The sequence below is a fragment of the Carassius gibelio genome, chromosome A18 (assembly GCF_023724105.1).
Source record: "Carassius gibelio isolate Cgi1373 ecotype wild population from Czech Republic chromosome A18, carGib1.2-hapl.c, whole genome shotgun sequence".
Lineage (NCBI taxonomy): Eukaryota > Metazoa > Chordata > Actinopteri > Cypriniformes > Cyprinidae > Carassius > Carassius gibelio.
In genome coordinates this window covers 3,461,818-3,533,438 of record NC_068388.1, presented here as the reverse complement: position 1 = coordinate 3,533,438, position 71,621 = coordinate 3,461,818, and the positions used below count along the sequence as shown (strand labels likewise).

The following is a 71,621-nucleotide window of genomic DNA, read 5'->3' as shown; positions in this document are numbered from 1 at the left end:
ACCAGTCTAACAACCGGTAAAAAAAAAAAAAACATGCCAAATGCATAAATGCATACATTTATAAATGTAATTCAAACAGTTAAAATTCAGGAGTTCTCACCTTGTATGATCCATCATGATTCCTTCTGGGGTGGAAAGTCATCGAGCCGCCAAAGAAGTGTGAGGCTGTTACTGTGGTGAAGAGCAGAAGCTCGGCCAAGAGCAGAGAGGTGAGAGACATCCTGATCAGAACTGATGTCTTCTGCATCTGGGAACAGGTTTCTTTATTGTATCTGATGGAGGAAATGACAGTCATGATTTCATCTGTCATGAATTCCAGAAAAGGAAACCACTGAATCATCTTGGTTTGATTATTGCTAAAAAATTACATTTTCTTTTCACATCTTTGTGGTCAGACACACAAACTTCAGTACGTTGATATAGCACATGCATACTGTATACAAGTGAAATATGTTAATATAGCATATACAAATATATGCACTTTATTTGCACTTTATTTTTATTATTTGCACAAACATTTAAATTGCATATGCAAAAGAATGCAACCACAAACGTGCATCTGTCTCTTTGGTTTTGTTTTAAAGAGGAGTCGCCATTTAAATTATAATTTTTTATTTCTTTGTTCAGAATATGAAAGATCTGTTGATCATGTCAAAAAAAAAAAAAAGGCTAAGGAGGACACATGACACCCTGAAAGAATGAACCAGTTGAGTTAGTTGAGCAAGTAAATTACCGTACAACTATAACTGATGCAACTTTATTGATCCGCAGCACATGTTTGTAGAGTTTGGACTCTGCTCATTATGTCAATCATCAGTTTAACATGTGGGTGAAATACTTGATTCTGACTGCAGTTCAAATCAGGATTATTATAGTTAACTAAAACTGAAAGTAAAACCATTTTACTTGCAATAAACATTGAATGAATTAAAACGCACACACACACACACACACACACACACACACACACACACACACACACACACACACACACACACACACACACACACATATATATATATATATATATAAAACTAAATAAAAACTTGAACTTCTTTTATTTTAGCTATTTGCCAAGGAAACATTTCTTAAATAAAAAAAAATATGTTTAAATAAATGTTACTTAAATGTAACTATTTGTGAAATTTACTAGCAATTTCTGATTGAAAATAGTTATACTAAATCACTGTAATATATTTGTAATACTGTAATCACTTCTCTAGTCAAAGAATCTCATCAAATCTGTTATATCCAGTTTTGTCATAGATTTCATTTGTTTGGATATTTGGAAATTTTGCCATGCTATATATACATACGCATACAAAGTATATATATGTATATCTTTGTTGTATTTACTTTAAAAAAAATTACATTGAATTCAAAAAAATAGTTTTTATCAGTGTTTTTATCAAATGCATATATTTGATTATGTTTCTCACACCTAAAAAGAGTTTGAGTAAAATGTAAACTTAATCTATAATAAAAAAATACAAGCAACACTTTTGTAGTGTTTTAATTCATTTTAATATTTAATCCTCTCATGTTTCCCTTTGCTTCACTAGCAAATACCTTTTTTTTTTTTGTAAATCAACAGTAAATAATTTAATGCATATGACTTTAACATATAAACCTGCTTTTGCTAATATGTAAAGTGATGAGTAAAGTGGGTCTATAGATAAAAGTGATTAAAACTCTTTCATTTAAGGATATTGATAGGTAATTAACTTTAAAGAGTATTCACACTTCCAGTCCTGCAGCTTCTGCATTGTTTTCACATAATTTTTTTTTTCAGCAGAAAGTTTTGCTTTTTCATAAGTCACCTGATCTAGGTGACATGAATGCAAGATGGTTTTTGAGATTACTATAGTATTTAATCAATAAACAGGTTTGTTGCTTGGAATAATTAATGTTGGCCTACTTTTTATTTTCTTTCATAAACTCAGTGAAGCACCTCATTCATGAAGACTAAACAAAAATGCTGCAGAAAGGCTGTGATAAACATTTAGATTATTTTTATTTAAATATTTTTAATTGCTAGTTTAGATAAATGTGAATATTTTTAATAAAACATGCTCTTTTTTACTAACTTAAATTGGTCCTTAAGAAAAAAATAAGTAAGTTTAAATGCATTTTTTTTTCTTGTAATCTGAAAGATTGCAATTGGAACTGGTTTATTGCAAATTATATTACTTTGTTCTAGACAGGGTCATTTTAGTATAATTGAGATACTAGTTTACTAGTTTTTGTTTAATATCATAAAAATATTTTTTTTTTCTCTCTTGAGTGGTTTCTATTTTCACAAAAGCATGTGTGTGAAAAGTACTATAAAACTACACTGTTAAATATAAACTGTTGAGAAAACTTAAAAAAACTGGAGACCCAAAAGGTTTCGTTAGCTGGAAATTGTGCAGTTGCATTTTCTACAGTGTAGTTTAACTTTGTTTCATTTATATATGTGAGCTGAACTCTTCAAAATCCATTTCTTATTATGACTAAAAGTAAAGCAGTACATACAATAACAAGTGAACGACACTTTCTGCACACAACATGGACTAAAGAGTGTATTTTGGCAAATAACCACAACATCATAAATCCTGAAATGTGCATTTTATTTTAAAACCAACATTCATTTGTAAAGGTTATGTTCTCCCAACCGCACTGTAATGCCATCTCATTCTTGGTATTGTAATTATATATCCTAATAACGGTGTTATGTTCAGTGAGGCATGTTGTGTGAAAGTGAAGAAGGAAATAAGTGGAAAAAAAAGATGATATCTAAGAATTAGTATAATACCAGCCACACCAAAGATCATTGTTGTGTGATTATACCATTTACTCCAAAAAAAAAAAAAAAACCTGTTCATTTACTGCTTATGTATGCGATACACTAGAAACTGAAAGAATCTAGTTCTTTGTGCGTCTACTCAAACTAGCCACGAAAGGATCTCAGAAAGTGGACAGTAGATGCATGCGGTCAATAGATCTTGTTCTTCTGACATTATATACCAAAATCCCCACCAAGACGGCAATGGAGACAACAAAGAGTCCTGCAAAGACCCCGGTGCTTGTGCTGATGTGTAGAAATCCACCATCTTTTGATGCTACAAAATGAAAGATGGACAAAGAGATTATGGCATAGAAATGATGGCAACACTTTACACTGTTAACATTAATTAAAGGAATAATTCACCCAAAAATGACAATGTGCAAAAATACACTCATTCTCAGGCCAGCCACAATGTAGATGAGTTTGTTTCTTACAAACATAAAACTGTTTGCTTCACAAGACATTCATTGATGGACTGAAGTGGTGTGGATTTGGACTCTCATTCTGACGGCACCCAATCACTGCAGAGGATCCAGTGGTGAGCAAGTGAAGCTACATTTCTCTGAATCTGTTCTGATGAAGAAACAAACTCAATCTTGGATGGCCTAAGTGTGATTTCTTTTTCAGCAAGTTTTTGGGAGAAAAATTCCTTTAACAAACATGAATAAATACTACAAGTAATATATTACTCAATGTTAGTTAATGCATGAAGTTATTTAAATAATGGAACCTTATAAAGCGTTACTGAAATAAAACTTCCAGTTAACTATTCTATTAAAATATATTGATATACCAGCATTATGAGTCTGTCTTGCCACACGCAAGGGACCCTGGGTGATGTAGTGCCTGGCAGTTTCTTGGCTCACATCTCGCCTACGTCTCCGTGCTGCTTGACTTAGGCAGCCTTGGGCACATCTGGAGTTTAAGCTGTCTTTTGCACACAGGATCACGGAGCAGCTAATGTACACCTGTCACCACCATTTCAGAGGATTTTAGTGTAATGTTCCTGCTAAACACAATTTACACAGGCATTGTTATGCAAATTTGCTGTACCTCATCAAAGCCTCCAGTGAACTTGAAAGCTTGGATCTCAAAGTCATACTTTGTGGAGATGCTTGGGTAAGCTTTAACTGTATCATCCAAAATACACCTGAAATAACACAATCAAAGAAATCAATGACTTCTGACGTCTATCATTCTTAAGTTTCTTTAATATTACCTATATAAGAAAATTAGAATTGTGCATTACTTTTTCAAAATGAATAGGTCACTACTGAATAGTCTATGCTCACAAAGGCCTCATATATTTGATTAAAAAAAATTCAGAAATAAACAGTAATATTGTGAAATATTATTACAATGATTTTCTGATTAATAGAAAGTTTATAAGAACTGCATTTAACAGAAATAGGAATCATTTGTAACATTATAAATGACTTTCACTTTTGATCAATTTATTGCAATCCTTGTTGAATAAAAGTTTTAATAACTTATAAATCGCTATTTTAAGATCTCTCAGCAAATCAAGTTTTTGCAGATTAAGCTGTGAGTAACTTGACCTTATAATTAAATGACAATTGTTTTCTTTCACTTTTTACAGTGTAAACGGTAGCACTTTATTTTACAGTCCTGTTCCTCATGTACATACATGTACTTATTATAGTAATTACATTAACTAATAACTAAGTACTAACCCTGAACCTAACCCTGAACCTAACCCTACCCCATGTAGTTACCTTGTATTACCAGAACTTTCTTATATAATACACTGTAAGTACACTATAAGTACATGTAAGTACACCTACTGTAAAATAAAGTGCAACCGTGTAAACAATGCAAGACAAGTTTATTTATATAGCACATTTCATACACAATGGTAAAACTGATTTAAAATTAAAAATAGTAAATTATTATACATAAAATACAGTGCAATCAGTTTGTATGTAGCACAGAGCTCTTTCAATAAATGCACAGCTAAACAGATGATTTTTTTTAATCTAGATTTAAATGTGGCCAATGTGTTAATGCATCTGATCTCATCTGGAAGCTGATTCCAACTGCAAATGTGTTTAGCACTGAAACAGGATCAGGTGCACAAATACAAGCATCAATCTTTAGCTTTTCACATTACTAAGTCACACCTGTGATAAATGGCTCTGAGGCCCACCCACTTTTGTACAAGGGCTTGAACCTTAAACCTTTTTGTCAGTAGCCCAAAAGCTTAATTTAGCAAGCTTTTAATTTGGCAAAGTTCCTGCAGTGTTTTAAGCATAACCAATGACAAGCTTGGAATATAATGAATACACTTCTGGTGTTAGTTATAGGCCTACTTACTCTTTCATTAGTACATTCTATTGCTCATACTTATGGCTGGATGACCATAAAATGGACAACATCCTATTCTAAAAACATCCAAATCTGGTTCAGCGTAAAGTCTCACCCATCTTTGATGATGTCATAAAAGACAGCACTGAATGGATTGTCTTCTGGAGTGGCTCTGCAGGACTCGACGAAGAGAGTGACCTCTGGTAGAGCAGTACGAGCTTCAATGCCCATGTAGATCTGGTCCATCAGCTGAACCTGCACCGGATACAGGCTGGGATCCACCTGACTTCTGAAGCTGTTGTCGGTGAAAACTTCAAACGAGTAACCAAATGTGCCAAAGCTAGATTCAGTGAAGATGTAGTCAGATTTATGGTTAACATAGCGGTTGGAGACGCTGGCCATTTTGGGATACTGGCAGGAGAAGCCGAATTTAACTTGATTGCGTCTGGTGATAACAGCATTCTGGTTCTCGAAGGAGTTGATCTCGTTTTTGAAGACGATGAAATCTCCAGAGTCCTGATTGGTGTTGAAACCAAAGATAAAGTAAGGGAATGTAAGGGGTTTCAATGCTCAAATATTTAACTGTGTGTGTAGTTGTCATACATCCATTGTAGTGCCACAGGTGTTGAGGGACATCGTGCCCAGGATGTGGGTTGCATTAGAGGTAAGGGAGCAGGTGGGGTCTCGCAGTTGGAGCCAGTTCTGGTCAATCCCATCCATGGAGGCTTTACTGACTACAATGCTGATACTGTTATCGTCACAGATGACCTTTGCTTCACCTTGAAAAATATGACTCATTAAGTATTTTTATGACACCTGCATTTAAAATCATAAAAACACCAATGCATTAAACATGACTTATACAATTATGTGAATGCAAACGCACTGAGACATGCAAGAATTGCACAACGAACACAAGAGCAATGCAAAACTCGATGCATTCTATTGGATAAGGCATTTAATTTGACTGTTTTACTTACTACCTGAATAATAAATCACCTGGTTTAGTAGATTTAAAGGAAACTTGCTTTAGTACTGAGGTTTGTTACTGTCACAACAAGACCAAAAAGATTCGTTCACTGTATCGTTCAATGGCTATTTCCGTAAGTAACATCGTTATGTCTGTAGGTGGCGATAAGCAAATGTTTGTGTTTTATGATTGAGTTATAAAATTATTCAATCAACCGATTCATTAAAAACAGGTTTAGAGTCCTTGAGATTATATTTGCTTGTCTGCAAAAACATTAAAGTAAAGAATTCTAGAACTAACGTTAAAGCATTATTTTCTCTAGCTTAAATTAATAAATAATTTCGTCATTGTATTGTGTCATCTAATATTTTACCACATCACAGAAAGTTTGGCAGGTACGTGCTTCAAAAGTATTAAACTTAATTGAATAAAACGTGTCACTGATTCATTCACTTAAAAGATTCTTTGAAAAACAGATTCGTTTGCGAACAAACCCCGGAATTTTCTAAGCATTCGCATTTGTATTCAAAACCTTACATTAAAGATGTTTCTGCTAATGTATTTACCTGAAAGAACCCTTGCTTTTGCCACAGCCACAATGATGCACCTCATTTCTGACTGACTGATAAAGACAGACAAGAACTCTTAAGAAACTATCCAGAGAATAAAAATAACCAGTGAATATAAATACAGACTCCATTTTACCTGTGAAGTGCCTCTGCTGCGAAACACACAGGTACACGACGGTACAAATCCGTCTTCTGTGGAGTCCAAGTCAGTGTTGCAACCAAAACCCCATTGTTCTCACTTGTCAAGGTCTTAGACATATTAGAGGGGCCACTGACCTGGAAGTCAAAGATGCTACACAGACAGAAGGAACAGAAAGATCAGATAACATTAACTCAAGAGGCTTCAATGGAAAACCTGATTCTGCAAACATTGTCAGTTGAGCATGTCAAGGTATTCTTTCCGACTTGATCTAGTGATATAAAATGGAATTCAGTTAAATGCATCTAATCACGCCACTTAGAAATGCAAAGAAATAATGGATTCAAAATCTGTTATGACTGGCACCAATAAGCAAAATGCAATTAAATCTGGATGTTGCAGATAACGCAACGTTGGCATAACAAAAACTTACAGAAGATAAATACTTTGCCACAGAACATTATTCTGACCTGTTGTCGGAGATCTGTGCTCGCAGGGTGATCTCATGCTCCTCTCCCACAGCGGCATGATGCACATCTCCATGTAGAGGAGTAGGTGTCAAGAAACTTGGTTTGTTCACACCTGGTACACAACCCTGAGATGGTGGAAGAACTGCAAGATTGTGTGGAATATGTTTAAATACATAGAAATGCACAAAGTATCAGCGCTACACAATTCACAACAGACGAACATTTATTGTACGTGCAGCATAAGTTCACTTCTGCTTTCAGTTGCGTGTTCTGAAACAATTAACAAAAGCAAAACCAAACCTGTTTATCCACTGCTTTTCTTTTGACATATCTTGCATTGTTTTGGCTCTTGCTAATAACATGCATTCTTTTAAATGACAGAAACCTGTTGTTCAAGTCAGTTAAAATCAAATGAATGTCTATTGGTTTTCTGGAAGTGATCATTGTCTTGAATATTGATTGTATTATTCCGTAGTCAATGTATAACTTAACATTTCTTTGTAATTGTTTGTAAAATAAACTAGCAATTTCTGAATGAAAGTTGTTTTTACACCAAATTTTGCCTAATGGTATTCCTTTCGATTTGTTAAAAAATAAAAATTGAAATATTGCTATTAATATTTCTTACTTTTTTACTTAATTTGAACACATTTTTGTTATTTCTATACATTTCTTCTAAAAATCTATATAGCATCCTAAATGATTTAATTGAATGAGGGAGAGTCTTTGTTTGACCCATAACAGATAATGTGATTCTCACTCACTTTCAATTGCAAACTGCAGAGGCACTTGACTGAGAGCGGCTGTGTTACTGCTGACATTGAATGCATTACTGACTGAGAAGACCCCATTTTCATCAGTCAGAGTTATGTTGGAAATGGGATAATCCTCCAGCAAGAGCTCAAACACATGCACACCCACTTCCAGAGAATCTTCTCTGTGCAAAGTGCATGATTCCTACAAAACACAATAAACCATTCAAAATACAAAGGGGCAAGGAACATAATTTTTACAGGGGAAAATTTATCAGGTTTTTTAAAACTAAGCATTTACCCTTCCAATTTGAGTTTTTTTCTTCAAGTTGAAGAGTTTGCAATTAGAAGACGTTACCTGATAAAGATGTATGTTTTGATGTTGATGGCACACTGTGCAGTTGGCGTCATTAAACCTGCATCTCACAACATCGTTATCTGGATCATGTGCCAGCAAATGTATGTTCTGGAAGCAGTTCTGAGGAATCCTGAGGATTATCAAAAAGACAATGCGTCGTGATGCATTATTTATTTACGGAACTGGATGTGTCTGTCAATGAAAATACAAATGCAAAATACATGTATTAATACATTTTCATGATGTCATTTTAAAAAGCACACACCTTATGTTTGGAATTGCTGCTGAAACTGGGGATCTGTTTGGAGACTGAGTGTCAGATCGACGGCCAGTGTCAACATGAGTGCGAAGTGTCCATCCACCGACACCATGAACATTATCCTTCCAGCAGCAACCAGAGGAGCTAACAGAGATATTTCATAAAATGCATGAGCATTTATGCCATTTATGGTTTTAGCTTATGAATATGCATTAACTACAGAACTTGATATGACAATCTTTTAACAATCCTTTTTATTAATTTGTTTTTTATCTATAATGTGTATTACTGTAAGACTGTTATCAATGACTTAAGTCAGAGCATAATAGTTCTGTTATAAAAACAGCATCAGAATTACCTCAGAACGAATGGACCATTACTAGTGACATTGGTGGCAATGTGAACCTCTGATTGGCACCACAGATTTTGAGCTGTGCTGTCGGTCACCACAGGTTCAGTGTTAGTGAGGATGCCACACGATCCACTCTCACAGATCCAGTCAGCCTGAGAACCACATGGACCCATACTGGACTCTCTGTAGTAAAAGTGCATCTGCCAAAAACACATAGAGGACACTGGGGATATACAGGTGCTGGTCGTCATATAATTAGAATATCATCAAAACATTGATTTATTTCACTAATTCCATTCAAAAAGTAAAACTTGTATATTATATCCATCCATTACACACAGACTGATATATTTCAAATGGTCTCTCAGTCTGGTTCTGTAGGCTACACAATCATGGGGAAGACTGCTGACTTGACAGTTGTCCAAAAGACGACCATTGACACCTTGCACAAGGAGGACAAGACACAAAAAGTAATTGCAAAAAGGGCTGGCTGTGCACAGAGCTCTGTGACCAGGCACATTAATAGAATTAAATGTGTTTTCTGAGGTCCAAGGTCAACACAGCTGTATACCAGGAAGTTTTAGAGCACTTCATGCTTTCTGCTGCTGACCAACTTTATGGAGATTCAGATTTCATTTTCCAACAGGACTTGGCACCTGCACACAGTGCCACAGCTTCCAGTACCTGGTTTAAGGTGCCACAGTGCCACAGACTGATCCTCTCTGCCACGCCGCATTGCTGCAGTAATTTGGGCAAATGGAGTCCCAACTAAGTATTAAGTGCTGTACATGCTCATACTTTTCATGTTCATACTTTTCAGTTGGCCAAGATTTCTAAAAATCCTTTCTTTGTATTGGTCTTATGTTATGTTCTAATTTCTGAGATACCCAATTTGGGTTTTTCCTTGGTTGTCAGTTATAATCATCAAAATTTAAAGAAATAATCATTTAAAATATATTAGTCTGTGTGTAATGAATGAATATAAAATATAATTTTCACTTTTTGAATGGAATTAGTGAAATAAATCAACTTTTTGATGATATTCTAATTATAAGACCACCTGTACTTCTCACATGTTTCACATGAATTACATATCAAGTGTTGTTATTATTAACTAAAACTATTTTTAACTCTGTATTTTAAGTAAAGATGATATAAAATATAATTACTGGATGAAAACTAAGATAAAAAAGGACTTGGCATAATTTAAATAAATATGTTAAAGTATTAAACTTACAGAAAATAAATGAAATATATATGTATCAAAAGCACACAACAAAATAAATATAAAAAATCTAAAATGTTAAAATTTAAAACATAAAAATAAAAGCAAAGTGTAAATATTATACTATAATATATAAACAATAATATTAATACAATTAAATTGCTTTGCACAACAGCAAGCTGAGAAATTTCAGGAAATTAAGCATTCACAATATAAGCTTCCTTCATTTTACATGCTCTGCATGAAAGTAACACAGAAATAAACTAATTAAAATGAGATTCATTAAATTAAAAAATTTCAGAACTGGATTTACCTCCAATGATCCATCTGGAAATCTGTTTCCAGGTGTGAATGTCATGGAACCCCCATAGAAACCTACGGCTGGTCCCAGAGCGAGAGCCAAGCTGATCAGCAGCAGCAACATTGTGCTGTGTGCCATTGTGTCTGATGGAATCAAATGGGTGCATACTTTCTGTTTCTAAGTTATTGTTTGAATTGTTAAACCAGCTGAAGACATGCACGTGATTAATGACAGGAATTAGCTTCCTCTAAAAGCAACATACAGAGATTATTTTTATCCAGTTACTATATTACTATTGACTTCCTATGATGGAAACATTATACATTCTCATCATGTTTAACATTTTAAAAAATCTAAGTTTTGTCAAATTAATCAATTAATACATGTTGAATTATTTTTTCTTGCACAAGAATATTAAAATACTGTTTAGAAATAATTTTTTTGACAGTCTGTATTCCAATCAAGAGGAAATTCACATTCCTCAAGCATGATATCAGATATTTCAGAGGATTTTCAGATTAAATTTCAGTCCGTGAATCACTACCATCTGATAAAAAGGAAAATTAGCCCATCGTTTACTAAACCTTATGTCTTTCTAAACCTCTATACTTTCTTTTTTTGCCTGAAGATGTTAAGCATTTTAACGCCTTGCATTTTCATGTGTGAAGGCTGTCAAACCCTAACATCTTTTTTTGTGATCAAAAGAAGAAAAAACAAGTCATACAGGTTTGTATAAACACTTTTAGATCAGCCTTTCTCTTTAACTGAAGAGAAGGTTGTGGCCATTGAGCAACATGAGGTTGAGGTTTATAATAGTGAAAGGGAATGTAGGCTTCTCTCCTCACGAGTCAGCACTGATTTGTTATCCTAATGCTCAGTATAGTGATTTTGTTAAGTTGCTTTTGAATTAAAACAGATTGCCTTTTAATAGACTTGTTTACTCAGAGAAACAGTAGCTTTGGATGGCATTCAGCACATTTCTTATAAAAAAGTTCAGAGGAAAAGAATGTGAGAGAATTTAAAGAAGGGCTAGAGGTTTTTTTTTTTTTTTTCAAAATGATTAATAAGAAACAGTTGAAGTGGACAAAAGTTCCCCAGCAAATTTGCCTCCTGCTGCATTTGTCTAAACAGGAAAAGCATTGTTTTATTCTTGGGGATAACACTTCTGGAGACAGTTTCAATGTCTTCTGTAACAGGGCATGTCTTGAAAGTTTAAAAAAAGCTGTTGTTAAAGGGCTCTAAAACCAGTTTTATTAGGTAGTTAATTAATCATTTAATAGCCAGCTAAAATATATATAGAAAAATTACCCTATATCTATCTATCTATCTATCTATCTATCTATCTATCTATATATATATATACAAAAGCCACATTTTCAGCAGTCATTGTTCCAGTCTTCAGTGATTTGTTTGTGGAAACGTATTCATTTTTCTGTGAACCATCGATGAATAGAAAAATCTAAATGAAAGCAATTATTTGAAACAGAAATCTTTTGTAACATTATTCAAATGTCTTGCTGTCAAATTAATGCCTCCTTTTTGAATAAAATTATTCATTTATTTAAAAATAGACTTGGTGTTCCAAAGTTAATGACATTTGTATTATTATTTTTACAGTTTAAAATAACAAAATAAATAAATATATATATGTTTTTTTTTTTTTTTTTTTTGCACTTGGAAACATTTCCTTGCCTGTTCTGGACATTTTTGGAGACGTTCTCACACGCACGCCCCTCCCATCAGAGCAAATCTATTTTGATTGACACGAACCTTAACCAATCGTAGCAATTTAATGTTTGTGAGGGGCGGGAGTTCCTTCTGGATGATTCGCTGTCGCAGCTCTACGTGACACGTAACTAAAGGTGCGATTAGGCCTCTCTAAACTTCTTTTAATTAGTAAAAAGACCGTTTTTCATTATGTAGGAAACTTAACAGAGCTTTGACTAAGCACGAGGACCGACTACAACCGGATTCATTATTATTTTTTTTAATCTGTTGCTCAATCTGTTTTTGGAAAACTTAGCGAAACGTGAGACTTTTGTAAACATTTCAAACATAAAAGTCGCAAGAGCAACTGTGATGCAATTATAATGTTTCACGAGGAATCTGGCAGAGAACTCAGCTTTTTCTACACTGAAGAGTGAAGAGAAAATAATTCCCGGGAAAGTTTCTGTGGAATCCGGGAGAGGAGGGAACATGGGCAACGGCGCGTGCTCCAGGAAGCAGAAGAAGATTTCCCAGTCTCTGTTACTGCTCACAGTGGTGTTTGGGATGATCTACGGTGGGATGTTTTCCTACGAGATGCACAAACAGCTGAAGAGGACAGAGGAGATGGCCGTGAAATACCAGCAGCACCAGGAGTCTCTTTCCGCTCAGCTTCAAGGTAAAAACACACGTCGCGCGATGACGTCACGACGCAAGCAACATTCTGTGAAACATTAAAAAAGCGAGCTAAGAAACTTTTTATCTTATTTATTTATTTGTTTTAACTGTTAGTGACCGTCCTGTTGGGCCTTTGATTGTGGCGTTGTGGTTAACGCTTCAGAGAGGTCATCAAAAGTTTTAGGTTTCAGTGACATAAAGGAATCTAACATGATAGATGACATGTTTTGAATACACATTAACTGAATTTCTAACTTTTCTGCAAGTTTTAAGACCCAGTCATGAAAATAGAATGTTGCCTACTGGTTAAGAAAGATCTAGGCTCTTAAACAAAACTTCCACTGTTGTTTAAAAGTTTGGGATCAGTAAGATTGTTTTTATATACATCTAGAAGCGTCTTGTCCATCATGGTTGCATTTATTTGACCAAACCTACGTAAAATTGCGAAATATATTATTTCCTTTAAAAATAATGGTTTTCTATTTTACTATGCTTTAAAATACCATTTATTCCTGTGATGCAAAGCTGTATTTTCATCATCATTACACCATTCTTCAGTGTCACATGATCCTTCTGAAATCATTCTAATATTCTGATTTAATAACAGTGTTAGAAACAGTTTTGCTGCTTAATATTTCTTTTAGAACCTGTGATACTTTTTTCATGGATTCTTTGTTGAATAAAGTTAAAAAGAACAGCCTTTATTTAAAATAGAGATTTTTCTAGCAATAGTTTTATTACTTTTTAAAAATAAATGTTACATCCTTACGGAATAAAATCATCAATTTCTTTCCAAAATAAATAAATAAATAAATTGTTGGGCAGTTGAATATGAATATTGGTTAAAGATAATCAAATGATTGTGTTCAAACAATTTAAACGATTCAATATAGCAATACACACATTTCATCTTCTACACGCTTGACTAATAGATTTTCAAAGAAATTCATTGATTAAGTTTGCAATCCTTTTCATGCAAATCTAACTGTGTTTTGATGCAAATCCATCTTTGCCGCAATTCACACAGTGAGATGTATTTGAAACTGATCAAGTGGTCTGAAATCATGTATTTAAATCCCAGAAATGTTTGCTTGTCTCTGTGTAGCTACAGCATTGATTCCCTGCAGGTGCTCATTTTTATGCAAAACATTATGTTGGCAACCAGCTTGTTTCAACCTGTGCCTAATTTCACAGTCTTTCATTCTATTGTCCCACAGAGATGGGCTTCGTTGTTTGCCCTCACTCCAAGCTCGATATGATTGCTGCTGAAAGGGCAAGAAGAAATGGCCTTTGCCTTTAGATCAAAAGTAGATCTATGTTAAACTGTTGATGATTAAACTACAGTTTTGTTGCTTTCCCATGTGGACCTTAACAAAAATAAATACATTTAAATGCTCAGAGCTCAACAATAAGATTTTTACAAGAAATATAATATATAAATAAAACAATTAAAAAAATAAAAATATAACAGCCATTTAAAATAAATGTTATAAATTAACATTAAATTGTTTTATTTACATGGTTCTGATTTTTGTCTTTATCAACAAATTTTATTAATAACAATGTTTTTATAAAATAATTAGTTTTTATTGAACTTCCTGTGGGGAGAGATTTAGGTTTTAAGTATTTAATTTTAGAATTATTTTAGAATTAATTATAATTGTCATTTTTAATAAATTGCCCCATATTTATATAGTTCATATTTGTCTTGACAGCAACATATGAACAATATAAATTACAAAAAAAGTTTGTTACAGATGTTTATTATGGGCTTTGGGACATTAAATCTTTAGTCGAACAGGTTTCTTATGTCCTGAGCATGAATGCTTTTATTGTACCACTAGGAGGTCTTATATTGAGACTGTGTTTGACAGTCATCTGTGATTACTGGCTTCGAGTCATAATCACTGCACAGCCTCTTTAATCAGTATAATCAGTACTTTATGTGCCAGTAATGTAATGATGATTGTAATGGGAGGATACAAGACCAGACACAAGGGTCAGAGGATGCAGACCACGTCTTCACTGTAATAGAGTAGTTCAAGATCAAGAAACAACCTACAATGCTGGACTAATATAAATAATGAGAGGGAAAGTTCAGTCAGGCTTTATTTCCTGTGGCATCTCAGATTTTGAAGGAGGGCTGCTGTGCACATTCACATCTCATGTTACATTTAAAACGAGAGCAGCAGGGGCAACCTTTCATTCTGAAGCCATTAGTGAGAAATTAAGAGGGTCGGATGGGGCACTCAACGGGTCAGTGGATCACACAGTGGGAAAAATCTTCAGAAATAGCTCAGCTCAAAGCTTCTGGTTGATGTGGGGTTTAGGGCTGCATGATTCTTACTCACGATTTGTCTTTCTCCATGGGAGTTGAGATCACGATCCTCTCATATGATTCTAATTTTTATCCAAAACATTTATTGCACTCAGGACTTTCAGTTACAATAAAGTGCTGATATTGAGGTGAATGAGTGTTACATAACCAATGCTTTGATGGCTGTATCTGCACTGATTTAGAGGGGATGGATTTAGATATTCAACTTCTTACCAAGCCTTAAAACGCATTAAAACCCAGAACAGTGTTGCTAAAAAGTTGCCTCTTTGAATCACTAAGGATGCACTTTTATTCTGAAGTCGGGCTGGATGTCAGTATACCAGAACCAAATCTATTTTTCTCTCACTTTTTTTCTCTCAGTTGTGTACGAGCATCGCTCCAGGTTGGAGAAATCTCTTCAGAAGGAGCGTCTGGAGCATAAAAAATCCAAAGACGGCAAGTTTGTTTGTGATGTATGCCAACATCAGTGACTAACAGATGAAAAGGGAAACCATGAAGCGTAATGAAATCCTGTAGCTTGCATGATGGATAAACTGGGGCAGCCCAAAGCTGCTATGTTATGCCAACTGTTACGTTAATAGAATCCTAAGATTATTTGGAAACTTTTATGGCAAACTGAAAATGCATGACTGCAGTAGGAATAAAATAACATGCGATGGCATAAACAGTATTGCATTGGACTCTGCTGTAATACTTGCTTTTGCTTTTTCCTCACAGATTATCTTGTGTATAAAATAGAGGCTCAGCAGTCTCTCAGCAAAGAAAAGGTTTGTCGTTCAGAGATCTACAGCATAAAGGATGGAGTAAAAACTTGAGTTGTGAAATGCAGGAGAAGCTTTGCCCTGAAGTCAAATGCTCATCTGGTTGTTTGTATGAGTATGACTCATATGTTCTCAGATATCACGGCCTGTGGCTCTCTGGCATGGTGTTTAGATGCACAATGATGCTGTGCATACAAAATAACCAGGTCTGTTTGTATTTGTCTGCTTACAGCAAGACTCCGGCGTCAGGTTTAATTCTCTGCATTCCCAGCATCAGATTTTGAAGGTCAGTGGGAAAAACACATCTACATGCTTGCTTTCAAAAATAATGCTTTGTGATGTACTGTAAAATATGCATGTCTTTTCTTCCCTCACCAAACACAAATAATTCACTGTTGTGTGTGTGTGTGTGTGTGTGTTTACCATCAGAACCAGCATGACGAACTAAAAAAGCAGTTTTATGAGCTACAAGAGCAACATCAGCTGCAAGAAGATGAACACAACAAGGCATTAGATGAACACAAACAGAGGCTCGACGAGGTTCATCAGACTAAAGAGTCAGAGATTTCCAAGCTCAAAGGTATTACGTTCCCACCATCTTTCTCATAGCAGTCACAAAGCAACACCCTTGCATCCGTCAACTAAAAGAGTCACGGCAGTGTGTTTTGCACAGGCAAGAAATGTGAACATTTATTTTGCCCTGTGCATCCCACAGTCGTTTATGCCACCTTCTGTAGTCTGTATGGAGGAGTTACCAGCTGTGGTCATTTCAGCTGACTCCGTTTTCTCTTTTCTTCTCCAGAGAATATATTAAACCTACGTGAGGAGAACAAGCAGCTGAGAAAAGCTCATCAGGAAGTCTATGTGCAGCTCCAGGACACCAGGGTAATGCCGAAAAGCACTATGGGTTTTGTTTTATATTAGCACAATGCTTCAGCTTTAAAGTAAAAGCAACTTCTTTTTAGAACAATAGTACAAAATATGTGTTATGGTTGTAAGTCTAATTAAGCCATTGGTGCCTTTTGCCACAGATGAATAATATAATCTTGTGAAGTCACGATATGTCTGATATAGTAGCTGTAAAATTTACCAAAAATAAATACACATTAAATATAATGAAGATAAATATGAAGATTAGAAAATATATTTTGCATGAAGAAACTGAATTCTTTTTAAAAGCTATTTGAATTTTTATTTTTTATGTTTAACGTCAATAAAATGCACATTCAAAGCATGTCAATACAAAAGTACATAGTTTTATTTCTTTATTCATGTATATTTAATTAGTGTTTATTTAATAAGTAAAATGTAATATAAATAAATATTATATTTATTTGTTTAAAATATTTTTAATTAAATCAGTACAATGGTGTAATTGTTACTGTGCTTATAATTCCAATACATTACAAATTAGGGAGCAATTGTGCTTAATTGTTATGATTATGCATATATATATGCATATATTTTTCTTTAGATTTTTGGGTGAAATTACCCGCAAATGTTTTAACAATTTTGCATGAAATTGACCCAATTAGAATTTCTATTTAGCCATGATCCTTGGTTTCTTGATCCATCTTGTTGCACTTCAGTTGCACTATCCATACTTGCATTCAGTTTGGTTGTACTGAAAGCTTCTATCTGTGTTGCCTGTGATGGTCCTTTTTGTAGCAACAGCACAAGAACTTAAAATCTACCCACGACCAACTTGTGTTGACCCTGGAGGACCACAAGAGTGCGCTGGCTGCAGCCCAGGTCAGGGTGTGTGTGTGTGTGTGTGCTTTAAGCTGTGTGTTTGCTGTGCATGCATCCTACTGACTGATGAATCATTGAGCAGAGCATTTCCAGTGGGAAATACAAGTCTAGTTTCACATAGCTCATGTAAGCAGCTTGCAAATGGCATGTATTTATTTCTGCACCAATAATAGCAGGTTCCAGTAGTCACACCGTGTCTGTGTGTGTAAGCAAAGCAACGCTGTGTATCAGATTTGAAGATGAAAGTAGCATTTCAGGACTGACCTTATTTTTGCTGCACAAGATACTTATCAGCATGAACCTTTGCAATATTTTACACTTTAATAATTACTGTTATAGATGCCCCTGGTTATATGTATACTAAATCTACATAAAAATAGATAAAAATACAATTGTTTGCATGCTTTGTTTGGTGAAATGTAATTATTACTGAAGCTCAAATTGTGAAATATTGTATTTATTTTTGTAAAAACATACACAAAATAATTTTATTATTTTAACAAAATCATTTTATTCATGTTGTTTTAGTATCATTAAGATGCTATTATAATTTTAAGGATTATATTTTTATTAATATACATTTTTTATGTCAATTTTCATTTTAATGTTTTATTCATTTTGTTCATTTGTGTCATTCTAGAAGTTATATATAATTATTATTATTTTTTTTCAGATTTAGTTTAGTTATTTTAGTTTTATTTATTTATTTTTTGGCTGGAGTCATGAGTTTGTACCGTCCCTATCCAAAAACACCAATAACTAAATAAATATGACAGTGAAAATGTAAATTCAAGATAGCGGACAAAGTGCAAGAAATGTGAAATATTTTTTTTTAATTAAATGAAATTATTTTGTATGCATGTATTTTAATTTATTTATTAATTCCTTTACACAGTATTTGTGGGTGCTGTGCATTTTCATGCTTAACAACATAATCCAAGCTCTTTTGCCATTTACTTTAAGATGCAACAATTAAGTTGCATTTCCTTTGCAATTTGCTTGAGAAATGTTATTTGTATGCCTTGGTCTGTGAGGTTCCTTGGCATTTAGGATAGGCAGCCAGGCAACTCACTAGGTTTTGATGCAGAGCTAATATGTGGACCAAGAAATTATTTTATTTTTTGCATAGTATTGCATATCAATTATGCATCAAAAATATTAGACTGCAGTGCACTTGCTTGAGCTGTGTTAAACAGGCCTACGCCTGCATTTCAAGTCCAGTTCCTTTCCACAAGGCCATAATGATCTCTTGCACACTCTCTCTTTCCTTCACTTGCTCTACAGAACTTCTTACCCTGGTTTAATATGCAAAAATGTGCATGACTCTGATAAGCCATACATGCTGTGCTTCCTGTTTACTCGCTGTGTCTCTGCGGCTTTGTGAAACAGATGAACAGATGCTTGTTAATTAGGACTGTCACTATCTGCTTTCTCAGGATGATGGGAAAGGATGCTGGGAGGAAGTGGGTTTAGCGTGTGTGTGTTTGCACTTGTTCTCTTTTCAAACTCACACATTCTTAGTGTTACTTTCCTTCCATATGCTTCCAGCAGCTGCCTTTCAACCAGAAAAGAAAAAACAGGTACCCAAGTGAAGGAGAAGTGGGAGGAAATAGGATTGGTTAGGTTAGGTTAGGATTGAGGCTATTTGGGTATGAACTGAGGATAATAAAACATTAGTATGGTTTAAAAGAATAATGTTTTGACCAGACACTAGCACTGTTTGAATATCAGATCCAAAGTTTTAGTTGTTACTTACTTCCTGTGTAGCTCTTCCCTCTAATTGGTTTTTGCATCTATTCAAATTTAGCAATTTGAATTGGTGCAATTTTGAAATGAGCAAAAACAAAAAAAAAAAGTTTATGTAAAAGAAAAAATACACACACACACACACACACACACACACACACACACACACACACACACACACACACACACACACACACACACACACACACAGACACACACACACGCAATATATAAATTTCTTTTTATTCAATTTAAATTTTAAAAATCCATTAAAAAAAACTATTTTATGCTTTTGAACACCATATATATTTGTAAATAAAAGTTTCTATAAATATTAAATAAATACATGAATAAAAAAACAAAAACTTGGTTTTGTAGTATTTGTTCAATTAAATACATTTTGCTTTAACTTTAAATTATATGCTTTTTAACTCACTGTTGTATAAACATTAAATGATTAAATAGGTATTAAATATTAAATTAAAATTAAAACCAAGTAGTTTTTTAGTATTTGTTTTAAATTAAATAAAGTTTGTTGTAAGTTCTAAAAATATACTTTTGAGCACAATTGATTTAAAACATTTTAAATGTTAATATAAATATTAAATTATTAGATATGTAAATACATTTCAGGCCACTAAATGAATTTTAAGTAGAAGTAGTTATTATTTATATAGATTGCTTTGGCTTTCATTCTGTTCTTGGTGTTTTTCACTAATAATGGTCTTTAATATCTCTTTCTCTTCTGCCTTTTGTCAGGTTCTTGATTTCAGCTTGCTGTGTTTGTGTCCTGTTTCCGCTCACCTCCAAACATTTCAGCAGTGTATATGACGCTGTCATTCTAATGTGATATTTTGTACTAATGTGGTTGGTCTCCATGTGTTCCAGGTTCAGGTGGATGAATATAAACAGCTGAAGGAAACGCTCAATAAAATGCCCAGTTTGAGACATGAATCTGCTCAGATGGTCCAGCCGGTCCAGAACAGGAACGCAGAGGAGCACCATCAACCCCAAGAGGCTCAGCCAGAGGTGTTGAAGCTGTTCAAAATGTATTCTTTTTTTGTTTCTTTTCAAACTACTCATGTCACTGAGGTCTGTCTCATGTGGATCTCGTCAGGCGGAGAAGCATGATGAGGTTCAGAAGCCTCAGTCGCAGCACAGGGAGGAGGATGGAGAAATGGGAGGAGCTGAGGAGAGGAAGAGAGAGCTGGCAGAGGAGGAGATGGAGCAGGCCGGGCAGCCACAGAAACTGGAGGAGGAGTTTGATGTGGCACATAATGAAGCAGAGGAGGAGGAGCCACAGGCCAACCAACCAGATGAGAACGCGCTGGAGAGGGAGCAACATCACGGTCATGAGGTCAGAACTCTTCCAAACACAAACATTAGTGGCCAAAAATAGGGCCCCTTGGACTAAAGTTGTTCTGTGATTATTTGGCCAAATAAAAAAAAAAAAAAAAAAAAATGTATTTATATTTAATTTAAATTAAAAACATTTATCTAACTTTTTTTTTTTTTTTTTTTTTTACCTTTTTTCAATTAACTGCAAAGGCAAAAAAAATGTTTTTTTTATTGTAAAGTTGTTTTATTTTTATTATAATAATATTATTATTATTTTATAATGGGGGGGGGCAATATTTTTTTATATATATTTTTTTTTTTTTAGCAAGAGAATAGAAGTCGATTTTAATATAATGCAATGTTAACTTTTGGCAGACAGTCCTCAGTCAAGTTAGATTTTTTGAGTTTTGTCTCTTTATGTGAAATGTATGTTAGACAGGTTACTAATAAACTAGTGTGCCTACATAACCTTTTCAAAAGTTTGGGGTCTCAAAGATTTTGTAGTAAGATTTTTGAAAGACAAGCTCACCAGAACAGCATTTATTTGATCAATACGCTTACTAAATTTGATATTACTATAATTAAAAAAAATCAGTTTTTTAAACTGTAATTTATCCCAGTGATGCAAATCTGAATTACTCCAGTCTGTAGTGTCACAGGATCCTTCAGAAATCATTCTTATATGATGATTTGCTTTAAGAAATATATTTTTTCCAGAAGGTTGGCAGCCAAATAATGCTGTTTTGTAAGATGCCTTATTTTCAACTAAATTTGAAAGGCAAAAAATTATAGAAATGATAAATGCATTTATTCTGTGATGAGAAGTACCACTAGAAAGCAGTTCAATATCATTATTTAATACAATATTTGTATGCGCTATATGTTTTTATGCTTTTTATGAATACCGAGTTGTCATCTTTAACAGTCGTCCATTCATGCGTTGTCCTCCAACTCGATCTGCATTCTGTTTGCTTCTCATTGTAAGCTCTTCAGTTTTTCCCCCAGGTGGCGCCAGCTGAGGCTCATGTGCAGCACGAGAAGTCAGCGTATGAACAGCAGCAGGAGCAGCAGCGTCTAGCTGCACATCTGGAGGAGGAGCGCAGACAGCTGCACCTGCATCAGGAGGCCCTGAAGAAACAGCAGCTGCAGCATCAGAAGGAGAAAGAGGAGAAGCTGCGTCTGCAGAGAGAGACAGAGGAACAGCACAACAGAGAAGCCGATCTCAAAGAGCAACAACTCCAGCAAGAAATGCTTCGGTCAGAGACCCTTCCTTGAGTCGAGCAGTTAGGAATTGATTTCAAAAAGTGAATTCTATTAGGAATATTTAAAGAATATATTTGAGAGTTGTGGGCAATCTGGGCATCAAATCACTGAAATGGTTGCGACAACAATTTATTGTAGAAATAATATACATGAAGATGAGACGTCCCATGTTGGTCTCCTAACATTTCAAAGTTCAAACCATTTTTGTGAATATCAAATAATACGGGTGAAATAATGTTCCATTGTCTTTTCAGTGCAACAAACATATTTATGTAAAAATTAACATATTTATTCCAACCTGTACTTATATAATAAAATTAAATAATAAATATCATATTTAAAATAGTTTGAAACTTCTTGCTGACTAATGGGTAAAACCTAGTGGTTTGAAGGATAGTAGCAAAGATTGGAAAATATATAAAATTACAGTTAATTAGTTTTTGTTGGCTGCACTGTGGTCCTTAAATAGTCTTTTAATGTAAAATAATGATTCTTGTTCTATATGAAATACACTGAATGTCATTTAGTGGGAGTCTTCAGTAAATCACGGTAGAATTTTTTTTTGTTCAGAAACAAAACTAAACCGAACACATTCTAGTGTATGAAAAAAAATTTAAGCTGGATTTTTAATTTTTTAAAATATTTTTACTGTTTTGGTGCTTGAAAACTCCTTTTCATCTTTGACCCAAATGAGTAATAATAAATGAAAATCAGTAAATAAATATTTTTATTTTTATTTTTTTGCAAAAAACTACTAGCAAGTTTCTTTCTGCATTCATTGGTTGTGTGTATTACTGTTCTTTCACCGTGTTCTAAACTAGGAAACTCTTACGGTTTATTTTATAAATTCTTTTATTTTCTGTATTTATCAGGGAAAAGGCACAGTATGAAAACATGGATGCTGATATAGTCCAGGGAGAAGAAGAGCCACAGATCGCTGAGGAGAAAGGTGACAGCTGATGTGCTTTTACATCGTAGCAGTGCTACTTTTTCTTTTACTCTGGTACAGTTTTATTGGCTTTGCATTATATGTGAAAATTCTGAAATTGAGATTTATACATCATCCGAAGGCTGAATAAATAAGATTTCAATTGTATGGAAAAAAATCAAAGTTGTCCAAATGAAGTACTTCTCAATGAACATTCCTGATCAAAAATTTAGTTTTGATATATTTACGGTAGGAAATCAAACAGGATCTTTACTTAAATGTCCTAATGATTTTTAGCATAAAAGAAAAATCTATAATTTTGACCCACACAATGTGTTTTTAGCCATTGCTACAAATATACCCCAGCAACCTAAGACATATTTTTCATTTCTCTGTCATTTGTAGAGGTGAATGTGCACCATGAGGAGGCGAGGCCAGATGAAGCAGAGCATGTTCATCATGAAGATGAGGTGTGTTGCCTTTGTTATTACAAAAACATGTACATGCACCAGTATAAACAAGGCTAGGTTTACTATGTATAAACTGCATAAACACATTTTTCAAGGACCTTGATACAAACACTGATCAATTGTTTATATATATATAATATGGCCTTTGCAGGTGTTTTGAAATTAATTATCTGTTTAGAGTGTGGCGCCAGGTGTCTTCAATATTGAACCTTTTCACAATATTCTAATTTTCTGAGATACTGAATTTGGGATTTTCCTTAGTTGTCAGTTATAATCATCAAAATTTAAAGAAGTAAACATTTGAAATATATCAGTCTGTGTGTAATGAATGAATATAATATACAAGTTTCACTTTTTGAATGGAATTAGTGAAATCAACTTTTGGATGATATTCTAATTATATAAACAGCACCTGTATATATATTTAAAAAAATATATTTGTTTTAACCCAGTTTGTGTAATGATGATAAATATCTTTTGTTATAGCATCCTGTAGAAGCAGAAGTTGATCCGGCACATGACCCAAACAACCAGGGCGAGGATGAATTTGAGGAGGCGGAGCATCAGCAGCCCCATGAGGGAGAGAAGGAAGAAGAGGTGGCACCCGTTGGCCACCCTGACATGCACCTGGCCGTAGAGAATCAGCACCAGCCGCCCGCCGAAGAACAGCCGGTGGTAAGTGACCGAGTATATTATAAAATGCATTTGGAGCAGTAATGTGATTTGTCTGTGGCTGAAGATACAAAAAAAGGAACCGAGTATACATTGATTTAGTGTGAGAATTCCCTGTTGTTGACTTCTGTGGGTTATTTATTGTGTACCTGAGAAATTCAGAAATTGATTTTGTGTGTTTTGTGCAGATGGCTGGAAACCCAGACCAACAGGAAGATGCTCTGGATGAGCAGTACCAGGAAGATGGAGATGACGAGGTCGGATAACAAGTGCTAATGCACACACAGTCCTAAAACAAATTAAGAATTGTTATTTGTTGCCTAACTGTGATGGCGTTCTCTCTCCAGCCTCAGGATGAGCTGGTAGATAATCAGAAGCGTGAGGCAGTGCGGGAGGAAGAGGGAGACCAGTATAATGAGGAGAATGGAGAACAGGTATAAAAGTCAAGTCAAGTCGGGTCACCTTTATTTATATAGCGCTTTATACAATACTGTTTTAGTTCAGTAGAAAAATCTTTAATATTTGTTTTTAATATTTCTTCTTTGTTCCTTTATTCAGGTCAGTAAGATTTTTTTTTCTGCAAGGATGCTTTAAATTGATTAAAAGATATATTCGCAGTGTCAAAATGTGTACATTCAATTCATCAAAGATTCCTGAAAGAAACATATTTTCACACAAATATTAAGCATCACGAGACTTTCAACACTGGCAATAATCAGAAATGTTTCTTGAGCTGCAAATCAGCATATTAGAATGATTTACACTGAAGTGAAAAATTACGCATTGCATCACAGGAATAAATTACATTTTACACAAATGTATTGAAATCTAAAAGTTTTTTTATTGTAATAATACTTCACAATATTACAGTTTTTACTGTATTGTGAGCAAAGAAATGCAGCCTTGATGAGCATAAATCACTTCTTTCGAAAAACATTCAAAATTCTTACCAACCCCAACGTTTTAAACAGTAGCACATATAAATAAAATAGATTAAATACATAACCGCTTAACTTTTTTGACAAGAAACCGTTGTTTCAAAGACAAAGAGTTTATGGTTACTGTAATGTGTCATGGTTAGTTGTGTAGTGCTTACGTCTGTAGGTTTTCACTTCTTCTTCTGTACAATCTGCCGCAGTAACTGTAGACTGTTGGGTGAGTCGGATCGATTGCAGCGTTCTCAACGGTGTCCAGTTACTGCCATGAGTCCAGCTTCACTTTAAACACCTCTCCTCCATTTTCACCTCTTCCCTTAGATTCAGGGAATCTCTATCCATATCGGTGCACTTTTAAATGGAAAGGTCACCCAATATTAATACTGTGTCATCATTTACTTCCTCTCATTTTGGGCTAAACCAATCCCAAATTTTTTTCCTCTATGAAACAGAAATTTTAAGTGGTTAGTAGCAAGCAACCATGTTTGAATATTTTTGTTTCCGTTTGTTCGTCTGTACAGGAAGAGGCCAGAGACCAGGATGTAGCGGTGAAGCAGGATAATCAGGCCGCTCAACATCCCAATGAGGAGAACTACGAAGAAGAAGAAGAGGAGGAAGGAGGCAACGGTGATAAACCACCCAATAGCAGGGCAGAAATGTGAGCTGATTGAAAGCAAGGACAGCCAATCGCTGCTACCTGTTTGGATTGGGTTTCCCAGCCTGTTGGGTTGTTCTGATGAATAGGAAACGGGTTTCACTTCTGGTCTTTGAGACACTGAAACCAAGATGCACCTAAATGCCCAACCATTTACAGACCAAATGCTCTGTCTATACTGTCTTGTCATTTCTAGTTAGTATGTTTTGATATGATTTCTTTAACTGGACGACAGATCAGATTCCAACCACCAGAAAGTCCTGCACTGAAAGTTTTGCCAAGTGCCTTTTCTGATCAGTCGCGCTCCACATTCAAGATATATTCCATTATTGAAATTAAACAGCCTTATTTTAGTAGTTAAGACTTATTCTGATGGACTGGCAGCAGTCACCAATCAGCATTGAGTCTTTTCCTGGCCCTACCCAAACACGTGGTGCTAATTCATCCATCGTATCGATGAATAATGCAGGATGGGTTTGGAAAGATGCTTGGGTCAACAGGAATGTTTACAAGTAATTCAACCCGATAACTGTAGCTGTCGAAAGCTCAAGTTTTTAAAAGTTACTATATGTGCTTATTTACCTTAATTGGATTATATGATGCCCAGACGAGAACCAAAATCATTCAGTTTAATACTGATTTTCATCTGCTTTTCACTAAGTGCCTCAGAGATTATATTATACTTTGTCCAATGTCTCCATTATGGAAACACATTTTTATCTTTTTTTTTTTTTTTGGACCTGTCAACTTCTATTCTAGTATAAACTAGTACTAGTTTTCTACATGCTAATGAACGGGGGCCTAAAAAATCTTCTTGTCACTGTAAGTCTTTAACACAACATCAGACAGCAGAGAATTAACGGTACATTGGAAATGAGAATTGATGAGACATAATATTCGCATGTAGATCTAGAATATGTGACGAGTAAATAAAATTGCTGGATTAATTTACTCAAAATGATTTGTTCTGAATGTATGCTAAATCACTACAATACTGAACATTTTTATTTATTTTGTCTTTTTCGTATATACTTAGTTTTATATAAATGAAATAATCTTTTGTCACTTTTTTTTTTTTTCCAGGATGCATAGAACTTTTAGATTTATTAGTTAATGTACTGTAATATTGCTTAAACCAGCTCTCCTGTCAAGTGTTCAGCTTTAATACTTTATATTTAAAATGAATATCTATATGTGTACAGACCCCACCTCCAAAGTTTTGTAAAAGTCAAATAAAACCATTCTAAGTAATATTTTTGTGCAGTTTTTTTTTTGATAAAGGAAATGTGAGCGGAATAAATATGGGTGGATTTAATACTCGTCCTCTTTTAATCATGCCCAAAGTCTGGCATGTTTTGATGTTTGGTGACCTTGAGCAGAGGGGAAAAATCTCTTTGTCTAACACAAATGTAAAGATAAAAGTAAAGTTACACTGCTGTCATCCTGCAGTTCCTGGAAGGCTGATGATGAGAAGCTGCAGTAAGTGACCGAGAGGGAACATATAGACCCAGTTCTTCAGTCAGTCAGAAGAACGAGAGCTCCGGATGAATAGTACATCAAAACTGTTTTCTGCTTCTCATTCTTCATAAAAAGCACTAAATTGGTTGTATTTTGTGTAGCCTACCTGTGTCTGAATTGTTATGGACTTGATTTGCTGACAAACAAAGCCACTTTACAGTTGTAATAGTCTGTATAATTTTGTCAGATCTGTCATCCCTCTGCCATTCGCTTTCCCGCACACACAGTCTTCTCGGCTCGGGTTTCAGCAGTGCTGAAATTGACACCAAAATTATAACAAAACACTGAAGCGCATATGAATTACTGAAAGGATGAGCTGAATTTCACACGACAAAGGCAACTGAATGTGTATAAACATAGTAAATAAATCAATTTGGGGTGATCCCACACTGAAATTGGTTTAATGTTTATGTTGGCCATTCTGTTTGCCGTCATGTCAGGTTTTTGACAGCAGCGTGATCTGCACATTTGTCCTATTTTAAGTCAATTTGACATCATCAGTTTTGTCTGCCGCTAACGGTGTCACATGACTGTATCTGATTTAATCTCTGTGCTCCTTCTTTCACACCATGTCAGCCGGGCATCAAGCAATACCACTCAAGAAAGGACTCGTCTTTCAAAACAGTCCTCAGGACAAGTTTGCACTTAACAAAGCTCAGGGTTGGCATGTCATTGAGCACCAAATAGCCTGAATTACCTGCAGCAGACATGCTTTGACCTTGAACACACCTAAATACAATTTGATAATTGTCTTTTCTCATTTATATCTTGGCTGCTGCTGTCCAAAGTCAAATGCAGGTTTATTTTGAGTTACTGAAATGTGGAAAAGTGAAGTAAAAGTACAAAAATAGCTTTATTAAGTCGTATAAATGTAGTTTTAACAGCTCAATAGAGTTTACAGAGCTAGAAGTGCATTTTAAGAGCTTTCGAGTTAATTCTGATGGTACAGTACACTGGATTCAGATCTTGGCTTCAGGTTCTCCTGTTGCATCCTCAGAGAATGGTACAAGATCTGGACGCTGCTGGTGAAGAGAGAGGCATCGAATCCTCCTGTAGCTTTGGGATGCCATCCAGAACTTGGAGTTTTGGCAAACAGGAGAACACACTGCAGAGGAAACGTGTCTCAAGATTAGACTTCGACTTAAGACAATTATTCTCTTGACTCTCTATGAACACTTGGAACGATCGATCACATCTTTGGTCAACACTTTTTTTTAAATTATGATATTATCTTCAGGCATATTAACTTGGAACATAATGTGATTTTTGGAGACAGACTGTGTATGGCTTTTTAAATTAATTAAAAGCTGTAATTAGCTGATTAGTTTTAATCAATCTTCTTTTTTGACAGCAAGTTATTAAAAGCTCATTGGTATTCTATATACCTTTGTGTGAAAAAAAAGTGCACTTAATTCAATTGAATGTACACTTGTAGGGCACATCAAATCTTAAAAGTATATTTAAAAAACAACAACTTTTCAATAGTATAATATTCATTAAATAAAAGGCCACTTAAGTATATGTAGTGAACACTTTTATGATTGTTTCTTTACATACTGAAAATGAAAACATTCTGTCATTATTTTCTTTCTTGTGTGAGACATAATTATTTTTTTTAAGAATGTTGGTAACCAACCAATAACTGGTAGCTATTGACTTACATAGTAGGGGGAAAATACTATGGAAGCCAAAAGTTACCAACAGCTGTTTGGTTGCCAACATTCTTCACAATATCTTATTTTGTTCCACAAGGAAAGAAATTCAAACCGTTTTGGAACAACATTTCATTTTTAGATTAACTATTCCTTTAACCCTTTCGAGTCGATTAACGCATATATGCGTTTTGAGTCATTTTCACCTGATAACCCCGAAAAGTACGCAAGTCAAATGAAAAGTTTTACTTAAATCATGTCTTAATCATACTCTTATTGTTCTTTAAAGCACTTATTTTGACTAACTAAAGCACATAGTAATTATAAATGTACCAAACTGCAGCTTCATAATTACAAATGTGTAATTAAAATCTACATTAAATACATGACATACAAGTTTCAATAGTAATAACAATGTATATTTTAGTTTACTATAAATGCTTGTCAGTACGAGTAAGTTCGACAGTACATTTCTTAGCATATTTCCAAGACAATGTAAAAAATTAAGAAATTAAAAAAATTCCTACTTAAGTTGGGTCATTCTCAAGTTCAGCTAATTGCATTTAATATAAATTGTATTATAATTATTGCAATTATTTATTTGCACATATCATATAATAATCATTTAATTGCAAATTAATGAAAATAAGTGTCTGAAAACTACATTCAGTTCGCTCTTATGTTTATTATTTAAAAAAAAAAATATTTCTGTAGTAAGTACTCTTTTTAAAAGCATGCTGACACATACAGTACAAGGGTATAACTAGAAGTAACATAATTTAGCTCTCTATTCCTCTCACCGTGAGCGGTAGTCCTCCAGAAACTGGCAGGGGTTGCGTTTGAGGGTCAGAGATCGGAGCGGCGTGCTCCTCAGCAGGGACAGTTCGCCCAGAGAGGAAATACTGTTCTCAGACAAGCACAAGTGCTGGATCTCAGGAACCTTTGGCAGCTTACGAATGGACGTCAAGTTGTTCCGGTGAAGATTCAGGATTTTACATCTATAACAAATGCACATTCTCAATCATTCACAAGTGCTGTTAGTAATGTTCCACAGAGTTCTACTTCATATACACTGGCCCCAAAACTGATGCTTAAAATTGTATGAATGTCACTGCACTAGATGACAAAACAGGAAAGCAAGCAGGATAAATGTCTAATTATCTAGTGTCCAAATAGAAACTGCAATCACAAGTCTCGTTTAGCATGGCAACACCTAATTTACTAAGAAATGTAATTTTTCATTTTTAGTTTTCCCAGAAAAAGACACTTGATTCCAGAAATTGTCCTGAATATCTGTAGGACAAAAAAAGAGCAAACATCCTGCAATTTTACATTTCCCCCCAAAACTTTACAGAATCACAAATAATTTGAAAATCTGCAATGGTAAATGAATCTTCTGTCAGTAAGACCCATATTCCAATAAAATAATGTGATTAAGGCTGTTTTTAAAGCTGAGTTTGATGCTTGTACATAATTAACAGTTTCCTTTGTACTGTAAAATAAACTCGTCATATGAGATTACAGCATTACATGTATTTTTACACAGCCATACACGTACTGTTACAAAACAACCAATGCAATATGACAGGACAGCCTCAAGGATCAAGAGGGAATTTGTGTTATATGTTATATGGTTATAACACACTTACAGTGTCAGCAGCGTTTAGAACGACACTCGTGCACTAAAATGAAAACATCTGCCAGTTGTTATCGTGTAGAAGTTAGTTTGCTACCTTGGCAGTCTGACAGAGCTGAGATCTCTCAGTGCGTTATCCACCAGCTGCAGACGCTCCACCCGGATCAGTCTCCTCAGGATGCGGATGAAGTTCTCCAGCTGGTACGGATCTCCTAAGTCCTGATAAGACAAGTTCAGCACCTGGGGTACAGCACAGAGACAGAAGCGTAAACGCATTACGAAGATAACCAGCTGGTTGAAAATAACTTTTTTCCATTTTTATATATTTTCAAATGTCATTTATTCCTGTGATGCAAAGCTGTATTTTCAGCATCATTACTCCAGTCTTCAGTGTCACGTGATCCTTCAGAAATCATTGCAGAGATGTTGCAACAGTATATAGTGATATTCTCAATGTTACCCAGAAAACAGGATACAGGTTTAACCACTGATAAGCTACTACTAAATATTGTAGAAGCTTCTGTAAAGTTGCTTTGCAACGATTTGCATCGTAAAAAGTGTTATACTACTAAACTTGAATTGAATAATAAATTTCTTTAAAAAATATAGATAGATAGATAGATAGATAGATAGATAGATATAGATAGATGATTGCTGTCTCACCGCACAGTTCTCCCAGTTCTCCTGGAGTCTCTCCTCCCATTTCTGTCCTTCATCCTCCCTCCTCTTCCTCCTGCCTCCTCTGAGAAATATATCTTCACTGTTAATAGACAGCTCGTCTTCAGCAGGACCTGTTTGATGACATCACTGATGTGTGGCCAGAGACTGTATCTTGTTCACACTGAGAAATATAAATATAATAGAAGGGTGACCCCGAATGACCTCTTACCCTCTCTGACCCTGGGGCAGGCGAGCTGGTCTCCACGGACATCATGTTCCTCTAGCCAGTGCCACGAGGCAAACCTAAACCGGCCGGACGGCAGCTGCATGTAACAAACACGATGACAGCATTCAGTGTTCGTAGAGACACGTGAGCTGTCAATCAAAGCACACATGATGCTTCGCAATTATACTGAGTTTGAATTGACTTACTGGAGTGGCAACAATGCCCGAGTCTGGAGTCAGTTCCACAGAGAAAGGAGTGTGTGTGTCGCCTAACTCAGAGTAGTGCGAGTGTGACTTTGGAAGACTTTCACTGCTGGTGTTCACTCCAGAGGAACTAGATTGAGAGAGACCGAAGCCATTAACTAACATTACAGAGGCCTAATGCTTAATGGATCAGATATCAGTACATTTACATTCAAATCTGATGTATTTTAATCACAGTTTGAATATATTTTTAGCTAAGAGTCAATTTATAATAAAAGTGTAATGAAGAAAAGAGTCCTTGGGAAAATCCTTGTTTGTGTCTCAAAACCTAGTGAGCTGACTATTTAGAAGGCATTTTGGGAATAAGGAGCGTGTATCATATTACATGAAAATTTAATATGATAAAAATTTTTTGGCTGTTAACCATTTAATACTCCACGCACCTACGCTGCCCCAGTGTGCTGCCTATGTAGGGCGCTCAGCAGGTTTTGAGACAGAGTTTGTGTGTAACGCGAGCCTGCGCGTCTTTACATCCGCTGAGCTGAGGTTCTGGTGTGGTTTACCGTGAACTCTGCACCCTGATCCGGATTAAAGTCACCCACGACACCCGAGCACACCGGCACATCATATCGGAACATTTTAGAATTTGTGCCCACATCTTAACGCTAGTAGTGGTTATTGATTATGTTGCTAGTAGGCCTATGTGTTGTGAAACTGCTGCCTGTAAATGCACATTGCTTTTTACTTAGCAAGTAATTTAAATAATATGTAGTAGTTATAAAAGTAATCGTTTATATAATGTCTAATAACTGTAACAATATAATAATAATTACTTTTTAGTCCATGAATAAATTAGCCCTGAATGTCGATCTTCATGTAGTAGCCTATTAATCTTCATTCCAGTGATAATTCCAATGAATTATGCAAAAAAAAAAAAGACGATTAATAAGGAGTTACGCGTTTCCAGACGGTGTTCAGAAATAAAACAGCAAATGCGTTTCATATTAGGTCAAAACTTTTCCTACCTTTCGGACATGTCCGTTGGTTCTGACAAATCCCTTTGGCATTTCACACACAGTGAAGTGAATTATTTACAAGGAATATAGCGCGGTTTAGCAGTGATGCTGGATGAATAAAGTGAGACAGGTGAGTGTGAGCTCTGCGCATGCGCGAGGCAGCGTCGGTTTCACTGATCCGAGGTCAGTCAGGGCGTCAGGTTGCACTTCAGTGACTTTTGGGAAATTTTTCATTGTACATGCTGAGGCTGGTTGCATAAAAGGCTTTGATTAGTCTTAAAGTTAGTCATCTATTTTTTTTTTTTAAAGACGTTTAACGTTTACATTAAAAAGCAGCTTGGTCTAACTTGAACTTCTTACCCCTTAGCTAACTGCAAGTTGGTCAAACATGATCTTAAGACACCGTCTTAATGGCTAGGTTTATGCAACTAGCCCCAGGCTTTGTGAGAGAGACAATTCCAGCAGCAGTTTTAACATTATGCCTCTCGACAATTTTGTACTTTTAATCTGATTTAATCTAATTTAATTTATAAATGGTACACAGGACCATTTAAATAAACTGAAATGTATAAATTAATAAATAAAATAACAAACTAGAATGCGCGCGCACGTTATTTAAATTACTGCATTATATTGTATGTAGTTTAATAAAACAAAGAAATAATCCTATGATAATGATATACTGTAGCCTAATGAATAAAGCTACAAATATTTTAAGAAAAAAGTATTGATTCTATGGCTTCCATAATTCAACAAATAAATTTAATATTTAGTGACTAGTATCAGTGTCCCCAATCATGCCTTTTTTATACAGAATACAGATAAAAAATTGTAAACATTAAAATGTTTACAATTTTATATAAGTAATTGCATTTTTTTGTTTTACTGCTTACATTTTTCTAGAAAAACTAAATTAGCAGCAACTAACAAAGGAGCTAATTTTTCAAAAAAGGCCAAACAAATCAATCAAATAAAGTTATTTGTATTTTTTGTATTATTATTTATTTGCCTAAGCTTACTGTATTCCACAGGTTAAGACAAATGTTGTGTTTCAGAAATGAACCCGCACAGAGCTCCAGCTTCAATTAAGCAGGTCGTGGCAGTGGGCATCAATCAGCAGACAAAGCATCAACTAGTTTCTGTAAAAATGAAACCATTGTTCTTATCATTGCTCTGTTTGAACACTGCTTTGAGCATCTTCTCATGCTTTGAGACACATCTGACTGACATTTATCATGCAAAATAAAGCACCAGACATGTTTTGAATGTTGCAGACCTGATTCAGTATGCATTTTGCCTTTACATTAACTTCCTATGACATTAATTTGACTGTTTCCATCGAGTGCATCTGTTGTCTTTGAGGTGCACAATTCTAGTCTTCAAAAGAAGTTATTTTCAACATCAAAAGCGTGTGCTGAGATTGTGTGAACAGCACAGAGGCCTACATTTCTTTATATATATATATATATATATATCAACTCTAAAATTAAGCACCAGACGACAAGTTGAAGACATTCATCTTTATTTCTGAAATAGAGAATACAGCTGGTAATTTTTTCATCTCTTATATCAAATGCACTCTCCTCCGGTTCGCCTGAGTCTCCATGGCAACAGTGCTCCACGTACCTGTACATTCACAACCTTTCATGAAATCAAAAACTCATATTTATATAATAAGGCATATTAGTATGTCAGCAGTATTCAGCCATGTACAAAACCAAAAAAGAGAGAAAAGAATGAAAAGACATTAAGTGAGTCTACACATAGAGAAGTGCTCACATACTTGCAATAAATATCACTGTGTTTCTCTACAGAACACAAATATACAAGAGAAGAAACACAGGAACTTCAAATATTTACAGCTCTGTACTTCCTGGTGCGGTTAAAGCTTACGAGTATCAAAACACAGTCACTTTTATCATATAAATATCCTGTTTATATAATATTGTCTTGTGTGTTTAGAAAACCATGGCGATGTAATGAGCTTGCTTTCCGTGACGATGTTAAAGATACGCATGAACTGAGGTGAGTGTCAGATTGGGATTGCTGCTGGGCTTTCACATGTCAAAGTTATTGTCGAAGGGCTCAATGACTTCAGGGTTCATAACTCTGCCCATGAAGAGGATGGATCCTAGGAGAAAACAAAATGAGAACAATGGTTAAACATCAAATCCTGATACATTCACAGAAACAAATCTTTTTGTAAAACAGTCAGAATTTTGGGGTCATAATATAAATTCATAATAAAAGACTTCACAAGACTTCATAAAATACCTTTTCAAAAACATTTAAAAAATCTTACCTACCCCAAACTTTTGAATGACAGTATATATATATATTGTTTTAATTTTTAATATGTGTTATGGTCATAGGTTTTTGAAGATGGCATGGACCTGTTTTTCTGTTTCTGATGATGAAGAAGAAGGGATGGTCAGCCATGACCTGTGGGTACAGCACCAGTGTCCTCGTCAATGCAATCATACCTGCAAAAAAGATAGTAGCTCAGTGATGTAAAACAATTATTTAGATTGAGATTTATATATATAAAAAAAACCTTCAGTGCAAAAAGAGAATTATGTGAATTTTATCCTCTTCTACAATGAACAATAATTCAAATTCTAATTAAAAGTGATTTTTGGTGGACTTAAAATGTCTAGATGGTAAAAAAAAGTCTCATTCAATGTGTTTAGCATGACCTTTTGATAAAATATTATTAATATCTTTTATAAAAAAAATTCACAGGCAGTGCTGTGTGACCTTTATTTTATAAGAAAAGCTGTAAAACCAGAAATATATGTGTGTGTGTGTGTGTGTGTGTGTGAGAGAGATGGTAAGCTTAGTTTAAATTGTAAAATGCTATTTAACTGGTATAACCTTGAACATAATAATAATAATAATAATAATAATAATAATATAGAATAAGTAGATTAATAAATTCGCTGATTAAACGGTATACTATTTGAGTAATTAAACAATTTTATTTTGAAAATGGTATAATATAAACATTTAATTTTAATTTAAACCAACATAAATACACAAATAATTATTTTTAATTCCTTTTCATAATCTCAGACCTCTTTACTTGTTTTTGACGTCAATGCAGAACTGAAAACTAATATTAAAAGGAATTAAGCAACATTAAATGATGACTCCTTATTAACCTTAACTAGCCTTAATTAAAAAAGACATGTTGAACAGGAGGGGGCGCTTTAGTATGTGTTAATCTTCACAAAGCAATTTACCTAGGCTTTGAGAAAAAAAGCACAGGGAGGAAAGTAAAGGTGCACAAAAGGTACAATTGAATAATAAGAGAGCTTGAAAAAGAAACATTTTAATTAGAATTGCATAGGATGATTTGAATTGTGTAGGAAGACAGTGTGAATATTAAACGTGTAATGTAATTAGAGTAAAATGTGGCAGTATGGAAATAAAAGTGACCTGATCCTGCTGCCCCCTCGGCCCCTTCCTCCGTCACCTCCAGGTAAGCCTTCTGCACAGCCTTCCCGATAAACAGATCCTGTCCATCTGTAAACAAGCAGAACATAGAAATTAAGAAGGTCACAGAATATGAAAAAAGGCTCAATATGCTTGATAAATTTTGCTCAATATGCTTAACTAAATTATTTGCATATATACAGTAAAAAGATAATAGATAGATAAATGTACTAATGAAAATGTGAGTGGTGCTTGTGCGAGCACAAATCACCATCGCAATGTTGGTTTGTTGCCAGAAGAAAACAAGTGCATTACATCCTGTCCTTGAGCCGTCAATCACATCTTGAGCATTTGAGTGCATGCGTGAGCAGAATAACAGTGTTCAGTACGTGTGTTTTATGGATTACCTGTCATCTCGGCTGTCATGGCCGTCAGATCGGCATCTTTAGTGAAGATGCTCTTGATGCCCAGCTGCTGCAGTGTGTCTCTCAGATCAATCTTTTGTTCCACCTTGAACCTAAATAAATCCAAATGATGAGGACAGCGTGAACTTTGTCCAGAAACAACAAGTAACAGGTATTATATGAATCAAATCGAAAAGCAAATGTATTGATAAGTGAAATGAAAACACGGTGTTTCTCACCTGGGCAGGTAGACCTCCACCTTCTGCCTCTTGACGTTGTTGGCCCACTCGTCCAGCAGCTGGGCTTTGATGATGGGCTCCAGGGAGGCCAGAGGAACCTCCTGACGGGGCAGAACCATCATCATACTCATGTCTTCACCTTCATAGAGCATCTCCAGCACCTGGTACACTCCACCCGCCTCTGTGGTGCCATCGCTGAACTCTCCTGAGGATGAAGGACATGGTGAGGTTAGTGATTAGAACGGTCTGTTTGAGGATGGAAAGATCTCTCTCTCACTCTCACTCTCTCTCTCTCTCTCTCTAATATATATATGCACACACACATACTGTATATATACGTATACACACACACAAACACATGTACATCTTATTATCCATTTTTTTTCTGGTTTTAGATTTAGTTAACAATAATAACCCTGAGATAGAGAGCATAATTGGTGTGATTGTTATTTTTATTATCATTGTAATACTATTGTATTTTTTTTTTTTTTCTTCAAATTTTTTCTTGTTTTTGTTGTTTTTAAATAAATAACTAAACCTGAAATAAAAAAAATATATGAGCACATAAAGGTAAACTTAATAAAAATGTTTGGATTTTTTTTAAATTAATATATATTTTTTTCCATTTTTTAAATCTTTTAAAATAATTTAGATAATTATAATAACCCTGGAGTGTGAATACATAATTTTGCCAAGTAGGACATTTTTCTGGATCGACAGGCTGTGTTGGATCTGAAAGAACTTATCCTATCGGCTAATCATGCCATTTAGCCTCATGTTTTAAAGTTAAGGTTATGTACTCTACCATTGTCACTGACCTCCATCTGACTGTTGAACATACCGTAATAGAAATCTCCCTGCTGGTACATCATCAAGGTCTGAACTTCACTGCCATCGTCTTTGGTGAAGGAGAAGGTTCTGGTGTTTTCTGGTCTGAACTGGTTCTTCCAGCTGCCCCTGAAGTACACCGCATTCGCCAACATGATCATAGTGGAACTGCTGAAGTCGTCCGCAGACACCAGGTTCTGGATTTTGCCTGCAACGACAAAAACTCAGACTGAAATAAACGCTGCACGTCACAATCCTCCATTTCTCAGAACAGGAAAGACGGCATGATCTCTGCAGGGGCATAAAATCATCTCTCTTCCAAAGCTCTGGGATTTGTGCTGCTATCTGACAATCCTGCAAAGACCAAAGCTGACTGTGAGAAAATGGATCTGCCTGGAAATGGCTTGGAAATGTCATTATCATGCAGAATATGACTGATCTGCCATTATCTACTTTAGCTTCCTCCTTCACTAAACTCATAGTAATTCCTCTTAACACCATCTATTCATTTTGAAGAGAGCTTTAGTTGAAAGTAAAATCATTCTAAATGGGATTATAAACTATGACTGTATTCAGTGGTTAAATGGCATATAATCTAAAAGGTAAACATTTATATATATATTCCAGCACAAACGGTTCAAAGGTTTGAGAAAATATTACTTTTATTCATCAAGGATGCATTAAATTGATGATAATTGACAGTAAATACATTTATAACATATATCTATTTTAAATAAATGTTCTTTGGAACTTTCTATTCATCAAAGAATCCTAGTATTTTAGGCATTTTAAATGTGATATATTATTTCAGATATTTCTGATTTTACTTTATTTTTTTAAACAAATACATACAGCCTTGCAGAGCACAAGAGACTTCTTTCAAAAAAAGTACAAAAATATCACAGACCCCAAATTTAAGGGTAATGCAAGTAGATAACTATATATAAGAATTTCCTGAATTCTACTCTACGTTTGTTAGCTTCGAGGCCATCTGTATAATTCTGCTTGTACCTATAAAAGAGAAAAAAAACTTTTCACTACATCCCAACTTTCAAAGTCAGTAGGAAAGATGTTAATTCAAGAATAAAAACCTTTTCAAGCCATTGAGTCAGGTCTTAGTAAACAACAAAGATACTATTTCAAATACATTAAAGCACTCTTTTCTCTGTGATGATAGATGACCTACTCTCCGTGTGGTTCAGCACCCAAGAGTTGATGCGATCAGCCACAGCTTCTGATTGGCTGAAGTCCACCGTCTCCACCTCCGCTCTGAAGTACTTCTTCATGAGCTGCAGGAAGTCCTCGCTGAAGTGAACCCCCGTCTGCAGAAAGAGGGAGTTGGCCAGCCGTACCATGTACTGCTCTTCGTCCGTGGACAGGGCCTGGGTCAGGTTACTCAACAGAGAGAACTCCTCATCTGAAGCAGGTGCAGACAACAAGAAAAGGCTTTTTGTACAATGTGATGCAATATTACAGTCATGGAAGTAATAATCCCATTCAAAATTCTGAATCTCTCTAAACCTGTCAAGAACATGTCAAGGGTCATACTTCTGGAGAAAGTTATTGTGAAAAAGTGGGTGGTCGCTGTTGTAGCCAATAAGAAAAACTCAAAAGATTAAAGAGAACAGGTACTATATGTTACACAGATGAGATAACTACCTTCTCTGAATTGACTGTAGCCCACGGCCTGTCTGATCTCCTCTAAAGAAGAGCCGCGGGCGCCCAGCTCCACCATGCCCAGAGCCAGGGCCACGCTCAGGGGCGAGAAGATGATGTTCTCCTCTCCCTCTGTGATCTGGAGCTGGTGGTACAGTCTGACCGAGAACTCTGCCGTCACATCCTCGGGAACGTCTGCCGCCTGACTACCGCACCCCTGTAGAAGCATCAGCGGCAAGAGTCCGAGCAGCAACATGGTGAACGAGGGACGAGCTGAAGAGAGAGAGGAGAGAAAGAGTGAGTCAGGTCAGAGAGAGAAGGACATCTATATCATGAAAAATAGGTTCTATATTCTAACACTCACAATGCAAAACTTCCTTGATCAGCCAGAATATTTATGGAAACTAAAGGCTGGTATATAAAAAAAAAATTATGCATTTACTGTAGCAGACGCTTTTATCCAAAGTGACTTACAGTGTATTCAGGCTATCAATTTTTACCTATCATGTGTTCCCGGGGAATCGAACCCCCAACCTTGCGCTTGATAGAGCAATGCTCTACCACTTGAGCTACAGGAACACTATGGTATGGTATATACTACAGGATTTTTCCATTGATTTTTGCTGTATGGAAGAGCCAGCATGCAGATTTTCATAAGTCAGAGTTGACAGATTTCACAATAAATTTCATAGTGGTATGATGGCCCAGGGCCGTCGCTAGTGGGGTGAAAGGTGGAGACGATTATATGGGTCCACGGCTGAGGGGGACCCCCAACAATCTCAACCATCTGGTAGAAGCCAGCCTAAAAAGGACGATCAGGACAGTTGACAGGCCATTGCTGCGTGTCGTCACGGAAGCTTATAATTTTCACGTGTTTTTAAGACTTGCCACTTGCCAATTTAAAAATCCAAAAGCGTTTAAAGCATTCACAGAACACCAATCTCAACTGAGTAGCTGGTTACTCGCACGCTGAGTTCAGTGCGCACGCGTCTGACAGACAGCAACACTGAACCGAGCTCTCCTTCGCATCCTCCTGCACCTGAACGAACAATACAAATCGCAGTTTAAACAAACAGAAAAGGATTTGTAAGAGCTCACATCAGCACCGCAATGTTCTGTTGTTCAGGCTCACAAAGAGAGAGGCGTCTCGAAACACTCGAACAACGAATTTGTCTGTTTTTGCTCTTGTATGACAAATACATAAAAATATGTCAAAATAACTCTCATGGAAAGTATGTTCGAAAAAACTATCGGTTTTAAGTGAAAGTAAACAGTTGAAAAAAAAATCGGATGAGTATTATATTGGATGCATTCATTGTCTCTTAAAGTGACCGCACCTAATTTACTGTAGCTACTAGCTGCTGTAATGTTAATCCAATGAAAAAAAAAAAAAAAATTAAATTAAAGGAAGAAAGAAAGAAAGAAAAGCACTCACAGCTCTTGACTGAATTACTTTGTAGTTTTAACAAGAATTAATGCATGGTCAAACCAACAATTATTCAGACACCAGATATCATTTTTGATATTGTATTATTATTATTTTTTTACTAGTATGTGCAGGACACTATAATTAATTTATGTAAGTGAGTATAGCAAAATACAGCGAACTATGGCATATTATATCCAAAACATTTTCATACAGTCGATTACTATTGAAATTTATATGTGTATATGTATATGTATATGTATATGTATATGTATATGTAAATGTATATATATTTGGGACCAAAAATTGTTCACACTTTGACCTCACCATGTTTTGCTTACGTGTTTTTCCCGGAATTGCTAATGCAAACTTTTCACACCACAGACTGAACAAAATTAATCATTGCTTGGTAATTGGTCAACAAAGTTAATTTAGTTTGACCAAAGTTTAGTTTGATTGTAATCCATTACTTAACTTTCTATCAAAGTTATCTGATATTAGGATGATATTAAGATGAATTTGTTCTTGTCATATTTTATTACCATTTTCTTAACTATAGCAAATAAACTGTGATAATGTGAGAAATTTTGAAGGTGTCTGAATAAATTTTGGCTTGACTGTTAATTTTTACAGTGAAGACTATGCAGTGCTATTTTACATTTAATTATTCAGTTTCTGTACCTGGAAACTTACAAACTTGTAAAAACTTAAAACATTGTATAAATAGCACAAACAAATAAACAGAACGAACATACACATTAAACACTTTCAAGCAGGGCCCACTGGTACAACCTGCACCGGGGCCCTGCTGACCCCAGCTACGGCCCTGATGACCACAAACTCAGCTTCAGACTGTGATTCAGTCCAGCAAGAGGATATCAAACATGAGCCCATTCTAAAACACATTGCTTTAATTTGTCATGTGTCACAAAGACCTTGATGAATCTAAAGTCACCCATTTAGCGTTTGAAGACCAGTTTTTTTTTTTTTTTTTTTTTTTTTTTTTTTTTTTTTTTTTTACTGCAATCTGTTTGAATTTAAAAAGCGGTGTTGTGTTTTTTTCAGCCCTAAAGGCTAGAGGTTAAAGGCTTAAAGAACCAAACCATTGATGGTAGCCATTGACTTTCCATATTAAAAAATTACTCTGTAAGTCAATTTCTACAATCAACTGTTTGGTTTTGGTGACTTTTACTGAATCCATTTGTAATGAATCACCTTTATTTACAGTACATGAGGGAATTAAATTGTGTTTGTATTGTTACAGTTACTGGTGCAATTTGACATTAATAATGTATGAAATTTGAGAATAACCTGTTTCACTCTGCATAATGCACCACATAATGGAAGTTAATAATGGATGCGCAGCCACGGCTCAATGGACCAGCATATACCTGCTCATGCAATTGAACAAACCCACATATCCACAGATATAGCTCTACCTTCATCCTCACATAGCACAGTCTCAGTGCTTTAGTCGTTGCCTGGCAACAGTGTTTTCCACACAAACCAAGAATGCATGGGAGAATGTGGCCTTGTGCCACTGTGATGTAGAGAGAGAGAGAGAGAGAGAGAGAGAGAGAGTGAACAGTTTGAGCTGAAATGTGTGTAAATGCAGTGTGGGGAACAAGAATGCACTATGTAAAGGTCTAGAACTTGATGTGTGCACAGTTTGTTTTGTGGTATTTGGTCTGCCCTTATGGGAAGTTGTGGCCTAATGGTTAGAGAGTCTGAGACTTGTAAACCAAGGTCGCGGGTTTGAGTCTCGGTAGTCTTGGTTGTTCTAAACCTGTATGATTTTTTTTCTCGTATGAATAATAAAAATAAAAAAAACCTTAGTGACAGCAGTGACATTGGACCCACCAATTGAAATGCTGCCATAAACTTTATTATTAACTCAGTTGCTATGTTGCCGTGCAGTTGCTAGTGTGTTATGTGTGATTGGCAGGGTGTTGTTTTGTTGTTGCTAGGGTGTTATGGGTGTTCAAAAGTCCTGGGGTGATTTAAGATGGTATTTAAATCTAAAATCATCTGAAGCACTCCGGTCATCTGTTCTCATTCCTTGAGCTTTCCTGATCTCTCAGGACCTGAACACTGGATCTTGGATTGTCTTGTGTAACTGGACCTGACCCTGGTGATCGAGGTCTGGACTGAAAAACAGATGGCCGCTTGTGAGCGGTGGGGACAAGAGAAGGTACACGTGAAAACAGCACCAGCCTGCACCTGCCTGACCTTTTGCTCACCTGTGCCAAGTTCTGGACAAAGGTCTGCCCGCCACCTGGGAGAAGTCAACGAGACCACCAACCACACTAATGGACCCAACCAGACAGAAATCAGCAACCAAGAAATCCTGAGCTGTCCTTTCTGGTCTGCCAGGTGAAAATAATATGCTGCAAGATACAATTAATGAGGTATAATTTATAGTATAAAAGTGAGGAATGAGTTAGCCGGCAGAGTTTAATAGTTTTGAAACTGCAAGTGTTTTTATAACCTCAATGCACTGATATCTAAAGCAAAGTCGAGTCAAGCTTCTGCTCAAGTGAAATCAAGCTTCAAAGTGGCACAAAACACTATTCCTTTCACACATGTACAGAGCAATTGCTCTAAATATGTCCTATATCCTCCCAACTGCCTTCAAAACTGTACTAACAAGCACATAGTCAAGATGTTTCTGAAACGGGGGCAGCGTAGGAGACCTTTTCTAGGTCTTCCTTTTTTATGCTTTTCATTTTGAGCTGGAGCTGAAGCACAAGAGAGCAGAAGGACAAAGAACACGGCTTGCTAGACTATAGCTAGCAGCATCATGAATGTCCATGCTGGATAGCCATGCAAATAACCAATGCAACTTAATGAATGCATGCCATTTCTAGTGAAGTTGACCTAGTATGTCTTACTGGTAAATGTAGTAAGAAGCCAAGTGGAAACACCAGAGAAAAGACTGAGACTAAGACTGCATTTATTTAATCACAAATACAGTTGTTACATTGTTATGAAATATTACATTTATTTAATTATGTTATGACTGCATTTATTTAATCACAAATACAGTTGTTACATTGTTATGAAATATTACAATTTAAAATAACAGTTGTCTATAATATTATATATTTAAATGTAATTAATTCCTGATGGCAAAGCAGCAGCCATTATTCCAGTCTCCAGTGTCACATGACCCTTTATATATATATATATATATATATATATATTATTCATTTAATTTAAATTTCTACAATTGCAAATCCTTTCTTGACAAATTAGAGGACAATTCGTGATATTGACAAAAAACCTGAGAAGCATTACATTTGCTCTTCATTTAATCGCACTGCTGGCTACAAGAAACAACTAAGGCATTTCAGAGATCTCCGTTTTCCTTTTTCTTTTCTTAGTTTTACATTCTTCATCTTTAATAAGGGAGGCAATTCAAAGCAAACAAACATGGTTTTCCATCAAGTTCGGAACGGAGCTCTTATTTCCCAAAGATGATCGTTCATTCATACAGACGGATCTGTCATCATCAGAGCGAGAAACACAGTTGGTGGCACCAGAACACTCGATCTACATCCATCAGCCTCCTTTATCCTGACAGGATGGCCCAGATAGAGCAGAGCATGCTGGGGAAACTGCCATCGCTCTCCTATCCTGGCTCCAGAAGCCTCCAGAGGACAGACCCAGTGGTGCAGTGCTATTTCGATGGGGACACGGAGAAACAGGACGCTGCGGAGCAGGATTTGACAGCAGGTGAAATGTCATGTACATTGCGGGATTGGAACGAGACCAAATATTCAGATGTAAAGCTGCAGATGAGAAGACACTAGTTGAGGAGTTTAAGAGCCATGCAGCGACACCGCAGAGGTGTGAGAGATCCACTGGAGACCAGAGAAGAGCAAGACATGGGCCAGCTTTAATTAAACTCTATTAAAGCAATCAACACCCACAGGAACCAAAGCACTGTAATCACTCTGATCTTCATCCTCAGGTAGAGAAATAGATGCAGAAAACTGAGCTAAACGGACATATGAAGTCTTCAAACTGGTTTTTACTGCCTTCAAGTGCACTAGGGAAATTATATCATTTATCAGTAGAATTGTATAACTGTCATTCATTTCTGTTTTTTAGAAGCTTTTTGAAAAAGTCTGACCACTAAAATGAGCACTTAACAATGTAGTGGCATTTCTATTATCCAAACATTTAAGTTCTTACAAAATTGTTAATGAGCCCATTAAGCATGCAGAATCATTGAACTCAATTCTTCATGGTTTCCATCTCAGTCTGCTGGGAAAAGTTCCCAGAACCAAAGAGATCCAGATTGTATGGGTTTACAGTAGGCAAGCTCTCATCCTGCCAGCGGTCCTGTATCACTCAGGTCAACACATGACAGCAGGCGTCTATCATTAGAGGGTTAGCATCTGCCTCGTCCTCCTGACAGCGTTGTGGCAGAGGTTCAGCGTAAGAGGCTTTAACCGCAGTATGTGTGTGATATGATCTCCTTCGATCTCCACTGTCACAGCGGTCCAACAACACTGCCCAATAAACAAATCCGGGCCAAAAATCACTGCCACCATAGAGAGCACCAGACTGATGCACGTCGCATCCTCAGTTGCTTTTCAGCAAAAATCAAGCATTTCGCTCGCATAGCATACTACAATTTATAATGACAACATAGTGATGAAAAATCATCATAATAGTTGTTATAATAGCTATAACCCACATCTTGACCAAATAATACCTGTTTTTTAATGTATATATTTTTGGTTCCACAGAAGAGGGGTCTGGAATGGGAAAACAGAATGATCATTTTCAAGTGAACGGATTCTTTGAAACAGCAGGTTATCGGAGTTTGGCTCTATGTCCTCCAGCAACACAAGTTCAACAGCAGAGTCACTTCCTCCATGTGCTGACGAGAGAAGACGTGACTCAGAAATGCAGACGCCCTTCAACAAACCCTCACGGACTGCTCAGACGCTTCAGATCTCCACATCAACTCAGGAAATGCTTATCAGCAGCAGAGACAGCTATAATCAGCAATGCTCCTATTGATGCATCGAAAAGTCCTACAATTTAAACTGCTAAATAAAAAAAAAATTATTTAAAAAAATCTGGCTTCACTTGAGCTTACTAATAAAAATAGTAAAATAATAAATCAGATATTTTAAATAATTATCAAATAGAAATGTTAAAAATTTATTTCTAAAAAAGAACATTAATAGAAATATGAAACTACTTAAAGTCCTAAAAATAATCTAATAATGATAATGCAAATATATCAAGTATTTAAATATAAATAACATATTAAATAACAAGCATACCATTGCTTACTAAATATTAAAATAGTATGGGTTCACATCAGCTTATTATTAAAAACAATTAAGAAAAACAAATAAATAAAAAACCCAAATATAACAATTAACTATAACTATGTTTTTTAAAAAAAAGGTTAATTTTGTTAATTTTGACTGCGCTTAATTGCACATAAGACTATGATACAATTGCATGCCAACTTTAAAAACCTAAGCAAAGGTTATCAGATAAATTAGTCTCAGCATATATTAATGTTTAATAGCAATTTATTCTTAAATTAATAAATTATATTCAAGGAAAACAGCCTTAATTTTATACACAAAAATCATATGTTATGAATCATATGTGATCTTCCACAATTCATCCACACCATGGAGTGTGGATTTTGTCTTTTCTAATTTAGCTTCCTGTGAATCTCCTTAGTATTCCTTACTATTTAGCATTGCACAAATCTAATGGATTATTACTGATGGAATCTTCTCAGAAGCAGAGAAATGATTGGTCCATGTTGGTCTGCTTTCTGCTGTAGGGCACGTTTAGCAGATGCACTTCACAGGCTTGACACATAACTGAACAGAGATCAATAACTGGAGCTTTGCATATGTTAGGAAAGGCCATCACAGATGCTCAAGGAACATGTTCAGAGAGCAACAGTGAAGTTCAGTATATTCTGCACACACTTAGTGACACAGCCTTTGAGAGAACGCAGATGTTTTTAAAACTCTTTATGCCATCTGTGCTGTCCTGAGGCCAAGAGACGAGTGTTAGCGAGAAGACACAATCCCTGGGTTTCTGTCGGCCTCGCCAATGATGAAATCTGACAATGAGCCAACTCATTTAAACTCCAAAAATCACATACTTATCCAGTGTTCAGTGAAAACATCAGCCAAAACATCAATCAAATGAATTTAAAACTAATTAAAAAATAAGTCTAAATGAAAAAGAAAATTTTATGAAAAGAAAATGTAAATCTGGACACAAAAAACTACTATACCTATTTAAAGAAAAAAAAAAAAAAAGTGTCATCCACCATGCAAAATTAAATATAATATAAAAATAAAAAAAAACACTTTGTGAAATATAATGTGAATACTTGTTTGTGAAAGTAACAGCACATTTTTTTTAATATTATTTATTTTATTAAAAAAAAAATCACATACTAATCCAACAGCAAAACATCAGCCAAAGCATTGATCAAATAAATTTGTTTGGACACAAAAACCTATTTCAACATTTTAAACATATTTTATCATCCACCATGCAAAATAAAACACAATAACATAAAATAATAAAATAAAATAGCTAACCAACGTTCTTCAGTGTTATATTTTTTTGCAGGTAGATTTACAATCCTTTGGCTTATGGACTTTTTTTTAACCATTATTATGACCAATTTTAACCGATGCTTGTGTTATTCTCATCCTTTTTTAGAAAACCTTGTGCAATATTTCATATCTTGTGTTGCTAACAGTGTCAGTACATTTGAGAAAGCACTTGAACTGTCACTGTTATTCATTCTTTTAAATAAATGGCTCATGCACGCCTGCAAACCAGCAATCAATCTGGGAATCAATATCCACTGATTGGATGTGACCACCAAGGAGTTCACATGTATGTGTGTGTGTGTGTGTTTCCATTCCATTTCCATGGAATTCCATTCCAACCACTTTGCACCTTTATGCAGCTTGTTTTTTCACCGTTGTTGCTTTCTTAGTTTTCTCTCTTTCCTAATCCTTCTCCTATCGATCCCTTGCTTTCATTGCCTCCCGACTCAAACCGATTGCACTTTAACACCTCATTTTCCCTCCCCTCTACTTAGTGGCCTCCTCTCTCTTTCTGTCTCTCATATAGTCCAGATTACACATACTCTCCAACACACCTGATCTCCATGTGAATGCGTCCCGCAGAACAAACCAGCTTTTTCACACCAGCAGTAGTGAGGGGGGCACATTCTCCATTCTGCTTTCCCTGCGTGTCTCATTTACAGAAACATGAAATAGGATTTTCTTGCAGGAGGTGATTTACGCATCCCTTCCCCCATGCCCAGATGTGTGCATGCCTGTGCTATCCATATTCAATACAAACATTTTAATGATTAAATCCAGGGTTTAAACATAGAAAATGAAGATAAAGCCAAGAATATGATGATATTTCCTTCAGCAAGGATTATGATGGTTCATGTTGATGTTTTTGGTTATTTCTACAAAATTAAATTGTTTTGTGCAGAATGTATCTGAATTACATGCAAAACTGCAAATGCCAAAATGAAATGTTATGAATGTAAAATTTCAGGAAGGTTAAATGGATAATGTACAGACCTATCACTTGTTAAGGAAATTCACATCTGCACACCCTCTCTTGTAGAAAATAAGCCCATCATACCAAATACAACGCACTTATGAATTATAAAACTTGAAGGATACGTTTTGGATAGATGTCATTTGGATTACATGAATAGACGATGCGTGGATAGCTCTTACCTTGAGATGTCAGAGAGATGCTGATGCTCCAGTCTGCTGATGTTAAATCTGCTAGTCTCTGCTTCTTCACACACCTTTATTGTAAGAAGCAGTCCAGCCCCTTTTCTCTTTTGATTGGTCAGGCGTAACGTTCGCTTTAAATTGGGAGTCATTTTGACAGACTTTTTTGTCTTTTATTTGTTACCTTAAGCGTGCTATCTTTGTATTTTGCATTAAATGTAACAACTAATTAAATAAATAAATATTAACCATATAAATATAAATGCTGCGATATGTCGAAACAGACGCCAGTCTTTTGACTGTGAGGTTTTAAAATAGCGGTTATGGGAGTTGTAGTTTTTAGTCAAGCCTCTGGGTGTAGCATTTCATCGTTTGAGGTCTTCTAAATTGACTACAGAACGTCACACCTCGCGTCGTTCTATCCCCTGGCTGTTTGCTGATTGGCCCTCGCCGACACGTAGCCCCGCCCCTCGTTCTTTAGATTGGTCACGCAGAAAACTTCCGTCTTTGGCGTGCGATTCCACACAGAAAGGAAAATATTCAAAAGAGTTACCGAGCTAATCAGGAGTCAAATAAACATCACTACGAGCTTCACGCAGGTAGGAGAGGCTGAAAACACATTTTGTAATTTCAACCTGTTATTAACGGTGTTCATTTCGCTGCGATTTCTATGAAAAAAAATTTAGTTGGCAGTTACCTAACGTTAGCTAGCAGGGACTTTAGCAATCCAGCTAATCAGACCCTCACAACAGATCAGAAACTAAGAAAAGTAATAATGTTTAAATTTGATTGATTATATGTTTTGTCCAATGCCAGGTAGCCCATCTCAGATCAGTATTTTCCAGGCTTCAAACTGTAATGTGGAGTAAATCCGGTTTAAAGACCGCAAAAGTTAGGCCTGCTGAGGACGAGATGTAATTAAACAACAATCAGGTTTAGAATGACAAAATTTACCACGAAATAGCCTTTGATCTTATACCAATCAGTAATCAGAATCAGATTACATAGTTGTTATATCATTACAAATGTTGAAGAGTTGAAATCCTAGATCTATTTCAGATCGGATATGAGAATTAGGCAGTTGTTACAGTGTTTCACACAACTGCAGTTTTGATAAATATGATGACGTCACATTTGGGTGTTAACCACTGATCTATATATATATATATGTGTGTGTGTGTTTGTGTGTATATTATATATTATATATTATACATCAGTGGTTTTAACCTGAAACATCTCGATAGCTTGAATCAGTCTGACAAATGTTTACGGCGTTGGATTGATAAATGGATTTATTTTAGAGTTTTGTAGGTAAGCTGTCACCGAGTTTGTGTTTCTGTCGATGATCAGATCTTTCTTATAAATGGAATTGAGACTAGTTTTTAGAGAGCTCAGTGTCACTGTTTTGATGTCCCTCAGAATTGTTATCCACTTATATAAGAGGCAGAAAAAGATCAAAGTAAGAAGATTCGTTTATATTGTGTGAGAAAAAATGGCTAGACTGATGGAAAATGTTGTTTGGAAAATGAAAGGAGACCTGAGTTGCCTGGAGAAGATGTATACGGTATAATATAGAAACATTTTCATGGCTTTTGTAGTTATTAACTCATTTCTAATTAGTGATTATTGATCTTCTAAAATGTGTGTGTGTATAAAGATAGATAGATTTATATTATTAGATAGACATTATTATTATTATTGCAACATTTATTTATAATCTTGAATGGAATAAATGTTTGTTTTAAATCACATTAGAAGACATACTCAAAGATTTTAATGGTGTGGAAAATTATTTGTTATATGACTACTTGAAAAATTTAATTGATTCATAACTATTATATGTATAAGCCAGCTATATGATTATATGATTTGAGCCAGCTGTTCGACATCAGATTGAGAAACCATTGTATTCTGACTTTTTCTTTAAATCATATTTATTTATGAAAGGTGATTTTAGTGGATTTTTTTTTTCATCTTTTGAGTAAAGTGGCAGTTCTTATATATAAAAATAATATTGAAATTATTACTATTCACTCAAAATTCACTAACAGAAATGCAACAGTGTAATAAACTAAATCAAAAATAATATTATCATGCATAGCTGCTTAATTTAATAATGCTGTTGTTTATTAAGTGGCAGAATTTTTCCTTACTTGACAGTGAATATGTTGACTAACTTTCTTTAGCTTAATTAATCTTTTATGCATTTATATGGTGACAATGTAGTATAGGTGGATATAATTCAGGATTCACCTGTGTTAGGGCGTTTCAGTGCCAAGGTCAGACTCTGACTAGAGACTCTATAGGAATCAGGTGTTGGTTGGCCTTTGTCAGGAGGAAAAAGGTGCGCTATTATAATGCATGTGTAACCTGGCAACCATGTTTTATAAGAGGAGTGCTGGTATTTCCAACCATAGTCCTGCTCTATGTGATGACATCACAGCGATCCCAGATAAGGCGCTTCCCAGTGCGGGGCCAAAGGCCTTCTGATCAGCTGGGAATGACTCGGCCTCCTGTCAGTTAGTCTCAATCAACAGCATTGAGATAAGCGTGCCTCACTTTCAGTGGTTTGTAATGTTCCCTGTAGCTTGAGAGGAAACGTGACCTTATAACAACAAGCGCTATTGTTTCACACGTGTCGGGTGAAGGAATAAACACATTGGCATGTTGTTGTGGATGTTGAGAAAAATAAGGTGACTCGAGGCCTGTTCACACCAACATCCATACTTCAGTTATAATGATAATCAAATTGAGGAACAATATTGTTGGAATCATTAAAAAAATTGATTTTTTTTTTTTCAGCTGATGACAAAAACAATGACAGCCAATCAGAATCAACTCAAGCATTTAAAGAGGCAGGAGACATAACTACAGCTCATGCTTATAATAAACAAAAAATCCTATAATGTTGTAAAGAAAATGCTCTACTGTACTATTTAATATTATAAATATTTTTCATATAAAATAAATATTTGCCAAAATATTTTTGAATCTAAAATCGATTATGTTCCAAATTTGAAGTTGTTATTACAAAAATTGAGTTTTTTTTACTATTTTGTATTTTTTTTTTCTGTCACGGTATTACTTCTATCAAAAAATATCTACCAAATATGGAACTTTGAGAATTTTTGAAAATGTTTTGTCAAGATCAGAAAAAAAGTTTTGATGATAAAATGTTGCAGTTTTTTACGTTTTTAAAATTTTGCAGTCTGACTTTTAACATCGCCCACCGGGGGAGGAGAATAAGCCATAACTACAATGGTAACGACTGATATTGTTGGATCCATTTTCAGAATGATTTTATTCTAGCTGAAGAACGTTTAAAAACATTGACAACCAATCAGGATCCACTCGAGAATTTAGACGATAAAACTGCAGCATGTACTTATAATAAACTGAAGATTTTCGTACTTTAGTGTGAACACTAAATTGCTCCCCTTTCGCTGTGTGAATGAGTTTTTATTTGCTGTAGGCATGTGACTGTGTCAAATTTTCATGTTGCGATTAAATGATAATGCTTTTATCACGGTATATGGTATTATAAGTGTTGACATCAGGTTTAATAACTTTTTTTCTGATAACAGAAACAAACGGAACATTTAAAAACAATAAAGCAATACACACAGAAATGTATAAAGTAAATAATTTCACAAAGATTAAACTGCAAAAGAATTATAAAGACCAATAGTAAAATCTAATTAGTTAATCTTATTTAATGCACTAACATTAACAATGAGCAATAGCTACATTTGCTACAGAAGTTAATTAAATTTATTTGTGGTTAATCTTTGTTAAAAAAATACAGCTGCTAGTTCTTGTTAGCTCGAATTCGTTAAATAGCACAGTAGCAACTATTGATTTTAGCAACGTGTTATTAAATATTAAAATTAACTAAGATTAATGAATGTTTAGCATAATTTTTCATTGGCAGTTTATGTTTTACTAATAAATTAACTAATGGGGCCTTAATGTATAAAGTATCAAAACATCATTATTGTCCTTGGTCTGTACAACATGATAGGGGTAATTAAAAATCTTTCTAAATGCATGTCTTGTAAACAGCCTTGATTTTTCTTTCACTGGCCACATCTCTCATTCCTTTAATTTTAAGGGGCGTAAATCTCAATGAAAACTTGTTCTTTTCCCACAGCTATCACCTCTACCTTTTGAACACAGTTTGAAAATGTTGTTTCCTTAACAGTAAAATTAATTCCCGCTACCCTTTTATAATCTCTTCCTCATTGGGTTTTCTTTCAGCGATTGTCTGGGAGCCCCCAGGAGTGAATGACGCTCCCCCCATCCCTTCCCACGCCCTGACGAGGATGACAATGGAAGAGATGAAGAATGAAGCGGACGCGACCTCGATGGTATCCATGACGCTGTATGCTGTGATGTACCCTGTCTTCAATGAGGTACGGTGGTTAGTCCCCGGTAGGAGAGAGTTCAGTGATGGTTGAGTTGACACAAACTGAAGCTCAGATGCAAATGATGCACACCCTCATGCTCAGGACGGACTACACACGGTCACACTGCTCTCTTTCTGTCCTGAGAACACTAGGTCTGGATGCTTTCACATTATTTGAACAGACTGAACGATAAGAAGATAAATGAAGTTATCATTAATGTTTTTAACATAAATATGAAATGTCCTTTTCATTTTTACAACCCATTGAAGAACTAACTTAAGATGAGAACGTTTAATTCAGTTGATTTTTTTTAATTAAGCTTCCCAATGATATGAGGACTGCATCAGCATTGGAATGTGAATAACTAAAACAAAGAACTTTGCTAAGTTGGACTTGTAAAAATGAAAATAATAATAATTTATTTCAGCAGTTAGTTTCTTTGGTACAATTCTTTCAATTTATTGAGAAGTTAGAAAAAGAAATAAATTTGTGTGACATTGTCTTTTTTTTGTAGCTAAATAATTGCTTTAAGTTAAATATTAAATATTACATATAGCTGTTTTCAATGTCTTTCAATATAAAATACACCGTTTAAATTTATTAGTTGTAATGTGTGTAAATTTAGAATAAAATTCAACTGACTGCCTGCAAAATGTACGTATTTCAATGTATTTATCTGCTTTGTTTTTAACTTTAATAACATTTTGTAGTATCACTTTTATCTTTTAGGTTTAAACTGTGTATTATTTTGTGTTGAAGTTTCTAAGAAAAGCACATTTTATATTTTAAATATTTTAATTTCTAGATTGTAACACAAGCTTCCAAAAATGTAGGGTTGGTAAGATTTTTAAAATGTTTTTTTTTTTCAATGAGTCTAAGCTCAACAAGCCTGCATTTCTTTAATAAAAAAATACAGTAAAACTGTAATATTGAGAAATATTCTTAAAAAAAAACAAAAACATTATAAATGTATTTTATTCCTGTGATTAAAAGCTGTATTTTCAGCATCATTACTCCAGTCTTCAGTGTCACATGATCTTCAGAAATCATTCTAATATGCTGATTTGCTGCTCAAGAAACATTTTATTTTAAAATAGAAATCTATTTAACATTATAATCTTCATACGTATGTGCACAGTTAACACACAGCCTACATGTACTTCTGTGGATCAATTATTATATGTTTAATTAGAGGTAAAATCTACACCTTCATCCAACTATATTCCATTTGAATGTGGTGATAATGACTGTGTGTTATGTGTGCGACACTGAAACCAAACAGCCTTCTTCATCTTGCAGTAAATTCAAAAGTCTTTTGTGTGTCTTACAGCTGGAGAGAGTAAACCTGTCTGCTGCACAGACTCTGAGAGCAGCTTTCATAAAGGTGAGGAAATAAGACACCGTTCAGTTATTAGCATTTCTTCTACTTAATTTTTTAATTTAATTTTTATTATTGTGTCAGAATATCAAAATAATTTAATCTACATCAAATAGAAATCAAACCGGATCCCATTTATTTGTTCCTGGATTAATCAGTTATCAGCATGTTATTTTTTCATAATGTAGTAACTGCTCCACCTCTAAAACGACTTTCCTTTTCTGCTGATGTCATCAGGGCCAGAAAATAATGCTAGTCAGAAGTCAAGTAGCTATATAAGGAGTAGTTTCTATTTTCCTTGCTCTCTTGGAAGAGCAACTTTGCCTATTCAGCACCTTTGCCTATCCCAATGCACCTGATCGTAGCAGAGCTCCTAACATTTTAATTATAAGGACCAGAGAAAGTTAGTCACGAGGAACAGTTCTGCACCTTGACTAACATTGTAAATGAATCACAGGGGAGGAAAAAGTTTTGATTAGGAGTCTTCTGGGTTTCTTACCACAAGATTTCAGAAAGAAAGTCAAGAAGAAGAAAGTTTCAGGAGCCGCAATATTGTTGTGTAACAGTCATATAAATCATAATGCTAGAAGACAAATCATGAAAGCGCTTTGAGGTTTTTATTTTTCTTTGCCTAATAGAAGATCGATTGAAAGTCAATATTTAATCAAATGAAATGATGTCTTAAGTTTGAAGAGATGAAAAGTTTGATATATGGATTCATAATTCAGCTCGTGTCAAATCTTTATAAGACTGATTTGCTGCTTGCTTTGTTTGTGGTTGCGCTGGACTGACTCGTGCTCGGGGTTTGTTCATGTCAGGCAGAAAAGGAGAACCCGGGACTGACTCAGGATATCATCATGAAAATTCTGGAGAAGAAGAACGTGGAGATCAACTTCACCGAGTCTTTATTACGAATGGCTGCCGACGATGTTGAGGGTGTGTATGATGTTGCACATTTTCGAAGAGGAGAATACTGTCTGTATGGTTTGCAATGCAAAGTGTAGTTAACGTTGCGGCCTCGTGCCTCTAGGGAGCGCTGTTTCCTCATGAATTAAACCCAAGGAATGACTGCAATCTAGTTTCCCTCATAATTTGATCTTGTGAAAGTGTTTTTGACTTTTATACTGCTAATGAATGCGCAGAAACGCACCGGGTTTCCAGATAAATGCTCACTTGTGTTGATTTGAAATGTAAATAATAATAAATGTACTTCCTAATTTAATCCAAGCCCATTTTAAAATCCTTGTTTTGATCTTCCTGCTGTAATCTATCCTTGTAAACGCTGTGTTTGTGAGGTGCCTGACTGTGTTACCGTACTTTACAGGATAATCTAGAATTGTTCAGGGGAACGCATTCGAGTTTCTCTGATGGCTGTCAAAAACCAGTGAAAGTAGTTAAAAGTTCCATTATGTCTTTAAGTGTAGCGCATGTTAATGGTAGGCTATTAGAGGCAAGTGTTTCTGTGGTGACTGAGTGTTTCCTGTGGGCGTGTTCTTTGTGTGCAGAGTACAAGATTGACAGGCCTGAGCGGGAGTTCCAGGACCTGAATGAAAGAGCTCGCGCTCTGAAACAGATCCTCAGCAAAATCCCTGACGAGATCAACGACCGAGTCCGTTTCCTGCAGACAATCAAGTAAGAGCGTTTTTAGGCCCACAAATACTCACAAAAAGTTTCACTTACCTTTGTTTTTTATCCCTTTGCATCATGGTTTGTCTTTCATTACATCAGTTTTGGCGTGTGCATGTGCCCTGACAAAGTTTCTTTAATATTTGAAGTCAATATTTGACAACTGGTTCATATTTTACCCAAAATCCAAAAGAAGAAATATGATGGGAAGCCTTTTTTTACATTTTTTTTATGAAGAGTAATAGGATTTTGATTTCTTTTCCCTTCTTTCTTATACCTTTTGGGGTGAAATTTTATTTTTGACAGTTCTAAAATTGTCATAAATTGTAATAATGACTTTTCAAAAACTCCCGTGTGTGTAAGCACTCTGTGAAAAGTGTGAAGCGAGGATCATTGTAGCCAGTGTTGAGCGTGTGAACACAACAGCCAATCAGAGGTGTTTAAAAATCCTCTCAAAAATGCTCAAAATACTAGCAGAAATCCTGGCATTGTCATATTTTTTTACATTTCCCTACCGACATCTGTACTTTCGACAATCCTAGTTGTATGTAAAAAAAGAACAGGAAAAGTTAATATTAACATTGAAATCTTGTGTATTCATCTCTATTCCTTTTCCCTGATCAAGGTCATAAATATTGCTGATAAAAAGCAAAAAGCGTCACCTGATTGAGACATTCATACAGTATGTCTGATTTTTCACAGAGATATAGCCAGTGCCATAAAAGAACTACTGGACACAGTGAACAACGTCTTTAAGAAATACCAGTATCAGAACAGAAGGGTAAGTGACCCACACACACACACACACACACACACACACACACACACACACACACACACACGCTGTCATTATGAGATGGATGCAGTCTGTATACTGTATAACATCATCTTTGTGTTTTCCAGGCACTTGAGCATCAGAAGAAAGAGTTTGTCAAACACTCCAAAAGCTTCAGTGACACTCTGAAAACATACTTCAAAGACGGAAAGTATGGACGCTTTTAAGAATTACCTCATTATCTTTTTTTCTTTGCAAAAAAAGTTATTTCATATTTGAAACGGCAAGTTCTTGGTAGTATGTCAACACAACAGAAACATTCAAATTAAATAAATAACAAATCCATAGGCGAGGCTTCAGATAAGCAGTGTTGTGGTTTTAATGATTTGTTATGAACTAAATAACATAATAATGTTTGATAATTTTAATCATTTTTTGTAAAAAAAAAAAAAAAAAAAAGAATTATTGAGAACCAGCTTCAACATAATTCATTATTTTGTTGCTTTTTACATTATTTTCAATAAAGCATGGAGAAATGTGGCATATTAAAGTAAAAACTATAACTTAAGTACCTTGTGGACGTGTGTGTGTGTTAGATAACATAAATAATAGAATAAAAAAATTTGGGCTCTGTAAGATTTTTGAAAAAGGGTGCATTTATTTGATCAAACATGCAATAGGACAGTAATAATGTAAAATGTTATTTGAATTTAAAAACTTGTTTTTCATTTAAATGTATTTAAAAATGTAATTTATTCCCGTGATGCAAAGCTGAATTTTCATCATCATTACTGCAGTCTTCAGTGTCACGATCATTTAGAAATCATTCTAATATACTGATTCGCTGCTCAGGAAACATTTATAATTATTATCAGTATTAAAAACAATTTTGTGATAAATAGAGATTTCAAAGGAACAGCATTTCTAAAAGAGAACATCTGTAATATGAATGCCATTACTGACGCTTTTGATCAATTCAATACATCTATTGCACACACACACACGCACAAAAAATCTTACTGACAAAGTTTTGAACAGCAGTGTATATTATTATCACTGCATGACTTTGGAAGTTATCTATTATATTATAATAAGAGCAGAGGAGAAAATGGTTTGGTTTGGAAACTGGAGGTAATGGTTTTTGAACTCGTAATATGTGAACTTTTGGAAAATGGGCGTTTCACCCACACACAGCACTTTTTGGTATTTTTAAGCTCATTTTGAATGAAGTGTTAACCTAAACCAGGTCTTTGCCTGAAAAAAGCCCTGGAATTTCACTGCATAGCGTTTGTGATTTCATATACATCATTAGTTCGTGTTCAAATGTAATTTGTGTTTCTTCCCTCTATGTCTTTGTTCCAGGGCAATAAACGTGTTTACCAGTGCCAACCGGCTCATCCACCAAACCAACTTGATACTGCAGACCTTCAAAACTGTTGCGTAGGAGTCATATAAATGTTTTTTTTAATATAACCTTTATATGAACAATGTAAAAAAAAAAACACAAAAAAATCCTCTGGACTGTAATTTATGATTCTTGTCTCCTGGCGGTAACACATATGACAAGATGGCTTCTCTTATGTTTCTAACCCCATCTAAATCTAATCTTCATGAGCTGGAGTGACCGCCCAGAGTTTCTCATATCTGAGCTTTAAAGTCACGCTATTGCTGTGGAGGCACTCTCGCTTGCTTTCTCCTCCTGTCTCGCTTCCGACGTGTTTCGTTCTGTCTGGTCAGTCCAAAAGAAAGCCAAATGCCTGGGGGCCTTAACGGGACGGGACACGGGGCGTCCAGACGTGCTTGTAAATGCTGGGGTTTAGCTGTCTCCTGCTTTGAACTTGAATGAAAGATGTATATTTAATAGATATTTGGTAACAGAATTGTTCAAATAAACACAGCACATGTCAAACTCAAGATTTTGGGTTTATTTATTTATTTTATTTTTTCGGCCTCATTTCAGCCTGAAGATATGCTAAGGTAGGCATCACTATTACTATATCTCATACTTCTGAGTCAAAACCCTTAACCTCAAGTGTTAAGCTTTGGTTGCACATGGGGCATAATTGATAATTCGGTCATGCTAATAAAAACATAGACTGACTTTGTAGAAGGGACATGAGCGTGCACAAATATAAGTAGTTTTTTTTCTTGTTTTGTCTTTTACTGAATTGAAACTTGAATCCATTTAAGAGTTTTTTTTTCTAAAACAAACATTAAAAGCCTTATATAAGTTTTTAAATTGCTGTTTTATAATATTTTAACTTAAAAAAAAAAAAAGGCCTGCTAATTTTGCACAAGTTGTCACTGTACTTGTCACATTGCATTTTTGGGATTGTCTTTTCTGCTATGAATTTAACATCTGCAGTGTCTGTAATGTCCTGCAATTCTGCTTGAATATTAAATCATAAAATTAATTTTATATGAGAAAAAAACAATTAATTTTAGGATTAAATCTATCATGTCTGGACTGAGGATTCTTGAGGCCTGTTCACACCAAGCTCAATAACTATAAAGATAACGATAAAGATCTAGTTCTATAAATCGTTCTTAATATTAAAGAATAGCAGAGCCCACACCACGACTATAACAATAAAGGCACAGTGTCGTGACATACAGCCAAGTATGGTGACCCATACTCAGAATTCCTGCTCTGCGTTTAACCCATCCAAAGTGCACACATACACACACTTTGAACACACACACAAACCGTGAAGACACACAGAGCAGTGGGCAGCCCTTTATGCAGCGGCACCCGGGGAGCAGTTGGGGGTTCAGTGCCTTGCTCAAGGGCACCTAAGTCGTGGTATTGCCAGCCCTAGACTTGAACCCACTTGATCACTTTAAGAACTATTATTTTTTTCCATCTGATGAACTATAAAAAAAATATTGACAGCCAATCAAAATCCATCCTGCTGTAACAAAGAAAGAGAATTGAAAGCATCAGACGCGCATGTGCTTAAAAAACCAGACGATATCGTTCTCTGGTGTGGACGCTTATATCGTAATCTTTCTAGTTCGTTATCCTGCTTGGTGTGAACGGGTCTTTAGACGATGTGTTGTCTGATCTAATTTAAAGTTGAACAAGATCCAAGCTTCACTTCACCACTTGAGGGTTTTTGAAACAGTGCTGTGTAACTGTAAAATGCTTTTCAGCATCAGTGTGTCTCCAGCATCAGTGTGAACGGAGGAACACACAGTCCTCTCTCACATCCTGGTTGCTATGAGACATACCTGAGACAGAGTACTGGTAGAGAAAGGGTCAAACGTGTGGGCTTTGAGATTACTCACAGTTCCTTCTTAATTTCTGGACTTACTCCTACTCATGCCTCGCTTACGGTTTCCTTCTGACGGAAGTGCTCTTATTACTCCAGCTGCTTGAACTTGAGGTCCACAAAGTTTCGGAGACACTGGATAATAAGTGGTAAGTTTTAGGCTAGTTTAGTATTTTGTTTTTAGTCTATAGGTAAAGGTTTTGCAACATTTGTATCCACACAGCCAGTTCATTTGGTTTGGTAGATGTTTATTTTTATAGTGTTTATTCCTTCCCTTTATGATTCAAATCATTTAAAAATAAAAACTTAAAGTATGCCTCGAGGTTCCCTGAAGATTTCTGGCAATTTGTAATCTGAAGACCTTCAGTGGTCCTTCTTTTCATTTTTATGACGTTTCTTCCTTCTCTTTATGATCACCGATTCCTTGAGAACTTCCAGGGTTTCTTTAACTTTTTAAAGGGCACCAAGAGATTGTCCATTACTTGCACAGTTCTGAAATATGAACATCTAGGCATCTGTGTGGAAATACTGTGGATGTACCCATTATATGCTTTTAGTCTCCTGCAGTGGAACAGTTTTGTCGTTCCTCTTGAGGTTCTTTCCTCTGTAGCCAGACTGCAGTGCATTAGGATCTTATTCACATCATGTCCTACTGCTTCTCCTCAGGTGTTCTCTCTACTGCTGTTATGCATAATGCATGTTCTCCCCGTATAAACTCTAGGCCCCATGTCCCAGAGCAACCTCTTCCTTCTCCAGTGCACTTTGATTGACAGCTGTTAAGGACTGAGATCACGGAGACCGTGAGCGTTTGGAATGACTTCTGACTGGAGAGGACCTTGTGAACATGCAAAGGCTCTTCCTGTGAGAGGAAATATTTTAACATGAGCGGCAGGTGTTTTGAGTCCACTTTGATAAAGCATGTTGGAGTTTTAAAGCTCTCCATTTAAGCTCAGAATACTTTAGTCTGATCTTCGTGTTTACTTGTTTCCATGATTTGTGAAACATTCAAATGTTTTTGCACTACAGTGTTGAATATCATTTTTGATACCAGCATTGAAAAGTCTGACTTTCCGCCAGTCTTTTAAATAAATAACACGAGGTCGTAAAGCAGAATTGCATTAATTTATGAGACGTTCACAGAGTCATAAAAAAGATTCCTAATTGACATTTGGACAAAGGTTTTTCAAGTTTTTTTTTTTTTTTCAACTTTGATCTTTTGTCAAAAAATTAATTGTGCATTTTCATCAAGATTATATTTTTGTAAAATATACGAGCCGTTTTCAACAGGTGGTAGGCAGTTGATCTCAAACAAATTTTTGTGAGAAAAAAAAGCATTAAAAGTAAACACCAAAAATATTCAGAATTGATTATCTCAGTGACTTTGTGAGAATTGTAAAGTAAATGCATTTATACAGTACTATACTCATTTTTAATTACATGCATTATTAAAAATGTTAACTTCAGCCCAAGCTAAAATTCAGCCGAATGTTTATTTTGATTTTATTATGCGCAAGAAATAATCAAACGTGATCAGTTTAATGGCTTAACAAGTATTTTAAAACATGAAAATGCATTAATATGGTACACATTTTATTTCAGGCCAAACTTTTATGCAGTGTGTAACTGTTTTGTGTCTTAAACCACAAAGGATTTAGACCCCTAAATAAGATTGAAGTCGATTTTATACATTATACACATATTGTGTTATGTTTTGTAGATTAAAGTGGCCAATCTTTTCTTAATTCTTTGGTTTAATCAGGACTTGGTTCTCATCATCAAATACTGCTGCTTCACAGCTGAAATTTCTAATTTCAGTCATTTGTAGTTTGACCGTATTCCACATATAATTCAACACAACATATTTCAACTTCCTTTTTGTCACTTTGAGAAGTTTGTGTTCTCTTTCACACAGAGCCGCAGGTAGTGAACACCTCATTGTCTGAGCATCTAAATATCTTCTGCCGTGTTGTGCCGACTCGTGTTTATACAGACGGAGAGTTTGAAGGACGCTGCATCTCGCATCGCCGCTATTCTCCTCTTATCATCCTGTATATCAATTAATATACAAAGCAGCTGCCTTTTACTCAAGGCAAACAAGTAGATGCTTTATTTTTTTTTTTTTTTTACTTTCATGTCTTTTTGATGTCACAACCGATGAGTTTCAACAGGGCAGTTAGGAGTTTTAATGTCTCCCTAATATGAAACATCATGTTCTCGCTCTTGCTCCCGTATAAGCGCTCATATATGCCCTCCTGTTGAATTATATAATAAACACTCGTTTTTTCAGCAGGCGTCCACCTTGTCACTCATTCAGCGCTTTTTGGTGATGCAGGCCCTTGAGCGGTTTCTCACTTCAGTGTTTTGGTAGCTATCAACACTCCTATTTGCCTCACAATTTGGCCTTGTCATCAAATATGTGCTTGGGTTGTCATGAGATGCATCTTCAGCCAACATGTAGATGAGTTGTTGACTGCTTTTAAATTTCATTTAATATTAGACCTTTCTCAATCCACCGAAAATCAAGGCCTGAAGCATATATTTACTTGTGCAACTTGCCAGGGAGAAGCATTTTCCAGGGTTTTTGTAGATGTTTTTGACAGACATGCACAACAAGAAGTAAACAGCACATATCTTGGGTGAGTAGCCTGAAGCAAGTGCTCTGATGCGGGCCATTATCGTTATTTGTAATTGTTACACTAAGAGACCGTAACTTGGTGCTTTATATGCACCTCACAGCGTGAAGAAGACATTATGCATTCGTCTCTCCATGTGTGGTTACCTTTGCCCCGGAAGATAGTGAGAGGAAGGATGGAAAATTGGAATTTGAAGTAAACAAGACAAACAAACCGAGGGAACTCAACGAAACATGAAAAAGACTAGTTAATTGAAAAATGTTGGGTTCTTTATCTCTGTAGCTGTGGTCGGGATCCTTTTTGAAGTCTCACCTCCCTGTGGAATCGTCTAGTGTTCAGGATTAGACATGCAGCACGTCTCAGCATCTCTCTCTCTCTCTCTCTGTGTGTGTGTGTGTGTGGAGTCCCAATCCTGTTGGCAGTCTGGCCTGATAGATGCTATTTCCCATAATCCCTCAGTAGCTCTTGAGCATACTGCATCAGCGTTTGATTGTTTTCAGTTTGGAGGGTTTTGTTTGTTATATGCACGTCCTAATTTCACTATATAACCTCAATCTGATACTTATCAAGAGCCAGTGCATCTCTCAGCTCTATAGTCGGTGCTTTAGGATGCAGATTTGACATCATTAGTGACTCAACATGGTGCTGAAACGATTTGATACAATGGTAAACGATGTTAATTTATTTAACTTGAAATGTTAAAAATTGATTACATAGAAATTAGGAATAATGCATGCTCTACAATATATATTTTTTTAATTTATGGCAACAAATTGAACCTTATTGAACCAGTAAATCATTGGCATTTTTATGTTAATTAATGTTAAAGGTATTTATTTTAAATACACTTCACACTTTGTGATTAATTGCATGATTAATTGCATGCTTAATTGCGTAAAACAATATAATAGTTTAAGGATAACCTTCATGGATCAACGTTTATACAAGAAAGTTTCTAAAGCTTTATATTAGCGTTCAAAGCATATGTTTTGTACATTTATGAATTTTACTTTGAAAACTTAAAAACTGTACTACTGTGATCGGTATGGATTTGATTAGCTTCCACTAAATGACTGATTTTTTTTGCACAAAGATACTTTTGAATTTGATTGGACGCATGCCCTTTTTGACATGATAGGGGAAGCTTTTCTCTTCTTAAAAAAATAAGGGTTCATTACTGGCATCTTTGGTTTCATGAAGAGCTGTTAATATTTATGGAATCTTTCCATTGCACAAAAGATTCTTTATAGTGCTCTTTAAATTATTCAAATGTTCTTCACACTAAGATAAAAAATAAATAAAAAATTCTACCTTCCCTTCTGGTTTACTGAACTACCTGCTGATTCTCCTCTTCCTGGAGAGAGAAGATGCATTGGCCTGTTCTTGTTTATCAGTGCATGCATATTAAATTTATTGACTGCAGTTGAGTCTTCTTGGGGACAAAGAAACCCTGTTCAGTTTCTACAAAGGAAGGAAAAACAAGAAGGAAAATGATAGAACGGAGAGATGCTGACGGAGGAAATAAAACTGTCGAGGTGACAAAGAACTGAAGAGGCGATGGGAAGAAGGAGGTGTCAAACAGAAGTGTCAAGGTGAGAGCTGTGAGAAACAGAATAGTTTGAAACGAAAGAAGAAAATGAGACTGCAGAGGAAAGGTTTGCGCTGTGTTTGAGAAAATTTACTCAGGTAGTTTTTTTGTTTTAACACAGTTAACAAATGATTTGACTTTTACAGTGTGATGTTGTTGGCAACATCATGTGAGTTCTCTCTTATCTCCTATAAGACGTGATGCATTCAACATGTAATGTCAGTGAGTAAGCTGCTCTCCAGCACACTGCTCCTCTGCGGCGTGTAGAGGGCGTGTTCAGACGGGAGGGGGCAGTGTGGAGCTGCGCAACAGATTCCATTCGAACCTTTGTGATGTTTGAGTGGATTTCACTGCACTGCATTCATTGAATGTTTGCATAAGTAGAATGTAAAGATAGATAATTTTGAATTGGATTGTGTTCACTGGATTTACTGTTTTCTTTTTAATTTTAGTTAGCTACTTCTTGTCATTTTTTTTTATATGCCTATGTAGCTTTTATTAATTTTTATTAGTTTATTTATTAGTGTAGTTATTTTAGAGAAATAGCATTTTTTTTTTAATGCACACAAGTTAATGTTCTGTCTCCCATTCTGAACCCACATGTATATATGTAAAAAAAAAAAAAAAAAAAAAAAAAAATATATATATATATATATATATATATATATATATATATATATATATATATATATATATACACACATTTTTTCCCCCTGAAATATTGTAATTTAAAATTCCTGTTTCCTGTTTGAATATATTTAAAATTTAAATGGATTCATGTTATGTTTCAGCATCATAAATGTTATTAAATGCAAATGTAATCTTATTTTGTTTTAAGTAACAAATGTTTTTATTATGGCTTTTATTTTAGGTATTATCACTGGTCTGCAGTCAAAAGACAAAGATCTCACTATGAACTCAAAACAGTTCTAATCAAATTAAAGCGATATTACGTGAATTAACTTTCTCATTGTATGACACACCATGGTCTACACTACAGTAATTAATTCATTCTATGAAGAACATCAGAGATCAGGTTGATACCTAAACGTAATTTTCCACTGGGAATATGAGAGAACCCAGAGGACAGTAACTCGTCAGTTCTCTAGACTGTTATTCCACTAATTGAAAACTTGACTGAAGCAGCACAGGATCATGTAATCTGTGCTTCTCCTCTAAGGTCATTTATGGGGTTTCCAGTGACGTGCTGCTGATGGATGTGAGTCAAAGGGTCAGCCAATTTACTCGTTGTCATGGCAGCACAGAGGTTTTAACCACGGCGCTGGATGACAGACAGACACATGGGGTCACTGCAGACGCGGGAGGTCAGAGGTCATTTAGTAGGTGAAATGTTCTGCAGTGTCACATTTTAAGACTAGTTTATACTTTTTCATTATTATGAATGAAACATGTGTTTGGTTTACTAATTACAGGCTGTGAGCAGGAGGTTGACAACATCATATCATCTGAACAGGACTGAGGGTTTGTCTTTTTCTGCATTTCTTTTTCTTTTCCTGAACATTTGTTTTCTGTGTGTCAGTGTCTGGCAGCAGGTTCATCTTTCGTTTTCCTCATACTGATGGAACAAAGTCGTTTGTTGTTGGTTAAATCACTTATTTTTGAGACACTGTTAGCTCGGTGGGAAGAACAGGCAGAGCAGCAGATGTGACAGAGAGAGTGAAAATGTTTGTTTGGGCTTGTCTTCTGCTTCTGGTTCTTGAAGCCTGTGGCTCTCTCTCTCTCTCTCTCTCTCTCTCTCACTCACACACACACATGCCTCTCTTTGTTTCTTTTCTCTCACTGTTTTTCCCTCTTTTTCAATACAGCTGATTCTTCCACAGGAAGAGTTGATGTGAAAATGAAAATTATCATTATTTGCTCACTGTGTTGACATACTCTGCCTTTCACTGGTATAGAGTTGTTGGATTTTTTTAAAAATAGTCTTATTCTCACCAATCAAAATTGCGGTAAAAATTATTCTTTTAAGAATATATTTAAAAATGTAATTTATTCCTGTTATGTTTCAGCATTATTAATTTTATTAAATGCAAATGTAATGTGATTTTGTTTTAAGTAAAGACAAATATTTGTGAATTAAATACTGCACTTTAGATGTGTAGGGAATAAAAATGACTGGACTGCTGTGTTCGTCACCTTATTGTGTATTACTTCAGTACGTGTTTTGCTAGTAAAGTAGTCCATAATATTAGTATATATCTACCTTTCATAAGTTGGGGTTGGTCAGATTATTTTATGTTTGTGAAAGTCTCTTATGCTCACCAAGACTGCATTTAATTGATTTCCAGTGATGATATCTTTCTTGATCATAAGGAGTCTTATATACGATTATTATACCATTAATTATATCTTTCACGAACAGCAGGTTTTAGGGCCCAGTGTGAAGGTGATTTATTTTGTATTTATTTTTTGACCACCTGTGGTGGACGGGTGCAGTGATGCTCCTGGCAGACATAACCGCATCTCTTCTCTCATTCTGCCCGTGTCCCACACTCCTCCTGTGCCCTATGGCCCCTCGTCTCGCTCGCCCTCATTTCCTGAAGATATAACCGGCAGGGGGTGTTTGAAGAGGCTTCATCTGTTTCACCAGTGTTATTTGGCATCTTAACATAATGTGCTTGTCTCTGTCCAAGACTCATCAAAGAGAAAATCAAAACAGCTCGCTTTTATCTCCGTCTGGGTGTCTCAGAAAGACACGGAACAGTCTGCGTTTATGTAAATGAAAGTCTGTCTGTGTGTCTGTCTGTGTGTCTGTGTTGAACGCTCATGCTCTTCAAAGACGATCTGAAACAAATTCGCTGGGGCACTGAAAAAGAATCTGGGAAAGATAAAAGGTTCATTAGTAGCTGCTCTTGTTTTATCAAAGCTGGCTGTGTGATTGTGTGTTCACTTCACTTCCTCTCTGTGATGCTGAAACGCATGTTGTCGTCCTCCAAAGGAAACAATCCATTTTATACAGCGTAATGAACTCCACTTCAACTCACACACAAACACGCACACTGGCTTTAATAATGCAAGTTATCTCCTTCTACACAATCATTTCGGGAGGCAAAAACATATTTTTATAGGGTTTTGTCAATGACAGCACAGACTGTGAAAATTTTACTATTCTGACTGTGACATTCTGCAGTACAGTGACCACTGTCATTTGGTTAGCCTTTCTTCTGTGCACAGTAAAATTATTTCATCTCAGATTTATATATTTTTGTTGCATTATTTTTGCCTGGTTATTTTTTATTTCATTCTTAGCTTATGTTATTTGTTTCATTTTGTTATTGTTGATGTAATATTTTTTTCATTTTTTATTTTATTTTAATATCTGTATTTTATTGTTTTTATATTATGCTTTATGTTATGTTGTTTTATATATAATCTATTTTATTATTACATTTTTTGTTTTCTTTTGTAAATGTTTTGTTATTTTATGGTGTGGTGAGGTTGTTTATTAATTGGATTATTGTTTTATATATTTTTTTGTTTTAAATGTTATTTTTATTTTTTTATTTGCATTTTTTAATTGTTATGTTGTTATGTTTAATTTACTTATTTTTTTTGCACAGCAACTTGTAAAACAAAACAAAATAATAAAATATTAACCCACACACACACACTATATATATAGTGTGTGTGTGTGTGGGTTAATATTTTATTATTTTGTTTTGTTTTACAAGTTGCTGTGCATTTTATAAGCAGACTTGCATCATGATGCCAGGTATTTCACTGGTGAACGCCACTTACATTTTCTTCATAATATCTATTTTTAAATGCATTATTTTTTTTATAGATTAATGTACCATGTATATGCTGCATGGTATAGTATTTTGAAAGCTATAAAAAAGTAGAAAGGTCGCACCAGGGTTCAGTTTGTCCTGCAATTCAAAAGAACACTGAGGAGACAATTAGAGGGTGATAAAGTGGAGAAGAAGCAGCATGCAAAACATTGTGTGTTTGAAAAAAAAAGAGGATGCACTGCAGTCTGAACGGAGCATAACTAACAAGCTATTTGAAACGTTCCTCCTGTCTGGATTATCCTGATGCTCAAATTAAATTATGTGTACTGGAGCGTCCCAGGCGTGGACGGCGGCGCAGTGAATCTGCATAAGAGAAGAGCCTCTTTTGACTCTTCCTCTCATCGTCAATATTCAAACTCCCTGACTTTGTCTCTCACAGAAACAGCTACGACAGCGCACGCCAGGACTCTGGCTCCGTAAGATTTTTTTTTTTTTTCTTCACACAAAACATTTTTTCACTGCTTGTTAAGTGTTTATTGACTCTACTGTACATCAAATCAAATCATTGGCCATATTTATTTCTAGCTTAATAACGAAATTCCAGGCACGAATATCTCAAAGACCCATGCCTAAACACTATGTAACTTTTTCTGTGTTCAAAATTTGCAAGATGTATATAATGAGCGAGACGAGTACATCATAAATTTGTATTCCCAAATCACTACGGTACATTAATTAGAAATGATTATATTTTGGACTATTGTAGCCTGTTCGGGTCATCACCGCTGCGGAGTAACACATACCCGCGTGAATCGCCATAGATATAAACTTGAAGAAGTAGCTCCGGTTAGAATGTTCTTCCGCGGGATGCGTGCAGTTCTGTTTATTAACCGCTAGAGCACCAACATTTACAAAGTGTTTCTGTAAAGGAGTAAAAGAGATTTATGTCATGTTTTACTTATTCTCGTGTCATTTAAATCCTTGTGGCTTACTTTTTCTGAATATAGTGAAATATAGTGAAAGCAAAAAAGCATCATAAAGGGCAGAAAAATGTGTGAGGTCAGTAACCTTTTAAATGTCTTTTATGCTTTTCAAGGCTGCATTTATTTATTTTATTGCATAAAATACCGTAAAAACGTTTGATCAGTTTAATGTATCATTGCTACATAAACACACACACACACACACACATATAAAAATAAAAACACTGTTCCCATAATGTTGAATGGTAATGTATTTATATATTTCGTGACTGAATCATTCTTTTGAGTAATTATGTAGATCCAGTACACAAAACTGATCTCAGTGAATCATTCATAATTTGGACTGATTCAGTTTTTGCACTCAAATGATTCAGTGGTCTGATCATCCAATTATCATTTAATTACAACCTAAATATTGGTTGGTTTATGACACAAAACTATCTAACTACTCCTTCAACATAATCACATTGTGAATCACAAGGTTTAGTATACGATATTCTCTCAGGAGAGTTGAGATGCCGGCCACTGCCTCTTCTGCACACCTCAGCGGCTGTGTTATCACACTGATTGGGGTGGATGAATAGCATGTATGGGACAGTTGTTCGGGACCTTGAATAAGTATATGGCCAGTGGGCAGATGAATAATGGAAGTTGAGTGCCGTGGCTCATTTTCTCCACACCAGAAGCCATAACACAGACGTCTTTAACATTCCCCGTGTTGCTCCCGTGTGATCTGCGTCTGAGTTTGACAAACACAATAAGAACTTTTTGAAATGAGAGTTTGATGGTGTTTTTTGTTAGGAGCTGAGACCGCGAGATGATTGTATGGAAAAACAGCTCAGAAAATGCCCTGCGGAAACTTTGAGGATGATGGCAAAACTTTAGTCGTTGTAACGTATGCACTTTGCAACTTAGCAGAGCTTTCAGATGCTCTGTCTTTCAACCAAACCCTTTTAGCGAGCAGAATATCAATATAGTTGATGTTCATCCTCTGCTCTGAATGGGTGCTGTCAGAATGAGAGTCCAAACAGCTGATAAAAACATAATCCATATCCCTCCAGCCCATCAATTACCATCTAGAGAAGCAAAAATGATGAATATATTCTAAAAAAAAAAACCACGACTGTTTTAAACTTCAAACTGTTGCTAAAATTAGCTGGAGTGATGTGGATTACTTGTGGATTATTGTGATGTTTTTATCAGATGTTTGGACTTTCATTCTGACGGCACCCATTCACTGCAGTCCAAATCTGTTCTGATGAAGAAACAAACTCATATACATCTCGGATGGCCTGAGAGTGAGTACATTTCAGCAGTTTTTCATTTTTTGGTGAACTATTCTGTCAAGAGGTGATTTTGGTCAGATTTCATATCTCTTTCTCTCTCTATCACTTACTGACAAACGCAGGAGGCTTTTTAGCAACAAATAAAAGAGCAAAGGATGCACATTAGGTGTGTAACTGAATCTCTGTGTATTTTATCATTCTCATGCTGCCACAGAGAATGAGGAGAAATGTTGTTTGGCTGAACGAGTGTGCCTCCTCATAAACTGACTAAATGAGCAAGCTTTATTGCTGTTCTTCATTAAAAGTACATCAAATGAGTAAAACAAACACATTTAAAAACTTATGATTTATACTAATTTACTTGAAATTTTCACATTGAGTGCTTGAAGAAAATCCAGTGCTCAATTTAACTTTATGATCTCGTTAATTTGTGCTTAACTTGTAAATACAATCATACATAAAGACCTCATTTTGTCATTTTGCTCATTTATTTGCTTCATTTTGGACTCTGTTGTGTTCTGTAATGTAAAGGACTTCAGCCCCTTTTTCATGGAGGAACGCAAAGTTAGTAGCATCAAAATGATGATGGTACAATTATTGTTTTTGTATTGTACATGGTGTTAGGATGGTACTTCAGGATTTGTAGGAGTCAGTGAGATTTTTTGTTTATTTTAAATAAATTTGGTTCTTTTGAAGTTTATATTCATCAAATAATTCTGAAACAACAATAAGATTGATTGTAATAAATAATATATTTAAATATTAAAACAGAAAAGCTTAATTTTGTTTACAATATTTAATATTCACAGTATTTTTAATCTGCATAAAGATATAAAAATAATATTATAAATATATAAGTAAATATTATTTTTAATCAAATAAATGTGGCACAATTTATTAAATAACTTGTGTATAAAACTTCTTTCAAACTGTGAAAAAACCTAAATTTTCAAAATTTATGTAAATTATTTTTAAATGATTTCAGTTTATTATTATTATTATTATTATTATTATTATTATTATTATTATTATTATTATTATTATTATTATTATTTTATTATTTCAAGTTAAACATTTTTAATTAGTTCTAATAACCCCGCTTTCAAAAACATTTTTAAAAAGATTACTGACCTGACCTTCAAATAACACCATGGTATGAACAGGCTAAATGTCCAAAAACATTTGTATGACAGGATAGTTTTGGTAGTTAGCTTATACCATAATCCTACTGTAGAAGTAGGTTTTTCCACAGGAGGTCAAATGGAGGAAACATCTTCTTTGAGTTCCTCTAAATAAATTTATTATTATTTTTTTTTATTTTGGGTCTACTATCCCTTTAACTCCAGGAGATTGTTTGTAATGGAAAAGTGTCTTCTGAATGAATGATAATAGTAAAAGCTGATGCATGTCTCTCACGTTAGCTATAAACCTCCCTCTAAGTTAAATCCATTGATTCTGCTTGTA

General features: G+C 35.2%; 5 protein-coding genes across 7 annotated transcripts; 2 read left to right on the top strand and 3 right to left on the bottom strand.

Moving 5' to 3' along the window:
• Positions 1-2,593: 2,593 nt before the first annotated feature.
• LOC127934216 (CUB and zona pellucida-like domain-containing protein 1) lies at positions 2,594-11,552 on the bottom strand. Its single transcript, XM_052531451.1, has 13 exons — positions 10,560-11,552; positions 9,028-9,221; positions 8,676-8,813; positions 8,411-8,540; positions 8,065-8,257; positions 7,301-7,442; positions 6,828-6,983; positions 6,689-6,744; positions 5,756-5,931; positions 5,268-5,668; positions 3,881-3,977; positions 3,621-3,795; positions 2,594-3,101 (listed from the first exon to the last, which is right to left on the bottom strand). Exons 1-13 carry the CDS (start codon positions 10,683-10,685, stop codon positions 2,947-2,949), a joined length of 2,139 nt encoding a protein of 712 aa, XP_052387411.1. The 5' UTR covers positions 10,686-11,552; the 3' UTR covers positions 2,594-2,946.
• A 776-nt stretch (positions 11,553-12,328) lies between these two features.
• LOC127934217 (Golgi integral membrane protein 4) lies at positions 12,329-27,038 on the top strand. Of its 3 annotated transcripts, none has more exons than XM_052531453.1 (16): positions 12,329-12,930; positions 15,628-15,702; positions 15,985-16,034; positions 16,261-16,314; positions 16,458-16,608; positions 16,831-16,913; positions 17,697-17,780; positions 20,415-20,555; positions 20,644-20,883; positions 21,870-22,120; positions 23,000-23,076; positions 23,461-23,525; positions 24,012-24,200; positions 24,386-24,454; positions 24,545-24,631; positions 25,654-27,038. In XM_052531453.1, exons 1-16 carry the CDS (start codon positions 12,744-12,746, stop codon positions 25,792-25,794), a joined length of 1,944 nt encoding a protein of 647 aa, XP_052387413.1. In that variant the 5' UTR covers positions 12,329-12,743; the 3' UTR covers positions 25,795-27,038. The 3 variants fall into 3 exon arrangements, with proteins under 3 accessions (XP_052387413.1, XP_052387412.1, XP_052387414.1); XM_052531452.1 differs by having other exon boundaries at positions 12,378-12,930; positions 21,858-22,120; XM_052531454.1 differs by lacking the exon at positions 17,697-17,780 and having other exon boundaries at positions 12,378-12,930; positions 21,858-22,120.
• A 1,103-nt stretch (positions 27,039-28,141) lies between these two features.
• LOC127934222 (uncharacterized) lies at positions 28,142-32,878 on the bottom strand. Its single transcript, XM_052531461.1, has 7 exons — positions 32,708-32,878; positions 31,686-31,812; positions 31,483-31,576; positions 31,257-31,384; positions 30,691-30,833; positions 29,758-29,955; positions 28,142-28,410 (listed from the first exon to the last, which is right to left on the bottom strand). Exons 1-7 carry the CDS (start codon positions 32,716-32,718, stop codon positions 28,299-28,301), a joined length of 813 nt encoding a protein of 270 aa, XP_052387421.1. The 5' UTR covers positions 32,719-32,878; the 3' UTR covers positions 28,142-28,298.
• A 1,325-nt stretch (positions 32,879-34,203) lies between these two features.
• Positions 34,204-48,602, bottom strand: LOC127934220 (neuroserpin-like). Its single transcript, XM_052531457.1, has 9 exons — positions 48,462-48,602; positions 39,264-39,533; positions 38,791-39,021; positions 37,618-37,812; positions 36,777-36,981; positions 36,541-36,650; positions 36,137-36,223; positions 35,092-35,181; positions 34,204-34,829 (listed from the first exon to the last, which is right to left on the bottom strand). The coding sequence occupies exons 2-9, from the start codon at positions 39,514-39,516 to the stop codon at positions 34,756-34,758; spliced, it is 1,245 nt and encodes a 414-aa protein (XP_052387417.1). The 5' UTR covers positions 39,517-39,533; positions 48,462-48,602; the 3' UTR covers positions 34,204-34,755.
• Positions 48,603-48,898: 296 nt separating this feature from the next.
• LOC127934225 (programmed cell death protein 10-A) lies at positions 48,899-58,560 on the top strand. Its single transcript, XM_052531465.1, has 8 exons — positions 48,899-49,060; positions 52,719-52,873; positions 54,198-54,251; positions 55,064-55,181; positions 55,751-55,877; positions 56,574-56,652; positions 56,775-56,857; positions 58,009-58,560. Exons 2-8 carry the CDS (start codon positions 52,784-52,786, stop codon positions 58,088-58,090), a joined length of 633 nt encoding a protein of 210 aa, XP_052387425.1. The 5' UTR covers positions 48,899-49,060; positions 52,719-52,783; the 3' UTR covers positions 58,091-58,560.
• Positions 58,561-71,621: the final 13,061 nt, after the last annotated feature.

Excerpts from the sequence above, each read along its gene's own strand:
- LOC127934217 (XM_052531452.1), top strand. The coding sequence starts at position 12,744 with ATGGGCAACGGCGCGTGCTCCAGGAAGCAGAAGAAGATTTCCCAGTCT. Across the intron at positions 20,884-21,857 it reads AGCAACATCACGGTCATGAG|TTTTTCCCCCAGGTGGCGCC; the intron begins GTCAGAACTCTT and ends TAAGCTCTTCAG. Across the intron at positions 22,121-22,999 it reads CTCCAGCAAGAAATGCTTCG|GGAAAAGGCACAGTATGAAA; the intron begins GTCAGAGACCCT and ends TGTATTTATCAG.
- LOC127934220 (XM_052531457.1), bottom strand. The coding sequence starts at position 39,516 with ATGTTGCTGCTCGGACTCTTGCCGCTGATGCTTCTACAGGGGTGCGGT. Across the intron at positions 35,182-36,136 it reads CGAGGGGGCAGCAGGATCAG|GTATGATTGCATTGACGAGG; the intron begins GTCACTTTTATT and ends TCTTTTTTGCAG. Across the intron at positions 34,830-35,091 it reads CATCAGAAACAGAAAAACAG|GATCCATCCTCTTCATGGGC; the intron begins GTCCATGCCATC and ends GTTTTCTCCTAG.
- LOC127934225 (XM_052531465.1), top strand. The coding sequence starts at position 52,784 with ATGACAATGGAAGAGATGAAGAATGAAGCGGACGCGACCTCGATGGTA. Across the intron at positions 52,874-54,197 it reads TGTACCCTGTCTTCAATGAG|CTGGAGAGAGTAAACCTGTC; the intron begins GTACGGTGGTTA and ends TGTGTCTTACAG. Across the intron at positions 56,653-56,774 it reads ACCAGTATCAGAACAGAAGG|GCACTTGAGCATCAGAAGAA; the intron begins GTAAGTGACCCA and ends TGTGTTTTCCAG.
- LOC127934222 (XM_052531461.1), bottom strand. Across the intron at positions 31,385-31,482 it reads CTGCCCCAGGGTCAGAGAGG|GTCCTGCTGAAGACGAGCTG; the intron begins GTAAGAGGTCAT and ends GTCATCAAACAG. Across the intron at positions 30,834-31,256 it reads AGAACTGGGAGAACTGTGCG|GTGCTGAACTTGTCTTATCA; the intron begins GTGAGACAGCAA and ends GCTGTACCCCAG.
- LOC127934216 (XM_052531451.1), bottom strand. The coding sequence starts at position 10,685 with ATGGCACACAGCACAATGTTGCTGCTGCTGATCAGCTTGGCTCTCGCT. Across the intron at positions 9,222-10,559 it reads TTCCAGATGGATCATTGGAG|ATGCACTTTTACTACAGAGA; the intron begins GTAAATCCAGTT and ends TGTTTTTGGCAG. Across the intron at positions 7,443-8,064 it reads TCTGCAGTTTGCAATTGAAA|TTCTTCCACCATCTCAGGGT; the intron begins GTGAGTGAGAAT and ends ACAATCTTGCAG.